Source organism: Patagioenas fasciata, chromosome 2 (assembly GCF_037038585.1).
Source record: "Patagioenas fasciata isolate bPatFas1 chromosome 2, bPatFas1.hap1, whole genome shotgun sequence".
Taxonomy (NCBI): domain Eukaryota; kingdom Metazoa; phylum Chordata; class Aves; order Columbiformes; family Columbidae; genus Patagioenas; species Patagioenas fasciata.
Window position 1 is genome coordinate 42,449,465 of NC_092521.1, and position 60,948 is coordinate 42,510,412.

Genomic DNA, 60,948 nt, shown 5'->3' on the forward strand with positions numbered 1-60,948 from the left:
TTACTGCCTTCAGCAGCTGTATTTTTCGCTTCGTTCCAAACTCAATGCCACTGGTGGTCTGCCATGAGTCAGACACTGAGGGTTTCCCTAATTTCCTCCTCACAGTGACATGAACATCAACAAAGGACATCAGGATTTGGCACACTTCCCATGTTCTAAGGTATTCGCACTCTGCAGGATGAACACACAACCATTGATGTAATTATGACAAAGTGAACCATTTCATCTCTGCTTGTCTCTCTTATTTAGCCTTGCCAAAGTTTAGTTATGATTTAGACATAGAATCTGTCCCAGCTGAATTCAACAGCAGAACTCTCATAGATTTCAATATGAATATCAGTCCTTTTCTAATCATATATTGCTGACATGATAGCTGATGATACAGCCTTTTTATAAGTCTCTTTTTAAAATCTCAAACTTTTCCATACATTCTTGAAAGTACTGCATAACAAAGATACGTAAGTCACATACGAACAGACAGCAAGGAACATTTCAACTGAAAAGCTAAGAGTTTTCCAAGTTATACAAGATTTCCTTAAAAGTTTAGGACCTAAACTAAGTTTTTCAGAGATTGTGATTTGTATATTCAGCTGTTTGACACATAACCTGTGTAACACACAACCACTATCTATTCTCCAGGGAGAAACCTGGAAGAACTTCCATCAGGTGAAGTATAAACAACCCGTTTTTTGTCAAAGTCCTGCTTCTCAATAGACTCCATTTGAGTTCTCCTGAATATTATCAGCAGTAAAGGAAACATGGTATTCAGTACAAAATTCAGTCCTCTGTTTATTTGAGGGGTTTTTTTGTGTCACCTGTGCTAAAAAGAAAATACTTCTAGATAATTAATGTTTCCTCATTTCTCATGCACATATGTCCACAAATCTCTCCTGCTCTCCTATATCAAGAGAAAGAGCTATTCTTACACCATGTCTCACTGCAAGAGCTGAAGCAGGGTACTGTTCTCACACATTTCCAAGGAATGATATCAGAAAGGTGAGGATTAACTAACTCATGCCTCATGGTGATAATTTATTGTATGCCAATTTCTTGTATGACAACTCTCGTATGACATTCCTTGTATTTTTTTCTTGTATTTCTTCTGTAAATTTTCCCCAATTATTACATGTTTTCTCTAGAGGCCTGAAAATAACTTGATTAACGTTGTGTCCTTTCTACTCACTAGTATTTTCTTCATTTTGACCAGTGGGACAACCACTTGCGATTCTCTCTTATGCTTTTTGACCTAACATAGTGCTCTTCTGAAGGAGTTAGACTCAGCCTCACCTGTGAAACAACAGATAAATTATATCTGAGACTAACCACTCATATGCAGATTGATTATAAATCATAGTGAGGTTTATTATAAATCACAGTGATTCTGTGGTGCAGAGCTGTTAGAGAGCCAAAGTTATGGGATGCAGGCTAATTTCTTGTCCATGGGCTTCTGGCAAAATTCAGAAAGCTAAAACTCAAAGACAGATGAATAGAGAAGACTTTCCTCTAGAGGAAGGGATGATGGATTTGCTGATGTTGCATACACTGTACTTTCTGGCTGACAGACACTTCATAAAGTTCAACAGAACAAATACAAGGTCCTTCACATGAGACAGAAGAAGTCTCTGCAACACTGCAAGCTGGAGACCAACTAGAGAGGAAACAGCTCTGCAGAGCAGAACCTGAGGTGGAGACGCTGTTGAACACAAGTCAGCAGTGCGCCCTTGAGGCAATGCAAGATAAGCACATGCCAGGCAACATCAGCAAGAGAGCAGCCAGCACCTAGATTTAAGTGGCTGTTCTCTTCCAACGGGCACTTGTGAGGCCACATTTGGAGCACTCTGTCATGTCCACTTTTGTGTTCCCCGGTAAAAGGCATTGACACGTTAGACCAAGTTCAGTGGAGGGTCACCAAGGCCATGGGGCATTACATTCAAGGAGGGGCTGAGGAAACCGGATTTGCCCAGCCTGGAGAAGAAAAGGTTGGGGGTGCAGGGGGATCTGATTGCAATCTTCAGCTGCTTAAATGGTTCCTACAGGCAAGATGGAGTCAGAGGTGCACAGCCAAAGAGCAAGAGCAATGGCCACAAGATGCATCCAGGGAATTTCTCAGCAAATATAAGGAAAAACAAACAAAAAACCAAAAAGGTTAGAGTGGTTAGATCTAGCCAGTCCACCCTCAGTTACTTTCAAAACTTAACTGGACAAGGCTATGGACAAGGCTATGAACAATCTCATCTGGCCTGCCTGAAGTAAAGGGCTGGACTAGATGACCTCCAGGGGTTCTTTCCAATCTAAATTATTCTGTGATTCTATAAATAAGTAGCGGTTGCAAGAGAAAGGACCTAAATCAGACTCAGGAGTGGCATGAGTCTTTCCTGTGTTGAGAGGAGAGAACAAGCCTGCAGGCTGCTGCTGCCGTTGACCTCTCAAGGGCTGGATGATTGAAAATCACTCCTGGATGCAGTGGAGCGTGTGTTCCTGGCACAGTGTTTGCATTGAGCCATTCCCAAGTTTCTCTAAGCAATGGCCTTATCTGGGTGGAGTGCTGTCAGTCAGGCATTTTTTCCTTCAATTTTGCCTCACCCCTTGCCATTGCCATGCATTAAATCCAGCCTGTTTAAAGGACTGACCAAACTTTCACACTCCAAAACCAGGAGTGTGATTTATGCAATAATTTTATTTTTTTTAAATACAATTTTCATTTCTTGAGAATGAATTTGTACCTTTGATGACACAAGTGTTGCGCAAGTAAAATGTACCAATTGCATACAAATTTCTATTTCTAACCTGAATTAGAACACCAGCCAGCAGGAAGAAACAGAGACTTGGACTAGAAATATTCTCCTCTCCTTCTTTTAGTTAAAATGATTTTACTAAATGTAAATAAAGATCATACACTTAATTATTCTGGTGATTTCAGAAAGTAATAGGCTGGAGTGACAACATTTTTCATGTTGGGTAATTAAACTGGTGGAATGTATAGTGTAATTACTAATAAAAAAAAAAGTTCTGATACATTCCTTAGAAAAGTTTAACTGCACTATCAGCTACTCACCCAACATGCACAACCCCAATTACCTGTATAGAACCAAAATGTTTTACACTGATTAAAAAAAAAAAAAAGTTTGATTTTCAGACTGATCAGTTGGAGACTAAAACCATTTTTATCTGACAATATTTGCCCAACAGACTAATGAAACTGCCTTCTTATATTTTATTTCTTTCTTAGCAATAAGTATTGGAGTTTGGATTTTCTTGCTGTAAGTAAGGACATGTAAACCAATAAATAATCTTGTACATGCAAGTAGGTCTAGCAACGTGGCTTCTCTCGGGTTTAAGTTGTTCCCTGCTCATGTTTCATAGGGTTGGAGCCTATGAGAAGAGTAACAACCTATGGCAACATTAACAATAAAAGTTTACAACTAATAAATTCAATAGACTTTTTAGAATCATGTGTGTTCATGAATAGACCATCACTCTGTTGTTTCAAGTCCCCAAAATTTCACATTTCAAAGAAGCCACTCATTTTCATCTCTTCATCATAGAAATGTCATTTTGTGTTAAAGTCTTGCATTTCCTTATATTCAGAATTTGCGACACGCCACACTTCGTAATTTTTGCTTGTAGAAAAAAAGACAAGAGGAACTTCTACATGGTAAAATTATCAGCAGCCCAGAGAGCAAGCTGGTAACAGAAAACTCCATCACCCTTGTCCTCATTTAGGCTCTATTGCTGCATTTTATTCCAGGTGGAGCTCAAACTTTGATCACCCATGTTGTGCTTTTGATGAGCCAGACTCAGGATATCTTCCAAGGACTGTAATATCACACCCAATCTGTCCAGACTGTGGGAAAGGAAGCTCAGATCAAACCACAGGGCAAGCGTGATTGCACTTTCCCCTTAGCACACCATGGCTGAAACGGAGCCGGCACTCAGTGTGACTGTGGGCACATGCTGCAGGGATGGCTGACAAGATGAGTCTCAGGCAAGCTCATGGAAACAGCCTTACCTGGCAGTGGAAGTAGCCTCAGGCTGGTCAAAATCTCAAACATGATTAAGAAATGTGCCCTGTGTCCAGCAGATGACCATTTTATGAACTTCATTAAAATCTTTTCTACTCAATCAGTTTTCAGCTTGGTTTTGGGTTCAGTTCCTCGCTAGTCCTTACACTGCTTCCTTATAGTCAAGTGCCTACTCTCTGAAATTTGTTAAAGTGAGAACTTCCAGACAGAAAACTTTAATTGTCAAGGGGATCAAACTCTAGCATTTTCTTGTCCATTAAAATTGAGAACTCAAAAAGACATGCAAATACTGCATGCAGCAGAACACAGAAAGAAAAGACTCAATGTTAACCCATATGTCCCTAGTTCTTGCCTAAGCAGACCCAGCATCCAGCAAATCACACAGATTTTAGTGCCTGCTGCCACATTCCAGTCCTTTTGCAATACATGGCAAAATTCCCAATGATTTGAATAGAGTTAGGTTTTAATGCAAAGTTGGCAAGCCTGGGGAAAAAAAAAATAAATAAAAGTATTTTTAAATCTTCATGTTAGAACAAGAAGCATCTTAGAGGCTCTATATCAAAAGTGAAAACTGAGGCTGGAACTTAACTCCAGTTTCATGTGTACTTCTAACCTTTACGCCAGTATACTGACCAGTTTCTTTAAATACAATAGAAACTCTGCCACTTTGAAGATAAGCCCTCACAGTTAGCTTAAAACAATAATTCTGTACTTTCTTTCCTGTTTCTAGATTTATTTTAAGTATTAGTATAAAATGTCAGAGTCTGATAGCAGCCAGATCAGTTTGTATAAAAATCAACTGCCTGTTTGTAGTATATTACAGGCTATATTTGACACAGGAAAGCACTTAATCATGAATGCTATCAGCACACCACACCCATCTTTGTAAGTGCCTTATAAGCTAGATTTATCACCATGAACTTAAACGGGATAGAGACAAGTAACGATGAATAATGCAAACCCTTTCTGCAGAGGTAGGGTTAAAGGTGTATTATCCACAATACAACTGCCAGACAGTTCAGAAGCTGTGCTCATATCTATCAGCAGCACAGAGGCATCAGGATCAACTCTCTTTCACTTTGGACTGATGTCCAGAGGACTGTTTCCACTGGAGTCATCAGGCTCAGATAAACAGAGTTCAGACAAAAGAGAGAAGAATCTGCCTCAAATATATGATCACACAGATTCTGACATTTTAGGTATTTTTTATCTCTTGGCTCATCGTATTTGCACAGCAGAACTGACGGCCCTCTAAAGACTTAAACTCACAAACTCTTTTGCCACAGGTTAAGTTTGATTTTATTTCAGATGTCTAATTTTTTACCTTTATTCTAGCTTTTGAGCTCTAATATGCCACTTTTTGGACATGTGCACTTCAGAAACATCCTGAAAGATGCACACATTACGTGGGGGACAGGACCTTCCTCCTTTTCTCTGTTGATTCATGCAGAGAGCTGCTCCCTTCTATAGAGGCTGCCCCTGTAGCTGGCTCCTCCATGTTTCTCTGCCCACCACTGTGCAAAAACTTTTCCAAGCTCACATATGGAGTCAGCAATGGAGATGGAGCAGTGCCAGGTGGACAAACAAGCCATCCGCCCAACTGCTTTCTCCTGCCATTCTTGTCTCCCTAGCTCCTGCCAGCAATGCTCCTTGGAGAAGGACTTGGGTGGCTGTAGGGGCTGCTGCTGTCCCTCTGCCTGCTTCTTCTTCCCTGCCACCACCATGCTCTACACCAATCAGCTCATGGGGGACAGAGGACAGTGTGGTGCAGCAGGACCCTCATGGGGTTGGGGCTGGGCCAGAGATGCCCTTCTCTCCTCAGCAGAGCATGGCGAGAAATCAAAATCTTTGCAAGCAAAGCAAACAAAAAATGCTACCAAAGAATCACAGCGTTTGGAAAAAGTTAACTGGAGAGTAAGTTGTGATTGTTTCCTTGAGATATGGTGCGGACATGCACATTTTTTGGCACATGCTTACTATGAATACACACAAAAAGAGGTTTTGTTACCTGTTTAAGACATTTTTTTCACTGCAGCCCAGTTAGGAAACACATATTAAAATTTGAGCCCTTGGGTTTTGCCTTGATTAAAAGACAGGAATTTTGGCTGGGCTTTGTTAATAGGTTAGCTAAACCTAACTCAATAATTTTTCCTTATAGAGGAAGACAAAGCTGTTTGCAGAATCACAGAATCACAGAATGTTAGGGATTGGAAGGGACCTCAAAAGATCATCTAGTCCAATCCCACTACCAGAGCAGGAATACTTAAATGAGTTTACACAGGAATGTATCCAGGCGGGTTTTGAATATCTCCATAGTAGGAGACTCCACAACCTCCCCTAGGCAGCCTGTTCCAGTATTCGGATACCCTTGCTGAGAATAAGTTTCTTCTCAGATTGAAGTGGAACCTCTTGTGTTCTAGTTTGAACCCATTATCCCTTGTCCTACCATTGGTTGTCACCAAGAAGAGCCTAGCTCCATCCTTGTGACACTCACCCTTTATATATTTATAAACACTAATAAGGTCACCCCTCAATCTCCTTTTCTCCAAGCTGAAGAGACCCAGCTCCTTCTGTCTTTCCTCATAAGGGAGATGCTCCACTCCCTTAATAATTTTCGTGGCTCTGTTCTGGACTCTCTCCAGCAGTTCCCTGTTCTTCTTGAACTGAAGGGCCCAGAACTGGACACAATATTCCAGGTGTGGTCTCATCAGGGCAGACTAAAGGGGAAGGAGAACCTCTCTGGACCTACTAACCACCCCCCTTCTAATACACCCCAGGATGCCATTGGCCTTGCTGGCCACAAGGGCACAGTGGTGGCTCATGGTCATCCTGCTGTCCACCAGGACCCCCAAGTCCCTTTCCCCTACACTGCTCACAGGTCATTCCCCAACTTATACTGGAACCTGGGGTTGTTCCTACCCAGATGCAATACTCTACACTTGCCCTTGTTATATTTCATTAATTTTTTCTCCACCCAACTCTCCAGCCTGTCCAGGTCTCACCGGATGGCAGCACAGCCTTCTGGCATGTCAGCCACTCCTCCCAGCTTGGTGTCATCAGCAAACTTTAGCCTGTATATCCTCACAACTTAGACGATACTTACTGCAACAATGTGAAATCCTCAAATGCTTTGCAAGGAAATGCATCTGCAGGAGGGTCACACATTTGTGAATTACTTCACCCTTCACAAATATCTGTAACTCAAGCTAGAATGGGAAAACTACTGAACGATGCACTGGAATATACTTCACCAGTTCAAGACAAATGCTGAAATATACAGAGAAATAATCCTTAAGTAGAACAATGTTTTCTTCTCTCCAATAAGAAAACACACTGACATTTCCAAGGATCAGTTTTGTACCTCATCTGAAAGATGCCACCATCAGCAGACGGTGCCTGTTGTGTGGTGGTGAAGGGCTGCTCAGCGGTGACTCAGAGGGCAGCGTGCCACCTGCTGCACTGAGTCACCAACGCTTCCCAGAATGCCCACGGGTTCCCAGGTGGTGCAGTCTTGCCAGTTTGGGATGAGGTAGCACGGCTGCAAACCAAATAAAGACAGAAACCACTGAATAAAATTCAGGTCAGTACATCAGAGAGATATATTTTGGATTTCAATAAATAAAGGTCATTCTTGTCTGGGGTCATGAATCTTTCCCCACTACACAGGGCAGACACCCAATAAGTTCTTTTGCGACATTGCTAATAAAGGATTTTTCTTAAATTAATGAATTTTGTTGCTTTACTCCCTTAATACACTTATTCAACTGCATGACACTGTGCTTGAAATAAACAATGTGTTCGGTGCCCCTAATTATAAGTTTGAGCATTGAAAAATAACGTGACACTGGGAAGTGTGCCTTTATCTCATCACTCTAGCCCTAACTTTTTTAGTCACAAATGTCATTAGTGATCATATAACTGATTGACATACTAAAAAAAATTCAGATATATAGTCAGCTGAATTTGTCAACCAATACTATGGATTGCCAATTCATTTATGAGAGGTAGTCACATGCAGTTACCAGATCTAAGCTCAAAACAAGGTACAGGAAGGAAAAAACTCTATTGATGAGACACCATTGGTATTCAGGGCTTTACATTACATGAGACACTAAATTAGAAGGAGAAAAGTCAGAATAAAGAAGATGCACAGAGCAATCCAGATCCTAAATCATCTCAGTCCAGGCAGATCAGACCAACAAGTAGGCTCAGAAAGAGCAAAGCTAAAACTCTGCACAATCTTATGATAAATACGTTGAAAACTCAAGCACTGTTTAAACACAGGGATTTTGAAAGTTCAGGGACTCTGCAATAGATCTCACCCTCCAGGTGATCTGTAAGTTTCTCCAAAGCACTTTTAAAGGTAACAGATCTGGTATGTGCATTATACCTTTTCAGGGTTTTGTGGCCAAATTTATCCTTAAGGGTACTGCTGTGACCTACAATTAATGACATAGAAACAGAAAATACATAATCATGTCTAATAATCACTTCCACAGCTACAAAGATTGAGTAGACCTCTTTTATTTTTTTCTTTAGAGTGAACTTGCATCATCTTTCTGTCTGTCTGTCCTCTTTTGGTGTAGAAAGCAGATCACCAAAATGCCTGTTTTCATTATGGCCTAAACCCGGAGAAAGTGAACATCAGCTGGAAAGGGGTTTTACAAGAAGTTACAAGAAGTTGGCTGAGTTATGTGTTGTACCTTCTGCAGAATTCTGACACTGCCCCAGTTGCAGAAATCATAGAACCATCTAATCATTTATGTTGGAAAAGACCCTTAAGATCATTGAGCAAGTCCAACCATTAACCTAATACTACCAAGTCCACCACTAACTCCTTTCCATTTGATTTCTCAGCTTTCACTCCTGTATTATTATTATTTCAGCTTAGTCACAGTTTTCTAGGGACAAGCAAAACCCAAATTCCCAATGTTAAAAACCAACCAAACAAAAGACAAGCAGAAATTAAAAAAAAAAAAAAAAGAGGAAAACTAGTTCTCCTTTGTGTACTACAGCACAGGCAAAGCAAAACACACACCCACACTCCACCCCACTTTGTAGTTCACTTTAAAGTCCTGCCCTGTACAACAGCTGAAAACTGTCTCGCCATTGGACTCTGCACAGGGATGTGCCAGAGATTCTCTCCTACTCCCTTGGGTGAGATGTAAAGAATTCCTCTCCTCATAACTGACATTCCTGCTGCACTGAGTCACTATAATCAAGGCAACAACTTACAAGTCTTGTTCAAACCCTTGTAGATAGACATTGTGATTTTTTTCTAATGATATAAATATGAGAATGTCCATTGGATATGATGCTTCCTGGTCAAAACCTTTATTAAAAACAGAGTAGCCCATGCTCGCCACCTGCAGTTAAGAGACATACTTTGGTGTTCTTGTCCCACCTTCCCAAAATTAATTATTCAAGACTGAGGGAGGGGATTCAAATTCACAACATAGCTATTAAAATAAATTTTATTCCGGGAAGACGTAGGAGTCAGTAACACGGTCACCTGCTCGTTCCTCCTAGTAGCAACCAGCACAAGCACAAAACTCTATTGTGTTGTGTACTGTTCCTAAGCACAAGCCCACCTGATGCTTTGCCAGTAGACACAGAAGAACAAATCATCTTGTCTGACATACTTATGCTGCAGTGGTGGGGTAGAAATAGAAGGTTTGTGTTCTGGGTTTGTGTTTCGGGTTTGGGTTTTTTTATAAGATGGTACCTAATCTAATTAGGGTTCTGAGTGCACCAGAGAAACATTGGGGTGCCAGACCTGTTTCATGGTGTGAACTAGTCCCCCATGACTGGATTATGCTTTGTCACACTCCGAAGACCTCAGCAAACATCTTTTCGGACCTTTGCTCACATGAAGCTTCCTCCTTTCTACGCCTGTCAGTCTAGAAGAAAAGCCTTTCTCCCTTCAAGATGAATTAAATGTGTCAGCTTTTCATTATGTGTGGTTTAGATATTTTATTCAGCTTTTTATACCTTGTTCCTTTTTTTTTCCCCTGGAATCTGATGGAGGAAACTTGGAATTACAGGGTAACAGATCAAATTTAGCTTGTACGCTGTGCAGAGTAAGGCTATCTTGGTAGTCAAAAGTAGATCTATGGAAAATAATAAGATTAATTGTTCAACAAAGTAAATTTTTGTTTAAAATTGTTTACTGGTATTATAGCCCATGAGTGAGAGGCACAGCTCCTCTACAGAGCAGCCAACACTATTGATCAGGGCAGACACTTGGAATATTCCTTAAATACCTGGTCTCATGTTTAGGTGCTACTTTGTGGTGGTTCAGTCTTTTTGATTCTACATACATAAAACCCAACAACTCCAGTTCCCCCATAAGGTCTTGGTTTCATCAGTGCAGAACAGGAATAATTTCAAATGGCAGAAAGGTTTTGTGGTAACTAAACATGATTCTTCTTTCTGTCTATCAAATCCCCACCCAAGAGCCAAGTTCCTCCAAAAATTGACTCTGCATTGAACCACTTATCCTTACAGGAATTTGGATTCTGAATGACTGGATATATATCAACACCTTTCACACAGAGATAAGAGCTCTGTCTTCTGCAAGAAAACTATATGCAGAGTATCCATGAGATAAGCTTTGGGAGCTATTTTACTATAAAAACAGAAGTTTATAAGTACACACTTATAGATATTAGAACATGCTGTAAAGATATTGGTGCATGGTATAGACTAACTTTCACAAAGAAGATACTATTTGTGTTCAGCATCTTTCTAAGCAAATTACTGGCATTTAGCCAAGTAAAATTTTTTTAAACACAAGAAAAATGAAATCACTTACTGGAACTAACCCACTGATTCACTTTTGGTCACTTTTACCACTCAGTCCGATGTCCAGGCTACAAATGACTCCTTTTCCTGAGCTGGCGAGGACCACAAAGGACCAGCCCAAGCCAGGTTCTGCAGAGCTGCGTGGGAAAGAGACACAGGCAGTAGATGACGAGTTCGTTGGGGAGTTGGGCTGGACCCCGCTGAAGGAGGGGCTATTTATTTATCCAGTCTCTCATTAAAACACAAAACATTGGTTATAATGCACAAACATATACGAGAGATAAACTATTTTTTAAAGTAGCATTTAGTTACCTAGTACAAAATCATTTTTATGCATAACCTCCAAAAACTCTACATGTCTTCTTGCTGCAAAAGATACCAGGATAACAGTACACACAGTTAAGATAACCTTTTCTTTGTTCCTTTTCTTTCTTTCTTTCTTTTTTTTTTTTTTTTAGGAAAAACAAATCAAAATCCACAGTAGTGGTATACAGTATTACATAGTATATGTATTAAGCATATGCCCTTTATAGGAAACTTCAATAGAGTTTTAAGTAGCACAGTAATTGCAGCTCTACAACCCACTGAAGGTGCAGGTGCCACACCATGACTGCTGCTAGGTCTGGGCCATCTGGTTCTACCAGCTATGATTTCAAGAGTCATTACACAAAATCCCTGCCTTGTCTCACTGTATAATAATAAAAAAAAAAGTCTTCTCTGTATTTTTTTGTTGCTCATCTTCCTCCTTCCTAGTGAATTTACCAGTAACATTACATCAAACACGGACCTGATGTGGTAACCAAACCTCTATTATGGGAGAAACTTGTATTATGCATTTCTTTTTTTATTCAGAATTAGGCAACTGAGATGCTGCAAATGAGCCTATATGCCCACTATAACTACGCTACACAGATAGCACTTGCCCATCAACATTCAAATGTAATAAAGTGCCAGCTTCATTTGTTCTTAAACACAGAGCTAATGCGTAATAAGTTACTCCAGTGACCACATTCCACAGAGACGAGGTGATTCATAGCTATATTCCACTTAAATTTCCTGCAGTTTCTCCTTTCTGCCTCTGTATGCCCACATGTGATTTTGACATTCCATCTAACACTGTTGTGATTAAAAAATCATCCAGTGTTTCCTATCTATGTAAGAAGCCTTCTACATTAAAAAATGGTCTTTTTAAGAAAGAAAATACGTAAGGATCCTGCCTCTATTTATTTTGAAGTGTTTTGTATTTATTCCTGTCTGAAAACACAGAATACATTCTTGCTGTAAACCTCTCAAGGCTATGGTTTTTTTGCAGATTTTCTGAGCTCATTCACCTTGTGTTTGAGCTGGAGAGCAGGTCAGGCAAGGGTCCAGGTTCTTCATCCCCAACATCATCTTTCTAATGGAAATGTAGAGCAATGCAGTAGCAAGAGGGCTGAAGAAAACTTAGATTTCTCTGATCAAGCTCTGGTGCACCCATTTAGTGCCTTGATGCTGGGTATTTCTCCAAGTATTTTGCACCACCATCAGAATTGTGGTTTTCATCCTGTCTCCTGAGTGATCTCTTTTAGACAGATGAGGTGGAGGGTCAGCAGGAATGAGCAGCTCCTTCCTCTGCAGCCAGAGGAAGGGGAAACAAGGAGTAGCCATGGTATGCTTCTAACCACAGCAATTTCTGCTTTCTATCGTTTTAGCCATTAAATGATTCAGTACTGGCTCCAGGTTGCTCTATAGATGGTGTCATAGGAGCATCAGTGCATGTTGCACTGCAGACGTGTTGCGCCAGACTCCTCCTCTATTGATAATGAAGATCTGGCCACTACTTTCAACAGGATAGAGAAAAACAGATAAATCCTGTTCTGAGATAGAAATCAAATTCTCATGATCACTTGAATGTTTCTTCAGCTCCTGCCATTCTCTTTTCTAAAGATGATTCTTTTTCATGAGTCTCCTTTACAGACATTTTACAGACAACTTTACCTGCCTTTGGTTTAATAACCCTGTCATGTTTGCTGCTCCCCCCTTTCTTGTGCATGCGTGTGCTTTTGTTACTTGTATTGTATACGGTGCCTTGGGATATTCGCATCCTGTGCATTGTGTGGCATTGTGTTGAATAGGAGGCACAGAAATTAAAAGCAGGTCTCCTCCTACCCACATATGCCTTTTCTTTGCAGGTTTTCCTGGAAGTTTTGTGCGGGAAGGGAAGGGAAGAGGTAAAATATGACTTGGCTGAGACTGCCGGATGCTGAATCAGCTGCGATTGCCTCACGTTTTCCTTTCTTTTAAAATAAAGGGTACAGTTTTCAAAAATGCCCATCTGACTTCTCTACAGGCCCTACCCAGCCCATCACTTCTCAGTAAGTCACTTCTGAAAAATGGTGCTGCATATACCTCTAAGTCACACAGGCACCCTCAGAGAACATCTTCCTCCAAGGTCTAGAGACTACATGTTCTGGAATTGCAAGAACCTGGTGCAACCACTGCAGAGTTCATGCTCAGCTACAACTAGTTTTCACCTCCTCAAAATATTACTTGAAAAAAAAAAAAAAAAAAGGAGGGGATCACCACATTCATTCAATCAAAAAAAAACCCATCACCAAACACCAAACACACAACCTCTTAAAGCATAATTCTGTTCTGCTGCACCACTCTGGTTAAAGGAGCTGAGACCTAAAGTGTTGACTCTGTGCTGCTCACAGCTACAAGACACTGGCACAGACCGCTCTGACCAGGCTAGTCACCGATGGTGTGGTGATGCACAAGTCAATGGACAGAGGAGCACTTCAGGAGCAGTACACAAGGAGTGCGGCATCAAGATCCTTCAAGGCCGAGATCGAGCTCTTTGCAGGAGACATACACATCCTGAGGCTGCAGACAGGTAACGTCAGCCACTGGTTAGAAGCTAGCAGCAATCGCTTGGATCATGTAATCTATTTTTTCAGGGGTTGGTATTTTACTTTTACAGCATCCCTATCTTTCAAAGAAAGGAGGAGCTTGATGATACTTTTTACTTAAAGGACACACAACCCTATAGCATCCAGCCACAGAGTGCTCAACCTTTCTTTCCCTGGTGTGCTCTGACTCGTGCAGATAAAAGTTTGTCCAGTCTTGGTCACTTACTGAGGTAGCTACTGCAATTGAATACTTGAAATCTTGTCAAAAGAGCAGAGGAAAATTGGGTGTTAATAAGGGCTGTGTCCTCCAAGGTGTACAAGAAAAAGAACCAGCATCTGACAAGCAAGGCCTTTGCATTCAAAGGTGAGAAAAGTAATTGCCAATTGCTATCTTTCCTCTTTCTCCTCTGTAGAAATGTGTATATATATTCACTTGACACAGCTAGCTTTTGGGTCTTGATAGCTGGTTTTATACACCCTCTTGAAGGTTATTAAATCTTCCTACACTGTTCCCACTTAGATGGAGCTCCTTATAACTTCCTCATTAACATCAAGAGCTGTGATTATGCAGTTGTGTTACCAAGGGCTTCAAAGACATGAAGCCTAAATATAATCTTACACTACCTTGTTACAATACAAAGCACATCCTCTAATACATTTTTTTTTGTTTGCATAAAATGCAGCACAATAATGGCTCGCTTGACCTTTGCCCCTCTGTATAGTTCATTTTAACATTGTTTGAGGAGCACAGAGTTTGCATTTTGCAGGGCACAGGTGCTCTGCCCCACACTGGAGGCTGAGGTTCGAGCCGGCGGTGCGCTGCACCGCTTCTCCCCCAGAAGCAGCTGGACTCAGGGGATTGCTTTTGTGGTCCACCAGGAATTTCCTGTGATAGAATATCAGAAACCTACTGGTGACTAGTAGGAGGTGACTTCAGAGGGCAAAAGTTCTCTCCCCACAATAAACATTCTCAGTGCCGCTGTGGAGATTTCCTACACAGACCTGACAGCCGCCAGCTACTTGTCATCTCGGCAGAGAATGGCTCAGGGAAAGGATCGTTGTCCTTTGCCAGCGTCTGTCACCTTTAAAGTGAAGTTGCGCCCCCACTGACATTATATCAATGCCTCCTCAGAAAAGCAAGAATTCCAATTATCCATGCTAATTAAAACGAAACAAACAAACAAGCAAAACCCAACAAACCAACAACAACAAAAAACAAACAAACAAACAAACCAAAACCCAACCATTTTGACTGAAAAGACTTTTAAAAATATGCAAATCCTCAGTCAGAGTACACTGGTATCTAAAGGTACCATGACACACATATAGTTGACATGTACCATATATCCTGGTATCTATAGGTACTATGATGCACACTCAGAGAACTTACACAACAGTTATGAAAACACTGTACTCTCTCTGCACACAGGTTTCCTTGGGAAAAAACCACATGGATATTTAGCCAACAGATCTCTTGCAGGGGACTGGCATTTGGAGGATCCAAGTAGCAAATCTGAGCCTGACACCATTCCCTCAGCTAAAATTGCTAAAAGGACTGTCAGGGGCACTAGATTCCTGTGGTTGGCTGAAATAACGTGCAACTGGGCAGACTGCAGTGAAGTTTACAGACTGAAATAGCTTTGGGGAAACAATACATTAATTTCCTGTGGAAAATACATCTATTAAAATGGAGACTAGTCTTGATTGAGCCCAGCACAGTAAAAAAGCATGCTGTAAGGCCTGGAAGTGCATGCAGTTTAGGGGTGACCGGGAAGTGAAAAAATGCTGAAAAGTAATATTATCCTCAGAATCAGGACTGTGCCAGGGTCCTCCTTGATAGAGGCAGTGAGAGAGAGCAAAGATTTCCAGAGGGTGTCTTCAAGCTGTTTCATCAATTTCTCAACATTCTCTAGAACTTACGCGGAAAGTCTGCAGCCATGGCCTTCACCAGGCACTTTCCAAGCAGGTTTCCTGTCCACTGGACAAAAATTCAACCAGAAGCAATGCTTATTTATTTGGTTTCTGAAATTTTGCCATTGGCTGGTGTCCATTTCCTCAGGTGAGTCTTCATCGGGGCTGGACAGAAGAGGGCAATGATTTTGTCTCACATCTCACTTTGCTCTGCAACTCATAGCACCACATTGGGAAGAATAAAGGGGAGAAAGGTGGTAAGAAAACTGCAGGAATACTCAACAACACTGGAGATGTTTGATGCTACACTCCTTGTTCGCTGTTCCTGAAGTACTCCTGTATTCATGGACATTTGCACTACCACAGAAATCACTGACTAGCATGGCCAGAGCAGTCTGTGCCTCTATGTGTAGTTGTGAGAATCAGGGAGTCAGCACTTCATCTCCTTTAAACATAGCAGCGGGGAGGAAGAAAAGCCCTGCTTTTAAGACTTGTTTCTCTTTACATTCACAAATAAAAGTTTATTTTTCCTCCAGCCATGTACAACCTCTAAACCAGCATGATTTCTACCAGAGCTCTGACCATCCCCTCTTGGAGGGCTTAGTTCAAAGAAATAACATCCATCTTACCCCACAATCTATTAATGGTGCAGTGGGAGATGAGCCTACATTATTTGGCTTCAGTGTACTCACCAAACTTTTAGTGGCAAATAAATGTTCGTGCTGAGGAAAGACTAAATCCACCTGTCAAATACTACTTTTTTGTGTGTGTGATCAAGGCTGATATTTTTAGTCTCAGTGACTGAGTTTCCAGTCAGTCACTATGTACTCAGGAAGAAGAAACCAGTTTGGTTAGCTTTTTTTTCTGTTTCTCAGCAAGCAGAACACTGTATTCCATTTCTGTGGACCGTGACATCCCATGGCACATTAAAAGCCTTATTCAAACTGCAAGACAGCCATATTTTACACTCAGCAGGAGACTCTAGGAAGAGGTATGAGGCCAGGGTTATTTTGACTCTGGACAGCTTGTCAAACTGGGAGCTAGGAACAAAGCATAGGACATTCTCTGCCAGTTCATGTGATCCTGAAATAAATAAGTAGAAGATTGCCTCAGCAGGGATTTTCTTTATATTGCAAGAGACTCTCCATAGATGAAGGTTTAAATTAAGAAGTAGCTGAAACTGCACTTGTGCTAAGTCTCCATCCATTGTGCAGTATTGCAAAACCTGTCGAAATGCAGGGGACAGCTCTGGAATAAACAGGATTTTATTTCTTGTCCACACTGGAACAGAGCAAATGAACAAGATCTCAGCTTAGTTCATGGTCCAGGTTCACTGGGACCTGGGAACTCCTCTTCAAACCTGGGCCATGTCTCACAAGCTGATCCATAGTTTTATCTCAGAAGTATAAAAAAATAATCTGGAAATGCGAGAGCTTGAGAAGCCTTTTATTAGTCTGCTCAGTATTTTATTCTGATTGATCTTTTCAGAGATGATGACAGAAAACACAATAATCACTTCTACCCTCCAAAACAATAAATTGCATTTATTGAACTCTTCCACAAAAACCTCATACATCACTCATCACATAAAGGCAGAGGACATTACATTCCCCATGGTTATCCAGTTCTACCGTGCTGAAGAGAGTATTTATACATTTCTTCATGCCAGGAGATCTTTGTCTTCCTGTCTTTTACACAGATGTTGGAGATAAACAGGAATGGAAAAGGGTCTGCAAGGTGGACACTCTCCTTGCCCTTTGACTTTAGCATGCAAGGCTGGATTTAAGCTGGGCAGAATCTGATCTTCTGAATGTGCTGCATGACACCAGTTTCTAGCTGATATTGCTCATGACTGTGATGTGTAAATTAGAGCTATCATCCATGAGAAACAAAATCAACTGACTTTAGTTGTCCACTTGAGTTTCACAATCAAGAGGCATAGAGGTCCAGGGTCTTCTTGAACAATTCAGTTCACGTTATTCCAGAATGCTCCAAGATGGATGGCTTCTTGTCTCCTGAAGCTCATTGTAATTCATAGGCTGCAAGCAGTCAACAAACCTTTCAGTCATTTTTGCCTTTGCACATGACAGGAAGTTTAAGGGGTCTGTTCTTTTTTGCCATGCAGGAGAGGAAACCTTTACATACTGATTCATTGCTTGCATTAGCAAAGTTTAATCACAAAACATCCACTGAATATCTGAGATAAACTTAGGGAAAGAGCTTTCATTGAGTGAATGTGTAGGAAAGGTCTCAGTTTGGAGCTTGGCTTTTCACTCCATGAGTACACCACGGAAGAAAATAAATCCATTGACTTTGATAAATTACTATTTCCATCAAAAAGGAGCAGAATAAAGCATATGATCCTTTTGATCACCACATCACTACATCTCCTACACTTGGTGCACATATGGAGAAAGACTGCAGACGAACAAAATGGCTCTTGCTTTTGAACACTTTTGAAGTTGTTAAACTCAATCTGGTTTTGTTGTGGGTGGAAGATCTCTTTTGTGAGAAATCTCTAACATGTCATGGGAGATGTTACATTGTGTTGGGGCATGGGGAGAAGACAATGGTGATTGTTGTCTAATCTTACATAGGTTGTTTTAGTCCTTCACATTTGTCTTATTTCCTCATTTTCCAGTTTTGAAGCTCTTGCTGTGGTTTTTGGAAGAGAACAAAATACTTCCAAATGTCAGCAGTGTATTTCCCATCTAACAAAGTATCTGAGAGTAGTGGACTTCAGGAAAACAGTAGAGTTTATGGAGCCACTAGGCTGCCAAAACCTAAAACACAAAACCTTGTCCTCTGTGGGTCCTTCTCCGATAGACTTGTGCTGCAATTCTATGCTAAAAATTTCCTAAGCTTGAGGAAATCTGAAGATCTTGCTCCACTACATATTCACATCTTTCCTCAAAGTGAGGTGAAGAAGAATTACACGACTCACTAATGGTAAAAGCAAGATAGTTTGCTTTATGTTTTAGCTTAACACTGCTTATTGATCACCAGGAGGTGACACAGCTATAATCCAGAAACACAACACTTTATTTTTTTGTGATATGGAGGATCTTGGAATTGGTCAGCTTGTGCTTGGGTCCGCAAAATGATGCATTGCTTGATTTTAGGGTGAAAAGGAGAATAGATGCCTTTTTTTTTCCTTTCAGTAGGACACTTACAGTACTTCCTGCTATGTTACCAACATGGACAGCATATCACACAATTGGTTTCCCATAACACTTCTGTTACAGAAATGAACACGAAATTGCTGTTTCTTTGGATTGCATCTGATTTCCCCAGACTACTCCTTCCAGTATTTGACTCCTTGGTACTGCTTTCCTTCCTAGAAGACTAAATCTCAATGTATCTTCAGTTCCTTAATTTGTAAGCAGAGCTCTAAATGAATAAGTTTAATCCCACTAAACAGCAGCTTCACAAACAGCTCAGTGTGGCTGTTTATAGAGTGATGTAGCATAATGTAATTCTAACCCACTTGAAAAATGGTCCAAACATAGAATCATAGGATCATAGAATGGTTTGTGTTGAAAGGGACCTTTAAAGGTCATCTAGTCCAACCCCCAAACATGTTATGCTTAATGAATACTTTCCATGACTGTATAAATCTATTAAGAGAAAGAAAAAATATCTTTACAAAAGGCCTCTGTTTATTGTTTAGTTATTACTTTGTTTTATTATTACTTCTTTTTCCAGACAACCTTAAAAGGTTCACCACCACTTCATTATTTCAGTGTAATGAGAATATTCAGCTTACTACTTCTGACTTAGAGATATCCTCAAAGATTTCAGGTTTTAACACCAGGAAATGTAAAGGCAATAGAGTAGCAGCCTTCCCATTTACTAACCATTATGTTTCAAAACTCTACTTTCCTTTCCCCAAAGTCGTTGCCTCATTAATCTCCACGCATGACTGAAAGCGTTAAAAGCTTTTTTGACTAATTAATTACAAAAAGACGTCTGGGGACATTTCCCATCGTTTTCAACAGCAGTCTCCGGTTTGGTGCAAAGCAGATTTTGAAACATTCCTACTTCAGAACCCCCCTTGAGATTTTTTCACCCACATTAGAGACTTTCAGTCTCTGCACCTGACCCAGGAATGGAGCCGCGCAGCTTCGCCTCGGCGCTCGGGAGCCGTGCGCGGTAACATCTCCCCCCAGCGGCCACTGCACCGCCGGCCTCTTCCACGGGTTTGTACGATGCTTTTGGGGAAAATAAATCACGACTCCCCACACACACTTCAGCCTTAATTCTAATTTCTTGTAAGGTGGTGGAGGTGATGGGTGCGCCTCCGTCTGTGTAACTCTGTGTGCACCTTCCTGCTGAGGGTGACTGATGCTGCCACACTCTCAAAGCTCTGTGGATTACTGTTAAGGTTAGAAAAACGATAACTGTAACCTTCTGCTTTCACATCAACAGGTCTAAACTTTCAAAACAGTTTCAAGCATATTTCACACAAATTCAGTTCCCTAAGTTGAATTTTTGCACACGACTTTGCTCCAGCTATGTACTTGTCCCCACTTAGATTCTGCGTGTTTTTTTTCACTTACCACTCCTGAACAAGAGAGATGGATTTTGCTGAGCAGTGTCAGAAGGAAATAGACACACCAACTGCCTTATTCACCAATGGCACAACACACATAGGGCTGAAAATCATGGCCGGAGGCTGGATGCCCCTCCTTACCTCCTGGTTGCTCCACCACCCACACCTTGGCGGCTGCAGGAGTCAGCTCCCTCTGCCTCCAGCCCTCTGTCCCACCTCGACAGTGCTGTTCTTTCAGCAATAAGCATTTGGTGGGCAAACTCCCTTGGGAACCCCTGGGCAGTACCAGCCAGTCTCTTTCTTGAGCAGCAAAACACGTTGGCCCTGTTGGCCTCATGCATGGTTGAGCTACCTCCTTGTTTCACGCTGGGTCATGCAGGTAGGTGCATTCTGCCAGCTCCAGCCAGGGCAGAAAAGGAATCAGCTCCTGTCCCAAAGAAAACTAGTAGCAAAAAAAGAGGAAGAGGCATTTTTCAGGCAATTAAAAAATGGTCCACATCTGCAGAGTTTATGGAAAACTTTATTTTCTTGCCTGAGTAACTGGTAAAAGTTGCCACCAAGTCAAACATGACATAAATTAGGAAAAATGGGGAATGTTCATCTCATTAAGAAATTATCTTGTAAATGAAAATCTTCTTCTAGGCAAATAGCAGTTTCCAATATTTTTTATTCTCTGTACTGTTGTACTTTACATCTATCTGTTTCTGACACTGACCAACAAAATGTGTCTCCCCTTTTTATGAGTGGCAAGTGAAAAAAATTGCAGAGAGTAAGTGGAAATAAAACTGAAACAAAGTAGCATGTAGCACTGAAACATAGTAGCATTGGACACTTTTAAGCTTCAGCTGGACAGGGTGCTGGACCACCTTGTACTCTTGTCGAGAAAGGTTCTGCCAGATAATCACTATTGTCCCTTCCAACCTGATGTTCTATGATTGTATGATTCTATGATATGATTTTCCTTAGGAAATCAAACTAAAACACAGGAAAAAGTTGACTGTAGCATTCCCTGAACCTGATTCTTCAGCTTCTGATTGCACAAGGTTATTATAAGAACCCATCACATTCTAGGAACGTCAGCCAGTGCTAGTGTTAGCTACTGAAATATGTTGCCTCTTTTCTTTTCTCTTCTCTTCTCTCTCTTCTCTTCTCTTCTCTTCTTCTCTTCTCTTCTCTTCTCTTCTCTTCTCTTCTCTTCTCTTCTCTTCTCTTCTCTTCTCTTCTCTTCTCTTCTCTTCTCTTCTCTTCTCTTCTCTTCTCTTCTCTTCTTCTCTCCTCTCCTCTCCTCTCCTCTCCTCTCCTCTCCTCTCCTCTCCTCTCCTCTCCTCTCCTCTCCTCTCCTCTCCTCTCCTCTCCTCTCCTCTCCTCTCCTCTCCTCTCCTCTCCTCTCCTCTCCTCTCCTCTCCCCTCCCCTCCCCTCCCCTCCTCTCCTCTCCCCTCTCCCCTCTCCCCTCCCCTCCCCTCCCCTCCCCTCCCCTCTCCTCTCCTCTCCTCTCCTCTCCTCTCCTCTCCTCTCCTCTCCTCTCCTCTCCTCTCCTCTCCTCTCCTCTCCTCTCCTCCTCTCCTCTCCTCTCCTCTCCTCTCCTCTCCTCTCCTCTCCTCTCCTCTCCTCTCCTCTCCTCTCCTCTCCTCTCCTCTCCTCTCCTCTCCTCTCCTCTCCTCTCCTCTCCTCTCCTCTCCTCTCCTCTCCTCTCCTCTCCTCTCCTCTTTCTTCTTCCTCCTCTTCTTTCTCCTCTTCACTTCTCTTTCCTTCTGTCTTTCCTTTTCATATATTTCTCTCTTTTCCTTTCTTTCCTGGGCAGGCCTGCAGCTGAGAGCTCTGCTACCTACTGAAGAAGTGGTTATACCAGCATCACCAGCCCTTGTTCAATCAGCGCCTCCCAGACTTTGTGACCAATGGATTACTACTACCAACCTTCCAGAAATACTTCAAACTATCATGCATCCAGGTCAAAGTTTTACTTGAAAACTCTGTAAATATTTTATACAGGGTGCTGTATTAATATTTTTTGGCCATCAGGCTGCAGTTTGACAAAATCAGAGGTTTATGTGCACTATGCTGGTAGAGTGGCTTGCTGATTAGATTTTGATTATCAGCCAAGGGGTAATAAACCACAGTATTTTCATGGTAAATAAGGGACATTGATTACATTTGTTTTCAGAGTGGATTAAAAAAAAAAAAAAAAAAAAAAAAAAAAGGTTTTGTAATCTAATTGGTCCAAACAAATTAATACAGGGGGTTAACCAGAACAGAAATGTGCCATGAGTCAGGAGGACCTGTGTCCTGTGGGAACCTCGCACATGTCTTTCATTTGGTCAGAGGCTTTAGCATCCTAGGAAGGGGCAAAGAGAAGAGAGAAAAACATTTGAATCCCAGGGAAACTAAATAGCCTTCAAAGTTTCTTCTGTGTCATAATAACTTTTTCATTCATATGAGACCTTGATATCCTCCTTTTGACCTCTTTCTTTTAGTAAGCATTTTCTGTTCATGTTTATCATGTGGACAAATTGCTCAAATATACAAAAAGAAATTCAGTCATTCCTCAGTGAGCATGAAAGTTCCATCATTATTTAAATGACATGGTACTGTATAGCTTAATGCATGAACCTATACTTCACCATGATGTCTTTATTTGGACTAGTTTATTGGAAAGTGGAATTAGGAATTCTCAAATGGAGTTTCAAAAAGGAGTCAATAATACTGTAGGCAGAAATGATTACAAACTGTTGACTTCTGATAAGGAGTATTAGTGGACAGATATACAAAAGTAGTGTTTCAGTGCAGAATCATGCATTTCCTAGTGATTTTCTGAAAACAAACAAAACAACAAACAAACAAACAATCTCAACGGTGTAAAATCTTCCATCTAAGGTTTCATCAACTGGTATTTTTAGAACACAGCTGTGTAAAATTCAAGTGCATGTGCAGTAGAGAGACATCCTGAGTCACAAGAAGAGCTAAGATCGAACAGATACATTCAGCTTCAACTTTCATTTAAGTTTAGCTGTGACTGAATTTAGGAAATGCCTTTGTACTTCATATTTGCAAGTGTATGATGAATCCAGTTGCAGGCAGAGCCAGGATGTCCTTATATACTGCTTTCCTTATAAACTCAAAGATCCCATTAAAGGCTGTCAGGGTCCCCAATGTTTAGCTTTTGAAATGAATAATTTGACATGTCTTTATTACTTATACCTGGTCAAATTCACATTTACCTGTTTTGTGACTCTTGTTCATAACTGATCATTAGCTTTTCAGTGCAAATGAAATTAAGTGTAGAACTCAGTTTTTGTGAATTTTTAAAATATTCAAATTGACTACACAGATGAACTACCCTTTAACTTTGTTTGTGAGCTCCTTCTGGAGATTCACCAAGGATGGCTGCAAACATGAGTGAGAAAATGCAGTTCTCCCTTCAAGGGAAATGTTACTGGATGACAGTTTTGAGACACTCACCAAACTGTACCATCAGTTTTTCAGGGAGGGAAAAGAACTGTGTTCTGTGTCTTCGGACAGTTTTGCTATGTCATTCCTAGTGTCACAGCACAATGAGGGGTGGCCATGTCGGGGCTGGCAGCTTGTCCCATCCTGTCCCAGCACCCTGGGCAGGAGTAGGGCAGCCAGGGGCACCAGGGCTGCCCCAGCCCCGGCCATTGGGCACCTCCCTGGGATGGGAAGAGGGCATTGACCAGTGGGCTGGGGGGGATGGTCATGCTTGGTGGTGCCCTTGCAGCCCTGAAACAAAACTGTGAAAGCTGTGACAATAGAAAAAAAAAAAAAAAAAATAGACCATGATGATGTGGACTACTCTGAATAAAAATGGGTTTCACGTACACAGTGTCAGAGCACGTGAATCCCAGGACTTATGGAAATACGGTTACTATTTAGAGGCTTGTATTGCTCAGAGACTAGAATCTGCTGCCTTTGATGGAGATTTGTGCCTTGAGAATTTGCTAGACCTCTCTCCAGAGGCACATCCTATCAGAGATGGTTAACACATGAAAAAAATCACTGTATTTTAAAATACAGAACATTTATTTTGTCATGGGTTAATTAGAAACATGTCACAGATACAGTACATGAGCCATATGTAAAGTTCTGAGTCAGATAGAAAAGATTATCTGAAGGAAAAGAAGCCTGCCTTTTCCGTTTAACAGCACATGGCTTGTGCAAGTTCCTAGCTATTTCATTCAGGAAGAATCAAAGTTTCCTTTCAGCCACAGAAAAACATCAAGCTTGGACTCTTTGTGTAGCCAAACACAGTGCCAGTAGCAAAGAGTCATGCTGAATCAACCAAAATGTTTATTTCCAATATTTCAAGAAACATTTAAATGACAAAAGGCATTTAAAACACAAACATTTATCCAGTCCCAACGATTGCTCCAAGGCTTCTTTAGAGCTTCAGTACAGGGTTTCGTGTGAAACCCATGAATGTGGGGAACCACTGAGAACTTCTGCAGTCAACTTTTGGAGTCAATGATTATTCTTACAAGGAGAAGACTGCTTTGGTTCACATTGCGGGGGCTGTTTCCCCAAATGTATACAGTTACTCCTTTTGGTAAAGGTCACATACAATTCTTAGAGGTATGTTATACTCCTGAAACGTTCATTTAGATAGGCAAGGAAAAATCAGAAGGCAAAGAAAAATCAGAAGCATTCTGGAAGAGTCTTTTCGTCAAGTTTTACTCTTCCTCTTTAATATGCAGTTCACTAAGGTACGGAACTCAGAGCATTTCCAGCAGGATCTGCAATGATGACTGAACAGGTGGCACTTTTCAGGTGGCAGTGTCATTGTAAGATGCTACCCCTGGTCAGCAGACATCAGTAGATAGAAAATTCTGCAACACAGAGAATATCTCCTTCTGTTTGATTTTGCATTTTTAAAAACAGGATGAACAAAGAGAATCCAAACACCAAGGTCAGATGTGATTTTATTAAGGAAAAGCCACAGAAGGACCATATTCCAAACCTACTGGTGATTGCTATCAGCCATCTCACACTTTGCTCAGAGCAGCTGCAATGCACAGCTCCCAGGAGACCACATGCAAAACCTTCATGGCTCCAATATTAAGCTTGAACAAGCTTTCAAGTTACCTTAACTTCATCTTTAGAAGAGAACACTAGAAACACTGAAAACAAAGGCCAAAAGTGATGATGACACAAATTAACTATTCCATTTGAAGTCTAAACCTTCCAGATTTAGAGAAGAGCAAATAGTGACTGAACCAGAATCCAGTGAATACCCATAGGAATAAATGCATCTGGTCACTAGGTGTCAGCCTTGCCTGTGCCAGAAGGACACCGGACCTTCTCTCTCTGCCAGTGAGCAGATACAACTCAGCACTTCAAATGATCACAGCAGAGTTGTAATTTGGGGCAAGAAGCAGAGGAAGATGCTGTTTGTGTGGGATGCTCACATACCTGTTTAATATAATGTTTGTTATCCACAGGTTTGGATGTTGGAAACAACAGTGTCTTTCTTTCATGCTGAGGAGACATGACTGGAGGTCAACTGCAGAGACAGCAGAGGAGTTATGCTCTCAAACAATGAATAAGTCAGCAGAGTACAAGAAATGAATCAGTAACTGGTTTGCAAGCCTCTACTGTTTATCCTAAAGCAATAGTTCTTGGAATAATGCCATCCCATGAAAATGCTGGCAACCACTTCTTAAATTTGCTTCTAGTATTGCTGGATACAGGAACAATACTTGGAAACAAGATCCCTGCAGGGCTGAAAACTAAGGACAACAACAAAAAAACCCTAAAATGTGTTCTTTAAATGATTTCTTGAATACTTACACTTCATTACAGTACAGTCAGCAAAAACAAAGAGTAATTAAAAGTGCGGCAGAGTTTTAGTGGTGTTTGTAGAATGCTAGTATGTTTCTGCTTTTGGTATCTCTTCAGATGGAGACTTTCATACCTCGATGCTCCTGTTCCCAGGTCCCATAGATTCTCTTCTTTTGTTAGGGCCCGCTACCACAGCACATTTGCCTGTCAGTGCCCATAGTGCTCTGCTGCCATTGCAGCTTCCTCATATGCCACCAGCACAGTCATCCGGCTACGCCGAGAACAACGGTTCAAACTAGGAAAATGTGCACTTTTCACAAGATGCTGCAAAAAATTACTTGACGTCTTTTTGCTCTCTATTTTCTTTTTAGGTTCTCTTAATGGTCAGATAAGATTTTCCACAATAAATAAAGTCATAGCAGCCCAGTGCTTCTGTTCCCTCAGATACATGCAAATGAATGCAGAAAAATTGACTTGGGTAGAATTTTGCAACACATTCACATCCTTGCTATGGTAATTCATTTCATGATCATTCCACAGTAAACACCTGTCTTTAATGATGAACCTGGAAGGGCTGGAGCCTTCCAATAACAACAACTAACAACAAAGTCATAATGAGCCCAGACAATTTACAGGTCCTAGAAGTCAGGGTGGCAGCAGTGTCACACCAGCCAAGTCCAACATAAAACCAGTAGAATAATATTTTGCCTGGAACAGTCTCAAGCCTAGTACATGGGCCATATCCAGACTGCCTGCTGTGGTGATTAGTGCAATTGCCTTGCCAAAAAAAAAAACCCACCAGACAAATGATTGCCTGTGCACTAGAAACCAAACAGGTCTATGAGGTTTCAGGGACTCAGATATCATTGAAAACAGGAGAAATGGCAAGTCCAAATCTGTAGAAGGATCAGTCCCAAATCTGTCTTTTATAGAAATAACACAATTTATCACAGTAGTTGTAGGGGGAACCCTAAAAGACACATTGGCCTGCATGTTCTCAAAGTGTGGTGAGACAACATCTGTGTTTAAACATCTGTCACCTTCTCTAACCATTACAAGCACCACATGCTGAAGCAGACCCCTCAGAGGGACACAATCCTCCTCCCCCAGTTTTTCTTTTGCAAACACACACATCAGAGTTAGCATAAACATCAGCAACATATTACACAAGGGCCAAAGAAGGCAGGCAGTCAAATTTTGAATGGCAATGCCAGTGCAGGGCTAGGAACTGGGAGTCATCCACCTTGAAAGAGTCAGCAGCTTCTAAGCAAGGATGCCACTGATTTCTGTATCCTGGAAAAGCTGCTGTCTTCAACAGTTGCATAATAAAATAACACTGATTGTCTGACTGCCAGCATTTTGCCTCTTGTGGCATCAAGATGTCCTCTGACTTGCTTTTTATTAAATCAATGTGCTTAATTCCAAAGACAAACACAACCTAGTACATCAAGCTTCAGAAATTCCCAATGGTGAGCTAGGCAATCCACACTGGAAATACACGAATCCCTAAGGAGAACTTCCAACCATTAACTTCAAGCATTTTGGGTCACTGAAAATGGTGGGAGTCAGCTCCAAATACTTAAGTTTTGGTTGTATACAAGTGTGTTACGTGTTAAAACTACTGTCACAGCCAGTGGAACCTAGGGTGTGATTTAGTTGATCGGATCTCTGCTCCAGGCTAAATGCAGGGATTCTCCAGGCTCCACTGACTGTACCAATCAGATTTCTACTAACTAGGAAATGAGCTTAAACAATTGTCTACCTGAGAGCAGTGTAAATTGCATTTATTTTGAAATGAGAACAACACCTCATGGTATTTAGCTTAGAGGGAAAAAGTTAGATTCCAACTGTTGAAGGTCTGAATCACAGCTACGTTCAACTAAGAAAGCATCTCCCTTGTCAGATATAAAGAGTGAATTTACTTTCTTAATTTAAGGTACTCCACATTAGAAGCAAGGCAAACTATAACAGCATCCTCACCCCGCCAAAAAAATCAGCCATAGTGAACTAGTTTACTGTAAATTGACATATCAACTATTTTTCATAGACCACTTTATGCACACAAACCTCTAGCTGTCATTACCTGCACAAGGAATAACAACAAGAATATTAACATCAAGAAATGGCAGACTTTCAAGCTAACCTGCCAATATTTATAAATCAAAGACCAGACAGGACAATCCTATCAGGAGACAAAATAATCTTATAGAAGCTGGATTTCCAAAAGTGCAAGGAGGGACTGATTTGGGTATTAATGCATTGAATGCAAAATTTCTGATCCATTAAGACTTGTATCTAGTGGGAATAATCCTGAGTTAAGTGCACAGACACTCTTCTAGGAGTGCTCCTTGGCTCTGAATAACTCTGAATCCACTGCTCAAAGGGCCTTCCAACATGGCCAGCGTGTCTTGGAATCTACAAGGTTAACAAGTAAACAACATCGCTGTTGACATTTTTAACAACAAAAGCAACACCAGTCCAGGAAACTCAAGCCATGAAAAACCCTCTCATATAAACAGATGCAGGAATGATCAACACTTTTCCTGCTGCAGAAGCACATAAAACAACCAGATTTTCAAACCCAGAGTGGGCCAGACAGGATGACACTGTGAGAATGATTGAGCCCTGTGGTTCCCACCACTGCAATGGGAGAAGTGAGAAGAGACCTTCGGAAGATGCAGATGCAACAGAGGGAATATTAACCAAGGGAGACAGAATAGATCTGAGGATAGTTGGCTTCCACTGAGAAACCAATAATTCTGTAGATGGTGCCATATGTTTCTGCTACAAAAGATCAAGATGGGCCACCTGGGCTAGAAGGAGGAGCTTAAAAAGTTCATAACTAAGGGATAAGAATTCTGACACACCAGGACTTCTGACTACATCTTTTCATAGACTAAACTATACCACAGTAAACTGATGTACAGACTGTGAGTTATGTACAACCATTCCCATCTGATCACTGATGAGGAAATTTTAATAAATAAATCTGCATATGGAAAATTGAACTGCCCATTTTGGACAGGCACAGCATCTTAGCTTAGATATACATAAATATAACACTTAAATATTTAAAGTACAAAACTTGGGCAACAATTTCAAATTAGAGACAATTTTTTACATAACTTGTGGGTGTTCAACAGTGCAAAATTAGCTTTGCATTAGCTTAGCATTTTAAACTTTAGCAATAAACCAAAAAATAATAAAATAGCAATGGGAAGCTATCTTCGTAATTGATCACTGTTATATGACTTCCTGGAGCACTACCATCAATTATGCTTTTATGTCAAAACAATGTTGGCACACTGCCAGTGAAGATTCAGATCAGGGCCACTAACTTATTCATTTCTTTCTTTCTGGAAATCAGGGAATCAACTTTCGGTTGTTAAACATGTATAATATGAAGCATAATGAAGTATAAGGCAGCGTGTCTTTGTTGTAGATACAAGTAAAAAGGAAAGTGCATTTATTTTAACTGGCTGCACTTTGAATCTGCAGTCAGCCACCTGTAAGTACAGTATTCACCAGCTGTTGTTATCAGTCTTTCTCATAAGAAACAGGTGATTTCCAATTATCGAGGTATGAGATATAACGAAGTATGTACTCGTTCAGAGGCCTTTATTTTTATTTCAGTCTCACATACATGATCGATTTTATCAAGGAACCATTCAAAAGTATGATGTTGATAAAAATTGACATGGCTTTCAGTATTTTATGGCACAAATCACGTTTCTTGTCCTCAGATACTTGATAGTGCTTTTCCGGTTACAGCCAATTGGGTGCTTTTTGCTGTGTTAATACATTGTTGCGTATGAAAACCCCTATTCAAAACAGGATATCTAAGACAATAATTTATGTTATGAACATGAAAACATGGTAGATATTCTTGAATAAAAAGAATAGCCTTAGATACCAGTGCTGGCCTAGAGTCTTTCATCAGCAAGCCTCACCCTCGTGTAAACAGTCCATCGGGAGGCTGTTTATTATGGATTTATTAGAAACCTCGTCAATAACTTACTTGTGCTTTTGATAATTCTGTATTTGGTTGCCAGGAGACTTGTATTCCTGATGAGATAAAATGAACAGGAAATCCTCTATAACCTTGCCACTTTTTTTCAGTAGTAAATAAAAATCAGAACAACGGTTATAAAATACTAGCTACTGTAAACAGAAGAAAAAAGACAAGCATTGCATATTTTAAATAAAGCAACATACAGCCCTTTTTGCCCTCTCCAATTATAAGATGATAAAAGATCACCTTTATAAAGTAGAATGACCGGATTTGGTGGAACGTGGCTGTTTTGGCTCCAAGGTATTTGTAGCGTTATAGTATCAGAGCCAGGATACAGCTGCCTTGTGACTAAGACGTCGTTCACTGAATAAGCGCTATCCAATCCCTCGACGTCACCAGACATCTGTTTCCTGTTTTCATTCTTTCTTTCACTGTTATCATTTTATCCAACTTACCCTTTCACCTGAAAACCATTTAGAAACCTACAGAAACCAACATGTGCACGCATGTGTATATCAAAGAAGTTGATTTTGAAAAAAAAAAAAAAATTGCTGAGAGCAATTTGTTCATTTTAATACAAAGAGCAGGAGTGGAAACAAAGTTGCCTTCCCCCTTCTTCTCCTCCCAAAAATACACAATGATACATAAACACTTTTGTCTTCTGGTCTTCACTAATATGACTAACTTCCTTCTTCGCTTCCAGTTAAGTAGCTTTCCTGTTGAGTACCACCACCTCCACAAAATACAATTGTGAATTGATTCATAAAAACAGAAACATTATGGCACAAATAAGGGAAGGCAATAAATACTCTTCCCCTCCTCCAACTCCTTCCCCAATGGGGGCAGTAGTATTGTAATAACAAAAAAAGAAAAAAAAAAAAAGTAAAAAAGTATTGCTTGTCATTTAAGTTTCCAAACCAACAATCATCAGGATGCAGAACAGGATACATCTAAAGTGAGAAAGTTATTTACTTCACATTCAAGTTAACACTAGCTATACTTTTTTTGGCATGCTGTATTATTCTTAATGTTCCAAAAAAGTGTTGCGCGCTGTATAAAATATGAATGTTAGTGCCACTAAAACCAAATTCCTGCTATTCACAATCCAATTTTATATTGGTGTTGTTTTCCTATGTTTCACCTATACTTAAAGCACAAGTCAGGAGAATGACCGGTACTGATAGCATCTAACACACATTAACAACAGACAATAGAAGTTGAAGAGTAAATTATCAAAAATTAGTGACTTTCCATTGTTAATCTTTGGATTTCAGATTATTTAATCATCGTGAGAATAGAAGACTTGTTTTATTTCATTTTGCGATTACAGATGCTCATATTAATTTACAAGGCGGTTTGTTGAGTGAAACAAATATCTGAGCAAGTTCACAAACACCAACAAAAACATTCATCTGCTTCTTGTTATTCCCTGAAAGAAAAATAAGATTTTTTTTTTTCCTCCTTGAAGCACACAAGTGGAATACAGGTGTTATACAGGAGATTCTGGCACTCAAGGCAGCTTCCCCTAGGAGATGAGATGGTTTGGCAGCTACAGGAAACTATATATAGCATTTCCAAGGGCACACGAACATTGGAAAGCAAGACTTCTTCTTGTGTTCTGGTCTTCCGGACTGTTTCCTGCACCATAATAACCAAATTATTCATATTTTAAAGCCAAATGCAGTATCCATTAAAGTTCATGTAATTATGAAACATCTCACTAACTTCTAAGGAGTCTGATCAAGTTCTGATGGATTAATTTAGTGTCCTCTCTCATCTTTCCATTTACCGCTTGGTTCATCATCCCAACACCCAATCCTAAACTTCCATATGAAACCTAGAATACTCCTGTATAGTAATAATACAGTATTCTGCAGAGACTGATGAAACAAATGTTTGTTGGAAAATAGTTTTCGTAGCTGTATCAAGTCAGTGTGATTAAAATACTGTTTCCCATTAAAAGAATTTGTTCATAACTTTTCACATCTAAATTTGTTTGTCAACGGTCACATACGCAATCTGAGATCAAGCTGATAACTGAATCTTAATTGTGTACTTAATCACATTCCCATTCTTCATGATCTACTGTTGCTGTCTAATATGCATTAACTCTGGATTCTACTATGCATTTTTATTAATGGCATTATGTCTGGACAAGTTTTAAATTCAGTTTGAATAATAAAAAACATTTAAGATAGCCTTTTTTTTTTTTTTGTAATTTAGATAGAAAGTTATTTTAAACTGCACACCCCATCTTTCTCAATTCCACCTGCAGGCATAAGACAAAAATCAAGACCTCTCAAGCTCTAGTGATACTGATGGAAGTGGCAAAATCCAAAACATCGCTACGGAATTGAAGAGGTTAATGAATTCTGCAGTACTTCTTTATTTCTGGTTCTTTTTAATTTCCCCCCTCCAAAACCAGATGGTCTACCTCTCAAAGGTATTCAGGATACCATTTTCTAAAACAAATTATAATGATATTTAATAGGATTGTAAAACTAATATGGGCTTCGTACAGCCATATTTCTGGTTTTAAACTGAAGGGGGAAATATGAACTAATTATTAGGTCAAGCAACTCTTTGGAACCATTCTCTGAAATAAAGGCAACATCAAAACATTTTATCTGAAAAAAAAGAAATGGCAAATCATCGCAAGAGAAAGTGCCCGAACACACTCTTTATGTCAGATTCTACACTGTTTATGAATGTTAGGACTTTTCATACACTGTATTATGATAATAAAAAGAGTTGAGAGCTACACCAGAAGATTACATAAACAAAAATGTATGTTTTGTCTAGTCTAACAGGAGCCTTAAACAAAACAAAACAAACACCACTTAGTATCCATTATTTCATACCCAGATGTTTCCTGTGCACCTGCAGTTGTCTCTAGTCCTGAATTCATGAGCTATAGTATTTTAACAGCCTCTCATCAGTTGGTTTGAGAATTTTCTTGTCTGCCATGTTCACGATCCAGCCTGGAGCAAGACCAAAAAATATCTGTCTAGGATCCTTGCGTGTGCTTAACATTTTGAAGAGTTCATCCTTCGTTATGTCTGGTAAGACATAGCCATATTTCTTGGCAAGTTCAAGCCTGGCTTCTGCAACCTTTGATGGATCTGCCAGGTATCCCCGATTCTTTGCATCTGTGTAGTAGCGGACTAAATCTTCAGGTGGAAGCATTCGCTTTGGAATAGGCTGGCCACGCAGAAAAAATACTACTGGCTTACATAAAATTTCTGTGGACAAACATGAAAGACAATTAGGTATTATGCTTCATAATACATAGTTAAAGACATTAAGTGACACCTTATTTAGTATTTTGTGCTAAATAAATTATTAAACTCTTATTAAAAAGTACCATGCAAAAAAACAAATCTTAAGAATTTTCTTGTTCAGAATGAGATAGTGTTTCACAAATTTCATCTAACAAAGTAAACAACAGTGTTTAACTGATATTTATAGTGACAATCCGGATGAATCATTACTTCTAATATGTTTAGAATGACTACTTTGGAAAGATACCACAACTAAGCTAAAAGACACCATTTATTTAAAGGACTGACTTCCAGGTTAAATGGCTATTTACACAGTGTACCAACAAATGTTAGCATTTTAAATAAAGAATCAATGGCATGTGTATCTATTTCATCATTTGTGAGACTATCCTCTCAAGTTTTACTGAATTGGGCAAATTACATTCCAGATCTTTTAAACCTTACTATTTTTATTATTTTCTGGATTGGAAAAAGAGAACTTGTATCACTCCAGGATAACATATTTTGCAACTAAAAAAGCCTGTTCCTCTTGTTCTCAGCCTCATTCACACATGAAAGCTCCATTATTGTCAATAAAAACTGCATGAATGAATATTAGGCAGGATGCAGCCTCAAGCAAACCAAAGCTTCATTCTTCAGTGAAAGTGTTCTGAAAACAATAGCCATTTTGACTAGAATGATTCTGAGCTTCCGTAACTTATTTCCTCACTTTAACTGGAAAAATATTTTAAATTAAAAATATAAATATCCACAGTTCTTTTAAAATCTATTTTTTTCCTGAATTTTCTCAGGGTTATTAAACACTTGGAAAAGTTGGAAGACAAAAATTCAAAGAAAGAGTCTTTATTAAGTTGATAAATGACAACTAACACTGGTAGGGTTAAACAAGTGAACAGTTTAAAAAATAAAGACCCCAAATTGAGGATGCATTACAGTTCAACATTATACAACAATGTGTTGTTGAAATTTTTAGAATAGAAGTGGATGATTTTCCAAGTAAGAACTATGTTTGCAACTTTGATTTGCATCATTTAATCTTCACACAATCAAAACAAACAAACAAGTCAGAAATTAAAAGAAATTCTTACCCAAACTCCTTGGATCATAGAATGATGTTGTAACAACACCTCCATTTTTTTCTATGGCTGCAATCGCTAATTCAGATGCCCTCTGCACTTCAATATTTACTTTTGCTGCAAAGATATCAGCACCCTGTAAATTTCAACACATATTAGAGTAAAATTAAAACGAGTGGGTTTGGACATAGATTTATTCTTCTCTGCAAAGCTGTAAGAAACATTAAATCCTGCAAAATATTATGATGTGTCTGTTCCCTGCACCAAGACAAATAACCAAACTGTCCTCGGTGTGAATAAAAAAAGTTCGTCTGTCCAAGGTATTAATACATTTCTTTCAGTACATTCTAGGCTTCTGTTCTAAAATTCTAGTTCAACCTCTTGTTATGTGTGACTTAACTACTATGTTTGTAGTCTCTCATGTCTTAAAACACCATCTTGGCTTTTTTTGCTAACACACAGTGCCCTCTCGTGGATTTGTTACCAAAAAATTCCCACAGCAAACTAATTGAAAATGGCAAAGATGCTTCCAACACAGAGTAGGGTCAATCTGACAGCCTGGTATGGAAAACTGAAAACCGAAGGCTTTACATGTCTGAAGTAATAAATATCCTGTATGCATACCTCCTCCACCAGCTGGACACCATAATCCCTTTTGAGAGGTTGCACTGTTACACCTCTGGCGTTAGTGAGCTGCGTTAAATCAATTGGTTGTGTGGGATCAACTCTACCCAAATCAATCAGGTACTGCAGCCTCTGAAGACTGAGCGGTTGATACTGACGTCTGCAGCTGGGGAGAGAAAAATAAAACAAAACACAAACAAAACAATGAGAAATTTACAAAAGTAAAGCTTTAATAGCAACTGGTTAACTGAGATACACGACAGTGTATTCCACTTTCTACCTGCTCCTAAAAATACCAAGTAGGCGTTTAAAACACACTCATCTATAAGTAAAAATTTCAAGTTTAATGCAAATACAATCCCTAGTTACAGCCCAAGACTTCATTATGCCTTCAGGCTTGCTCACACACCCCCACTGCAATATGATATTAATAATTTTGCTGTTGCTGAGCTAAATTTACTCCAGAATACCTCTCCACCACCTGGCTGGTTTAAGGAATTTAAAAAAAAAAAAAAGAAAGAGTCAGCATTTCTTGGTAAGTCAACAAGATTCTAAATAACTACCATCTTCAATGTCCATCCAGCCTGGTAGCTTCACTTATACATTCAGAAAATCTGTCAAAAAAAAAAAAAAATCCTCCCCTCCCATACAAATTTAGCCCAAGACTATTAGCAAAACTCTGTATGTGCTCCTGCATCACTTGCTTATGTCCAACAAGATTTTTTTTAGTCCACTACCACTGTACCTGACATCCCACAAGTATTGAATGGAGTCTTCCTCAAAATGCCACCAGGGGAGAGAAACGTTGAGAAAATACGCATTAAGGTGTATCTCCAAAGGAAACTAGAATATATTGCCAATAGCCATCAGCTTCAGCAGAACCTACTTGTGCATTTTATAAAGTTCTAGCTTTATTATGCGAGCTGATCCACACTGTTCAGCATGCTCCTATCCTGCCATGATAGTGTTGCTCAAGTGCAGTTACAGTGTTCACTAGAAAAACATTTACAATAGCCTGGCATTGAAATTTGGCAATAACACTGAAAAGAAATTACAGAGTAGTTTTTTTGTTCCCACATGCTGTCAGATGCAGTTAAAACCAGCAAGATCCTATTTCTTGTCATTGTAGAAACTTGGGATTTTTTGCTGTTGATTCTTCAAAAACATGTGACCGCTGTTGACGTAAGCTCAGTGTCTGCATTCTGCAGTGTTTCCTTCGTAGGATCTACACCATGTCTTTAGCTATTGGAAGTACTCCTTTCAGAAGAAAATGACAGTACGTGGAAATACAGTTTGAATCACGCTTCAAAACTGGAAAGACTGACAGAGAAAAACTTTCATCATCAGGACAGGTAAGTTATACTCCACACATAAAGAATGGAAATATAAAAATGCACAACTACTTGATGAAGTTGAAGTTTAACAATTTTCAAATGAATTCACAAGTCCTTTCATTCTTGAACTGTCTGCTACGTGCGGCATATTTTTTCTTACTACTGCCTAGAACAACTTCTCTATCCATATAATGCTTTCATGATCATACCTAAAATCAATCAGGGTGACCAAAGTAATAAAAACGCTATCTTAAAAACAAAACCAGCTTTAAACAATAACAAAACAAACCAACCAAACGTGTAATTGAGAATGTAGTGGAGGAAACTAATAAAAAACTGGCATACAGATCTCCAGCTAAGAACAGTGACTGGTTAGAAGAATAATTTTAAACATTAAAAAGCTGAAAGAGGGGCATGGCATAAACAAGAACATCATGTGAAGGGGACAGAAGTGTCAAACAAGGCAGAATGACTGAGAAGAACAATAGTCAAAGATGACTTAACGGCTTCATCCAACGGATTTGATATTAAAGAGCTTGTTAAGATCCCAAGTGGACCAGGTAGGAGTGCAGATAAAACCCGCAGTGTTGCAGGGCTAAATAAAAAAAAAATTGTCATGAAAAGAAGTAGAATTGCTTGCCTAGCAGTAGACCAGGTAAAAGAATGAAGCAAAGAGAGATCACAAAGCAAGGCTCCATGCCCAACATCCTTAACTCGAGCCAACGGGACTGTTCCCAGTCATTTCAGCAGGTTATCTGCTGTGCAGACAGGCTACAGGAGAAACAGGTACATGTGGAGGAGTGGTCTGAGAAAAGAAATACACTCAGCTGTAGCAGGAAGGGAGACTGCTATACGCAAAGAAATGGGCAAATAAGCAGAGCTGTAAACCAACAGAACTTAATTCCTTTAAAAAAAATAATCTCACAAGAAATAGAAGATGCTGCTGGTAAGGGAGCTAACAATCAAGAGCAATGTCTCATTTTCAGGGAGGTCTGTTTTGGCATATTGCATTCCAGCTTCAGAAGAAAGACCAAGCAAAGCAGACAACAATTACTTTCTGACTAAACATGAAGAAACTTACCTATGTCCCTCGTTAAACCCATATTTTGGTATAGCCAAGTAAAATGGAGTTTGACCACCCTCAAAGCCTAATCGGGGGCGATTTCCTCTTTGTCTTTCTCCTTTGTGACCTCGACCACACTTCCTGCCTCCATATCTTCCATGGCCACGTCTTTTCTCCTTGAAAACAATCAATGATACATTCAGGCAACTATTTTGGCAATAAGTATAAAACATAAGATTTCAGGGATCCAAAGAACAAGCAAAATACTGATTCTTCAGGAAAAATAAAGTAACAGCTCTTTTCTAAGGGGAAAACGCATCAGAAAAGCAGTTAATGTAATTTTTGCAGAGCACAGCTCTAGGTAGACACCACAAATAGTCTGAAACTTTACATGAACACATATTGCAACAAAATGAATACCAGTACCGAATCCTACATCTTACACCCTGCATTCTCCAAGTTAGGGAATTTTTCTGAATTACTATTGATATTTCCTATATCATGAGAAAGTTGCTCAGTGCTCAGAAGTTTCCAAACGCTGACAATGAAAACCACTAAAAAAAAAAAAATCAAATCAAATCAATTCTAATTCAAGAGGCAGGGGAACAGGCTATATCTACTATGCACATATGATTCTTTTCATGGACAGACTTTCTAAAGTAATACTGCAGTCATAAGTAGCAGTTTAGCAATCTTCTTGCACTCAGTTCCTATTTCTGCCAGCAGATGCACTTGCATAGCTAAATGGTGAATGGGATAAGCAAAGCTAAAACTTTTTTCTTTTTTAATTTAAAATCTAGGTTAGTTGCACCATTCAGTACAGTTCATGGGTATACAAATATCTATTGGATTACAAAACCAGCAGTAACCAAAGGTGGAAATGAACAGCTGGGAGCCACCACTACTAAGTGAAACACTGCCAGCTGACTCTGACCTAATAAAGTTTTCTGTGTAAGGTGACTTTATTTAATTCATATACTGAAGAATCTGCAGCACTAAGACTCACTTTGATTTCTTCACACTTTGTCAGGGATAAGACAGAGCCACAAGGTTCAGAATCCTTGCTGCTGTGCCACATGTGGTAGAGCTCACTGTTCAGCTCCAGGAGGCACAGTCACATCTCCACATCCCTTTGATGGATCCATTTGATCTTACAAAGCTTTTCCCATTGAAACTAACATTCACTGGAGCATGAACGCATATGGAATGAGCAATGTCATGCTGCTGACTAGTCTCATATCTGCACACCGCAATTCATACATTTGCTATTTTCCATTGTGTTCCTTAATGTTAATCAGTCAGGCTGGGATACATGTAAAGCAACACAGTACAAACAGCATTTGTACTGCTTATAAGCTAACTTTGGTTAAGTCACAGCATAGTCACTGTTGGATCAATAATAATGTACATAAATAATTACTAAAGAGACTACTGTAAGCCTCTTCAGCCTCTCATTTTATGTGTTCAGAGCTCAGATGGTAAAACTTCAAGCACCACTAACCCTATAAAACACTGTGCAGTTAGACTGCAGTACAGAATACTTAGCAAAATGCAGGTCTGAAAACTGCTCATTACATCATGCTATTTGATTATTAGCCTAATACCACAAAGACATAAAATTTGATGTTTTATGCTCTTTATTATGTCTGTAAGGTTTCCAAAGTTATGGAGCACTTAATGTGCATTGAAATATTAGTAGAAAAGTTGGTATGGAGATAGATCAGAAAAAAAAATGCATTAATGTATTTGGAACATCATCTGACCTAAGATGCACAGCTTACCTGTATTAATATTAAATAGTGTAGCACTCAAGTGCAGACTATCCCTGCCACCAGAGGAAGCTGGCACACTAAGCTTCTTTACTCACAGTGCTTCCTGTGCTGACACAAGAAGTTGTGTGGCTCTGTGTTGGACAGGTCAGGGAATTAAAGTAGATTAAAAGTAATTTTTGTCTGACTAGTTTTCAGCTGGTTTAGTTCCTTGCTTTGGCTCACCACACAACCTCCAGCAGCAGAGAGCACCTGGAAGCAAAGAGAGGACACTTTTGGCCCACTCAGCCTTTCTGGCAGCTGCCTGTACACACACCAGATGACATCGTGACTCTAGTTAATACAAGTACACCAACAATATCTGGTCACAAATGGAACATAATCAGTACATTGACCAGATTTTACATTGTTCGAGGAGCCAATTAAAACCTTTTTTCCCACAACTTCTGTTTGTGAAGTCAAATGCTCTTAATCCTGCCCTGTTTATTTGAGAACTTCATTAATCACAAAATACGGCTGTCAGGCACCAAAAAAAAAAACAAAACAAAACACACCAACCCAACCAAACCAAAACAGAGAAACAGCCGAATTCACTTGTACAAACTCTAACTGAAGGTAAACAGCAGTAACACGGGCAAAAAAATGCTAATTTCCTATACGGAGCTGCAGGTTACTTGCCAAAGACCCTGTGAGTGTACACAAACCTCTGCTTTCAAGATTTAAAAGAAAAAAAAAATGTTTTCCTAAACCCAAAAGCCACCTCGAAAAATGAAGAGTCCTGAGACCAAACACTGGCAGGAAAGCATCAGTTCCAGTAAAACTCAAGTTTAAGTTGTTTCATAACTTCTAGACAATAAACCTGAAAGCATCATTTTGGAGCCTGGACTGACTTGAAAAACCTTAGTAATCACCACTCCAGTCCTGCACAGGGCTTCTTCTTCCAGCTCTGCTTGACTGTGGCCAAGCTGGGTGTTCGCAGCTTCAAGAGAAGTAACTGGACAAGGGAACCTCAACAGTTGCAAGGGGGGAAGAATTTCCACTCTCTTTTCTTGTCACAGGTTTATGAGGTTACAACTATGCAGCACTCACCTGCTCCATAAGCATCTCTAGGGTAACTTGACAGCTGACAGGGAAGAGTTGTTTGGTGCTCTCTGTCAGTTCTCTAATTCTATGACTTAAGCCCTTGAACCTCATCACCCTGCCGATATTGCCCACAAATCAGGTGGGTTTCTTCCTGGTTGCTCTTCTTTACTCCCCAATTACTTTACAAGGAGACATGGAAGAAAACATTCAGTTGTGGTTTTGAGAAAGCAATAGGGAGAATGAGTGCTGGCTGGTATCACATTCCTTTTCTTTCTAAGCTTTTTAACCCTTTTTCAAACATATTACCCCACCTCATAAACATTTGGTATTCTATAGTTTTTATGGTTTCTGCTTGTCCCTCGGTGATAGTCCTGAGGTTTAGCTAGAGCCACTCCTCAGCCAGTTCTCTGTGGGGATGGGCACACACACCAGCTACAAGACATACAAACGGCAAGAACAGGGCCAACACGTACAAAACTGCTACCCACTCCTCAGCCTTCCCACGCCTATTCCGGCCAGGCCGCTCTCCTGGGCCTGCCGCAGCATCCTCAAAGACCTTCTGACAGCCCTCGAGGCAGCCGCCACCAGGGCCGGGCGTGCCCCCTGCCGAGGAGCCCTGCCGCCGGAGGAAAAGCGTGCCTACGAGCCGCCCGACAAGCTGCAGCCACTCACCCGCTTCTTGGAGCCTGGACTGGGCCTTAGGTTGGCCAGGCTGACCCTGGGTAGTGACCGCAGGAGCTCCAGCGCCTTGGTCCCGCCATTCCCACTCATGTCCGCTCGCCTCTCAAGGGCAGCAGCAAGGCTTGTCCGGGTGAGCTGCTTTACGGCAGAACCGTAAACCACACCTCCCGCGCCTTCCCAACAGTGTCGCGCAGCCTCCACCGCCGCCGACAGGGCGGGGTAGGGAGTCAGTCACCCGGTAGCGCAGGGGTGCGGGGTGACCCGAGCGAAGAACTGAATTAGGGAAGCTGCCGCTGAGGAGATACGGAGCAGAAAGGCCGGTTCTCGTTGTGAAAGTCACCCGGTCCCTCTCAGTGTCACATCCCACGCTCCGTCCTGAAACTGCTCTTTGAGCAAATTGTTCCTCCGGGTGGAATCTGATGCAGGTCACCTCTGGGAGAAAAGGTCACACCACAGCTCTGCCTGTTCCGAGAGAAAATGGGTGAAGTGGGAGAAAGCTCCAAAGAGACCTTATTGCAGCCCTTCATTACTTAAAAGGGACTATAAGAAAGATGGCGACACACTTTTTAGCAGGGCCTGTTGCAATAGGACAAGGGGTAATGGTTTTAAACTACAGGGCCTCATCCCTGGAGACATTCAAGGTCAGGCTGGACAGGGCTCTGAGCAACCTGATCTAGTTGAAGATGCCCCTGCTTATTGCAGGGGGGTTGGACTAGATGAGCTTTGAAGGTTCCTTCCAAGGCAAACTGTTCTATGATTCTATGAAATTAGTGAGTTTTAACATGAAATCTGACCCCCTTCACAAAATAAACACACAATGCAACAACACACATGAAATGCCACGACAAACATCTTACCTGAGTCCTGAGGGGAACAACCTATTAGAGAGATGTGTAAGAAAAAGGGACCTGGGGGTCTTGGTGGACAGCAGGATGACCATGAGCCAGCACTGTGCCCTTGTGGCCAGGAAGGCCAATGGCATCCTGGGGTGTATTAGAAGGGAGGTGGTTAGTAGGTCCAGAGAGGTTTTCCTTCCCCTCTACTCTGCTCTGGGGAGATGGCATCTGGAGTATTGTGTCCAGTTCTGGGCCTCTCAGTTCACAGACAGGGAACTGCTGGAGAGAGTCCAGCACAGGGCAACAAAGATGATTAGGGGAGTGAAGCATCTCCCTTATGAGGAAAGGCTGAGGGAGGTGGGGCTCTTTAGTTTGGAGGAGACTGAGGGGTGATCTTATTAATGTTTGCAAATATATAAAGGGTGAGGGTCACAAGGATGGAGCCAGGCTCTTCTTGGTGACAACCAGTGGTAAGACAAGGGGTAATGGGTTCAAACTGGAACACAGGAGGTTCCACTTAAATATGAGAAGAAACTTCTCCTCAGCGAGGGTAACAGAACACTGGAACAGCCTGCCCAGGGTGGGGTTGTGGAGTCTCCTACTCTGGAGACATTCAAAACCCGCCTGGACACATTCCTGTGTAGCCTCATCTAGGTGTTCCTGCTCCAGCAGGGGGATTGGACTAGATGATCTTTTGAGGTCCCTTCCAATCCCTTACATTCTGTGATTCTGTGATCTTAGCCACCAGCACAGGAAAAATACAGTTTAGAGCATGTTCTGCCTTGTAAAGCTGTCACTACTTTAAGCAGAACCTTGAAATTGGGTAGAAAAGCATCACTCACGTGATTGATATCTCACTGTAAAGGGACAGCCAGCTTACAAGTCTTTAAAAGCTCAGAAGTTCCCTGAACATTCGTCTGTAACCTGCAGGCCGCTTCACACCAGCCCAGGCCATCCCACTGCTCTGTGACTTATGAATGCCCAGTCCCCGCAGAGCTGTGTTTCTCCAGCAACCCTGAGCCACGCTGGCAGCAACCAAGAATCCAGGTAAGATCATTCCAGACATATCAACTAAAAGATTTTAAAAATATTTTAAAATGTTAGAATCATAGAATCATTTCAGTTGGAAGAGACCCTCAGGATCATTGCGTCCAACCATCACCTAACTCTAGCACTAAACCATGTCCCTAAGAACCTCGTCTAAACGCCTTTAAACACCTCCCGGAATGGTGACTCTACCACGTCCCTGGGCAGCCTGTTCCAACGCCTGACTACGCTTTCCAGGAAGAATTTTTTCCTAATATCCAATCCAAACCTCCCCTGGCACAACTTGAGGCCATTTCCTTTTGTCCTATCACTTGCTACTTGGGAGGAGAGACCAACACCCTCCACGCTACAACCTCCTTTCAGGTAGTTGTAGAGAGCAATAAGGTCTCTCCTCAGCCTCCTTTTCTCCAGGCTAAACAGCCTGCTCTTTTCTCTGCTAAACAGCAGACTTCTGACCTCCTAGGCTGGAGGTTCACCAGGAGGCCACTTCACAGAAGTGACATTTATGTGGTAAATAGCACGGTAGAGAGGGAAAACAAAACTTTGTTCATGTACCAAAAGGATTTTCTGCAGCAAGAGTCAGGTTCAGTGTACTTGATAAGCACCTAGCACAATCTGAAGTTCCTAATGTTTTAGGAATCTTTCATTCACAAACTGTATTTTCATAAGAGATTTGAGTTGGGTACAGTACAAGAGGCAAGAACACACACTAAAGGAGGGATAAATCAGAACACAAAAAGCTACCTGTGAAAATAACCCAATTTTGTCAATAACAGGGACCCCCAGCAGCAATACTATGCATCAAAGCAGCCTAATAATCATAGCAAAAGAGGGTGCGTGTTTAATGTTACACCATTGGTGCAAAGACTTCTGCAATATATTTTATGCAGCCATACTGATAAGAATATTAATGTTGTTGAGCAAAAGCTTTGTAGAAAAATGTCCCTGCTGCTTATGGAACACACCAGTGGGAAGGAAGGATGTGAAAGAAGGATAGTGTGCATTCAGCTGCTGTTTGAGCTGCCAAAATAGCATCTATGTCAGCCAGATAGCACCCGGCAAATACAATGAGCAGATTGACTTTCTGGGAGGAAATATCTGACAAAGATGTATGGAATAGAAGACAAAGAACAAAGTATTTCATTTTGATAGAAATGTGTTTGCCATATTTATTCGGAGTCAGTCTAAATATTCGGAATGGACAGGACCAATCCAGTAATTTCAATACAGAGTGCATGAATAGCCTAATACATTTCAAGATGAATAAGAATCATTGACTCCTTGGCTGTAAACCAAGAGATTTAATTTGGCGATGAAGGCATCTGATTCGCTGAGGACAAATGAGTTCTGTCTAACAACACTGTTTGCTGTATATATGCTGGTTTTCCTGTTTCTTATTACTTGCTAATTTATATTTACCTATTTAAGAACACTGTAATTTCCCTTTTCCCCTAAGCCTTATAATACAGCATAAAAACGATTTTTACAGGAACACTCAAACCACAGACATGTACAAATTAGACTATAAAAGTGCAATATAATCTGACAGATGTATCTGGCTACTTGAAAGCAAGTTTTAAAACACTGGAAACCCAAATACGGGCGCAGCTTTGCAGAGCCTGACTTCCAAACAGCGTGCGCAGACTCGTCACTCTTCAACACACCGGGCTTCAAGCGGACTTTGCCGGAAGGGTTTCCCTACCAGGCGTTCGCTGCCGCCGCTACACCCGAGAGCTCTGCCGCAGTTGACGCCGCCGCCACCTCCTCTCACACGCAGCGGGCCGGCCCGGGCAGACACGTCCAAGGCCGGAGGAGGAATCGCGGGTCGCTGCCCCGGCTCCAGGGAGGCCGCGTTAACGTTTCACCTCAGGCTCGCGGCCGGGCGGCAACTGCTCCCCTCAGCCGCGCGACCGCCCGGGCGACACCTGTCCCGCCACCGCGGCGGCAGCCAATCGGCTCCAGGGAGGCTGCCCGGGAGCGGAGCGGGGCGGGGCGGGGCGGGGCCTCGGGGAGCGGGCGGGCGAGGGGCTGTGGGCGCCAGGCGCGCTCCCCCACCCGCAGTTGTCGCAGCTCCCCCGGCTGCCGCCCTCTTGGCCGCGCCGCGCCCCTCCCCTCCCAGCCCGCCGCCCGCCTCACCCCGCCCTCTTGGCCCAGTGCCCGTCCCGCCTCCCCGCTCCTGGCCGCTGTCCCGCTGGCCGCCTTGCAGCCCGGTGTATGTGCGGCAACAACATGTCGGCACCGCTCCCCGCCATCGTTCCGGCCGCCAGGAAGGCGACGGCTGCCGTGAGTGCGAGCAGGGGTGCGAGCCGCCGGGAGGCGCCGGCGGGCAGGGGTCCGCCCTGGCGGGTGGCGGCCCCCGCCGCGCTTTGTTCTCTGCCGTGACCTCAGCCGCGGGTGGGGGCGGCCGCAGCGGCCCCACGGCCTGAAGGCGACGCCGCGGTTACAGGCCCGGCGGTGAGGGAGTACGGCGGGGCGGCCCGGGCAGGCTGACAGGTCTCCCCTGTTACTGTACCGCAGGGCTCGGGGCTGGGATGCCGCTCCACTCGCGGCCGCAGTCAGCGCTGGCGGGGAAGGTCACCGGTGTCGGCGGGGGGCCCCGCGGCGCCGTGTGGCGGCTTAGGGCGGGTGCGCCCGCTGATGGCGGCGTGGAGGCCGAGGGGAGCGCAGGGTGGGAAGTGAACTAAGCGGAGTTTTCCTCAGAGAAAGTCGTGTCGTGCTTCGAACTCTGTGTGATTTTGTGGGGGCTCTGTGGTTCGTGGGTTGGCTGCGTTTATTGTTTAGTGATCTTAAACCACCGTGGTGTTTTTGTTATTTTGTTTTTTTCCTTTAGGTCATTTTTCTTCATGGACTGGGAGATACCGGGTACGTATTCTGATCTGTTGCGTATTTAATAGTTATTGCCGTTTCAAATATAAGGCTGCATGTTTTAAAGGTATGGGCTGTTAAAAGTTATTTAAGGTTCTTATTTTGCCCTTACTTGACTGTAGTGGCTAAAAACAGGTGAAACTTCATGTGTGTTTGAATGATGGTGGCAGCTATTTATTTAAAATTTCCCAGCGTAACTCCTCAAGAGCTTTTTCTTTCTTTTCTGTCACTTACCTAATTTGTTCTGAATGTGTTCACTCTTTTGTTCTTGAGTTGAACTTGGTGGAAAAATAACTCTGTGGCTTTCTGATCTTTCACTTCCCTGAGAGTGGGTTTCTTTTATTTCTTGAGCTTGTATAAATCTAGACTTCTCTTTTTTCCAGACTAGTGGATTGCTGGTTTTCTAGGAGGTGCAGTTAGGCCATGATTTCTTCTTCAGTATGCCACACATTAAAATCGAGGCTTACTTACTCATCTGTGCAAACTCCTAAGTAGTCACCTAGTGTCTACAGGTTTCTCTTTCTGAAATATGGTCTTCAGACTCAAAAAAAACCTCAGAACAATCTGTGAATTACCTTGTTTGCTTTGTTTGTGTCATTTCCACATTTGAGTAAAAACAGAAAGAGTAGGGAATTTCTGGGAGGTGTTATAGGTGTGGTAAAATGTTTCACTTTAAAGCTTGTGTGTGTCGAGGTATAAGCATACATTCATTAAAACCATTGAATCAACAAGTAGGAGTGTGTTGAAACTTTTTTTGGTAGAAGGCTTCGAAGGAATTGGTACTTAGATACTGAAAATAAGCATGAATGCTTTGTGTATTGTCCTTCATTATGAGCGCAATTATGTAGTATTGTTTTTAAGAACTTCATTTTTTTATGTGTAGTTTGAATGTTGCTTCTAGATTGAAACTTGCAATGTTTAAGACAAACTTTTTCTGGAGGACTTAAAAAAAAAAAAGGTAAGCTGTCAAATTTGAAACACAAGTAAGCTGGACATTTAATAAGTTAAAAAGAGTGAAGTCCTTGCACTTGCCAGTATTGTGGAAGTGGAGATGTTTGCTCTTATTTATTGTGCTGACCACCTTGTTTGCATTATCTGCTGGTTACACGCAGCTGAGGCAGCAGGACTGCCTGTGTCTTGGCACCACGTGTTCAGCAAATGATTGCAGAATCTTTTGAGTCTTTGGAATTTGAGTCCTTCCAAATCAAGTTGATGTTGGTTTTGGCAAAAAAAAACAAACCACAAAGATTTGCTCTCTAGCGTAAATTGTATTTCTTATACAAATGTGATGCAGTTTCAAGCTTGCAAATGCACTGGGCACACTGGAAATATATGCATTAAGTTATAACACCTCTGGAAATATGATGATTGAGCTGTATTTGTTCCTCTAGTCCACTGCAGATCAAATTAGCATAAAACTGCCTTTGACATACTGCCATTTTTTTTTTCAAAAAAACCATAGGTCTGACCTGCAAAATAATTTTTTGAAGAGAACTAATTAACAATTTTATAATTTCATACAGTTTAAACTGACCTCTTCGACTTCACATGATTTTTTTAAAATTACTTGGTTCAGTTCACCAACTGTAATTTTGTTACTCTGAGAAATGTCTAACAGAGGTTATGTTCTTTTTCTTAGTTCCTATATAAATGGCACTTAACGATTGGTACATACTTGTCAAAATCTGAACAAAAGGTACAGAATAGAGGATTGTTCTAAAGAGTCTGCTTAAATGTGCATACAATATTGCTTTTCAAATTTGTAAATTAATCATTATAGTTGGCTAAAAAAAGTCTTATTTCTCCTTTAGATTTTTATTTGGCCTTCTGTGGTACTGCAAATATACAAGAATTATCAACCACAATTTGTTAATGGTATATGTTTTTATGGATTGGCAGGAAGTAGGCTGAGATATGCAGCCAGTGTTTCAAATGTCTGTGCTGTCTGTGTGTTTGAAATGTCTTTAATTTAGGTAGCATATATTAACTTTTCAGGGTGATATTAAAACTAAGACAACATGCTTTTATGGCTTGTCTGGTGTTGGTCTGATTAGTTCTGCTGTGTCAGTGACAAGTTTGTTACAGGTGCTTTCTGCTTAGCATCAGCTTCCTAGTGGATGAGTTAGGAACACTGAATAATGAGAAAAATCAGGAAATACAGGTACTCTGGCATGTTTTTGAAAGCGAAGTGCAGGCACAGGCATTAGTTCTACACAGGTTCAGATTTGGGTGAAGCTCAGTTCATGTCTAGATGAACCCTGGAGTGAGTCATTTGGAGCTATTCATTTAAATTAGGTTTTCCAGTTTTCTGGTTTGCGGGAAACTTGATGGCTCATATGCTGTGCAGATCTTGCGTTATTCTCTGCATTCATACAGCATGTGCTTGAGATTAAAAAACTCCCTGCAATCTGAAGCAGTGTTCATGACTGCCTGAATCTGAGAGCATTCACTCTGAGCCAGAGTTAATAGGTCTGATTGTTTAGGTTGGCTCCATGTGGATTTAGCTTGGATGTCAGTTTGCTTCTCTCCTGCATCAAGAAATTTGGTTCAGAAAAAGCAAAGCTGATTGTGAAAGAAGCTGCTTTAACTCTACAGGAGCAGCAAAGCAGCCTCTGGGCCAGAGCTGTCTGGAAGCAGGATAACTGTGTTTGTGTGTTGTAGCCCCCAAGTTGATAAACCAGCCAGATACAGAGCAGGCTTTGCGTGGAGCCACAGTGGTATTTCTTCAGCTGTGCTGCAACTGTGATAGTCAAATTAGATAAAATGTCTCTGGCTATATATAACAAATATTCGGAGGCAGAACAAACCTTATAAGTTTAGTACTATATTCATAGCATACTGCAGTTGATGTAAAAATTTTCTAGAAGTGTGTTTATATTGATTTAATTCAGCATATTTCACACTTGCTCTGTGCTGTTGCACCAACTTAGAAATAAGAGCTAAGCCAAAATATAAATGCAATTTAATATCTTTTTTGTTGGCAGGCATGGATGGTCAGAAGCACTTGCAGGTATCAAAAGCCCCCATGTGAAATACATTTGTCCACATGCGTAAGTTGTAACTTTTTTTGTTTTACATTTTTCTGTAGAGTTACTCATTAAGACACTTGAACAGATTAAGTCAAATAGGATTTGGATGTCTCTGCATTTTGCTTTTATATTAAAAAAACACTCTAATGTTGGTACTGTTAAATGTTCTGCTATTTTAGGAACTGCTGTGTGTTTTACCTTATGGTAAAAGTGCATTTTTATTCATTTTTTGTCTTTGTTACTAATTCAGACTGAAAACATATTTGGAAAATGTTATGTGCAAAGTTAGATTGTTTTGATTTTGTTGTCACTGAGTTGAGTTGATAGTTGTCTTTTTTTTCCCCCAACAGTCATTTGTTAAAAGGAGTATTTTTTAATATTTTACTGACCATCAAATATACTTCGCATTAGGTACACGTACTTCTTAAACTCAGGGGCGTGTACAGTAGATGAAATTTCCTCAATATCCACAGCAAGTTTCAAATACTCACAGAATATTCATATTTTCAGCAGATACTGCAATTTGAGCTGCCTTTGTGCAATTTGAGAAGTGAAATACTTCTAAACAGAGTCAGAAGTCAGTAAATAAAGCATTAAGATTTATCTAGTATTTACTTAATGATAGGAAAAACTAGTTAAGTATAATCTTAAATTATTTGAACACAAAATTGAGATTGTCTTTTGCTCCAGCAGTCTTGTGAGAAGTGGAGCAGGGTTGATAGGGAGATAATAAGCAATGTTTTGGTGTATTACTGATTAGCTGGGCTGTGATTTATGTATTTCTTTTATCACGTGGCTGCACTTGCTGAGCCATTCCGAAAGAGCTTAGCAATATCTGCTGTTCTCTTGGCTCGTTGTCTTCTTTCAGTCTTTCCCCACATAACTTCTCTTCCTCGGTTTCAGTAGATTAAAACTATCGCCAGATGTGATCCATGGCATAGTCTCTTACAGTTGCCTTGGTGTGTCTGAAAAGCAGCCCAAGGGTGGGCATGAGCCCTGTGGTGAAGGCAGGTGCTGCTTCAGCAGCTTCAGCTGCTGAGAGAAGTGCCCATGGCCAGACTGGTACCCACCACTGTGCTGTGTCTGGCTACTTCCTCGAGTTTCCTGATGCTGCTGTGGAAGGTGCCTTCACCCACTGCGTGTGTGTGTGGGGCTGTGATAAATAACTGTTACTTAGAAATAACTAAATGAGATATAGAGATATAAAAATATGTATATGATGTACATGCATTCATACACATATATGAAGCAGACTACTGATGCTTTGCTTGTTCTCCATAGAGAATGGTAGTTCAGCCTAGAATATTAAATATGTTTGAGCTGGCAGGTTTTAAGAGAGATTTATTGAAAAGATGCTACAAGGTAGCTAATGGTAATTATGGCTTAAAAATAAGACAGAATTAGGGGTATGTAATTTCATTATGTAACTGCATCTGCATTATTAAATTTCAGCATAAATCTTAATGTCAGTGATGTTCATTCTCATTTCTAGACCAGTCATGCCAGTTTCTTTGAACATGAACATGGCTATGCCATCATGGTAAGTATTTGTTCAATTGCAGACGATGCTAATCAAAAGATAGCTAGGGGTTTGAACGCATTGTTCGTAATGAAAAATAGTGAACAACCCGAATGGCTGGTTTTAAGCACATGTGAGTATAAAAAACTTTACTTTAGTTCTGTTCTAAAAGGCCTCTAATGAGTATGCTCTAGTTTTCTTTTTGTATCTGTGGTAATTGTTATTCCTCAGGACTAATCTCTATGTCTTAAAATACAAAGCCCATTTTATTTTTCTTAGTGTAAGTATATTAGTAAGTATAGTCTATAGTCTGTATTGTGTATGAATTCATAGTAGTAGTAGGGAATTGATGTAGAAATATTATTGCTACTAATGAGTAATATTTGGTGGGTTGGTAGGATATTTAGAAACTGTTCTTTAGAACATCCATTCTGAATAGAGAACAAGAAAAAATGTGGTAGATTTCAGTGGTCTTAAACCAGTCCTCTTCATGTTTTTATTTTTGTGTTGTTTTGTTGTTGTTTTTTTAATTATTTTTTGTTTGTTTTATTTTTATTTTTGTTTATTTTTCCTCAAATAACTTGTTTTATTTTTCCTGTATTTCTTCAAACAGCCTTTTAATATTGTATGTGAAATGGATAAATTGAAATTCCTGCTGATATTTTTGCAGCAAATATCAAAACTGAGCTGTGTAATCTGCAGTAAAGTACAGAAGACATTGAAATTCAGAAAAGCTTTGTTGACTAATTCTAGACTTTTAGCAACACTCACAGATTGTCCACCGTTTCTTGTAATCTGTGAGTGGTTTGTAATAAAATGTCAGCTACCCTTTTATCTGGAAAATATCCCAATTTTATTATTTGTGTTTTAAAGAAGTGGAATGGATGCTCTAATGAGTAATGCTTTTGTTGATATTTTTGTAAGGTTTGATATCATTGGACTTTCTCCAGATTCACAGGAAGATGAAGCTGGGATCAAGCAGGCAGCAGAGAATGGTATGCTTAGGAGTACTTTTTATGTCTTTAAAAGTACTTACATGTATTCTTAAAAATGAATTGTAAGTCTGAAACAGATTTTCTAAAGACAAAATTATTTGGGAAGGTAATATGTATATCTTGTATTATTGCTGATCAAATTTAGCCAAGTGCCCTGTTCATTGTGTGTGGGTTGTTTGAGTTTGATTTTTTTGGGTGGGTGTGGTTGTTTTGTTTGTGTTTGGTGGGGGTTTGTTTGTTTGTTATGGTTGGAGGTTTTAATTTTTTTTTAAACTACATGAGTAAATAGAGTAGCTCACTGGCATAAACACTTCATACTCTCAAATATGAAATGTACATGGGAACCAGTGTCCTTTTATTTAAAGAGCTTCCGGGTAGCACAGTAGGTTAGAGCTGTATGAGCATCTGCCTCTGATGCTGAGTGGTTAGAAGAGGATACCATCTTCCCAGTAGTGGGGCTTTTGCAAGACTTACTTGCATGTTTTTCTTTTTGGAAATGGTACAGTGGCACTGGAATTTCTGATCATGCTCTAGATCTTTTGATACTTTTAAATGTACAGCAGACTAGATTTTCTTTCACTAGCTTTCTATTGACATCAGGGAGAAAGTCTCTCTCCTTTTCTAGACTTTCTATAGAACAGAGTGGTTTTTAACTACTGGCCTTTATTTATGTTGTAGTTAAAGCACTGATAGATCAAGAAGTAAAAAATGGAATTCCTTCTAATCGAATTATTCTGGGAGGCTTTTCTCAGGTAAGGTGTGATTGGAAAGAACTGTGTATTTTTCTATGGAGGTAACCTAGCTTTCCTAACATGGGAAATCCAGGAACTTGAACTGAAAAGAACTAATGTTAGGTGCTTCTAAAATTTTAAAATGTCAGTTTTCCTTAACAAATTAAGCCTTTTAGTTTTATGCAAATAATTACTCTTCACTGGAAAATTACATATATGTGGAAAAAAAGTACTAAAATTAATAGTCTGTTTAAAAGTCCATATGCACCTAACTTACATAGCTTTGCTTGAAAATCTTGATAGTATTTTTAATTTCATTTGGTAGGTATTTGATGGTTTGGTTGTATTTGGGAAATTCTGTGGTAGTCAGGTTTATAGATTAATTAATTGATCCATACACCGGCTCCCTAGTCTGTGTGCAAGTAAATTAAAATATTGAAGTTGTGCTGATACTGTCGTGACAGTTCTGTATTTTATTTTTTGTTTTGTTTTCCAGCTGTTAGTTATGATAATTTGCTGTTTTACTTCTAATCGATCACATGGAATTAGTTAAGGGGGTGAAGCATAATAAATGTACAGAAGTATCTGTTTTAGTGCTGGTTCTAAGGAGTAATAGTTTGGAGTGGAAAAACACCTTTAAATTAAAAACCAGAGATCTTGAAACAAACATTAGAAGGAATATTACCATCACCATTCTAATGCCTATATCTGTTTCTCATAGGGAGGTGCTTTGTCATTGTATACAGCTCTTACAACACAACAAAAATTAGCAGGTGTTGTAGCCCTCAGCTGTTGGCTTCCTCTACGGGCTTCTTTTCCTCAGGTATTTATGGTTCTTTCGTAAGCTTATTTGCAGTTGGGGAATGAGTGCATTTGAAGATTGTATCTTGTGCAGGAATTAGTGGCCATTTTTATTACTGAATATTGACAGTTGTTTGATAACTCAGAAGTTTTTAAAATAGGGCCCTGGACTTCTGGAGTTTGGCAAGCAGGGAAAATAAGGAAATACTCAGTAGCTGTCTCTACTTAAATGGTGTTCCTAGGAAACGTAAAGAGTACAGCAAATTTTCCTTGAAGATTAGTTTTCTATTTGTTACTTTTTCCATTTTCAACACACTGTCTTACTAGAGACCAGGTATTTAAAGAAAGTATCAGGTATCAGGAATCATGTTTTTCTGTTCCATAATTAGTGCCAAAATTTTAGGTTTTTGAACTTAATGTGTTGTCAGGCACAGAACTTAATAAGGAACTTGCAGACTATTCATTGTGGTTTTTCCCCTTCAGAATTCAACTTGCTTTGTCAGACTACAGGGCTTGGTGCCATGGGGTGATTTTATCTCAAAGATGTTAGCCTTACCTCCGTTTACTGTCTTGTCTCTTCCCTCCTCCAATTCCGCCCCTAACAGGGTCCTATTAGTGGTGTCAACAAGGAGATTCCTGTTCTTCAGTGCCATGGGGACTGTGACCCGTTGGTTCCTTTAATGTTTGGTTCTCTCACTGTTGAGAAGCTAAAGAGTATGATAAATCCAGCCAACGTAACCTTCAGGACTTACTCTGGCATGATGCATAGCTCATGTATTGAGGTAATTTTCTTAATATACAATGTTTTAGCTGTGCATGGTTTATTTTTTTCCCTCAAAACAAATACGTATTGGGTGTGGGTTTTTTATGTTGGTTTTGTTGCTTGGTTGGTTTGTTTTTGTTTTTGTTTTTTTTTTTTTGGTGTGGTTTTTTTTTTTTTTTTTTTTTTTTTAACAAGTGCTTGATGCTACTGCCTTATTTTAGTGAGTAACTGAGTGAATGGCTGAAAAAGCATCCAAGGCAAGTTTATGTGACTAGTGGGAACTTCCTCATTAGATGGTATTTTTGGTACTATGCTAGTTGATCTACAAAATAGTCTTTTTTTCCCCTGATTTTTGTTATTTGCTTATTCAAAAAAAGAAATCACTGAATTAGAACTCAGACTTTCCCAGTATTGATTCAACTTGGTATTTTGGAGAGAAGAATCTTGTTAGTTCTATAGATGGAGCCATCAAAGGAATGGAGAACAAGGGTTGATGCTGTGGAAGAGGCAGCCTCAGAACTTAGATTTATGGATCTGGCTCAGCAGGCAGCTGAACTGATGTAATGGTTTGCTGCTGCCAGAAGGGGGTGAACTGGTTCCCTCTGTCTGTGACTTTGTGGCCCTCTCATCTTATACCAGCTCTGGAGCTGATCAGAAATGTCTTTGAACTTTTTGAACTTGCTAAAATGGTGAAAGCTGCTGCCTTCAGTTTTTGCAGCTGTAGTGAGCTGAAGCATCAGAACTCACACAAAGTATATGGTAGAAGCAAGAAACAGAAGAGGAGGCAAAGAATGGATCTGCTATTTGTCAGCAGCAGTAACTTTGTTAATTTGGATTGCTTCATCTTGTGGGATCTGTACCTTTGGACAACCCCTTTGGGACATTTACACAGTTGTATTGCATTTAGGGAGTAATAGCACTGAGTTGTTGCACAAGTATATTAAATTGTGCTCTTTCTTACAACATTGACTTAGTTTAAAAAAAAGTAATTTTTTTTTTTTTTTTTTAATGTGGCTTGGTTTCCATTGGTAGTTCACCGTATTGCTTTTCCTTAAGGGAGGGAGCATCTTGAAGGTGAAACTGAACAATTAGGAGGAGGAGCTGCTGGCTTTTCATGCTGCTGCTGACTTGCAAAGTTTATACATGAAGCTACGGCCTTTGCTGCATTCAAATCCTGTCACTCCTCAGCCTGGTGCTATTCAGATCACTTGATGTTTAATAAGTAGCTTGCCTGCTCAACTTCAAAGAGAGAGAGGAAAAGTAGTCTTTGCTCTTTTTCTTGTATTTTAGCATCTTCTGAGTGCATAGTGCCTAAAGAGTAATCAGCCTTGACTTCTGTGCAAAGTGGTGTGATTTTATCAAGTAACTAATTACTCAGTATTTGTAGCCCAGCTGCTTATTATGACTGAAATGTTGAAACACTGATTTAGTGTAGCTGAATATATATTAGTAGGGAACTTCAACTAATAAATACTTTTATCTTTAAACAGGAGATGATGGATGTAAAACAGTTCATAGACAAACATCTACCTCCCGTAGACTGAAATGATATGCGAGAAGCCTTCTATATAAATACACCAGCATCAACTGTGGTAGAGTGTTAATCTTTTCGTATGCCTGATAGGAAGCATTACTTCTATACCTGCAGTGTTACTACTGTATTGCAAATTTATATTTAGGATGAGGTTTGAATAATACACATGTACAACAAATGAAAATCTTTCTAGTATTAATCATCCACTGGTGGGACTGTATGAATGAGGCAGCTAGGTAACGATGACAGAATGCAACCAAAGCATACTGTTTTAAAATGTCTGATTTTATTTTTTTGATTAAACGATTTGTACAAGTAATTAAAAACTAAATTTAAGTGAGCAACATCAATATGGCTGGTTTAGTTATACTTGAGACATGATTTGTTCTTAATACTCACTGAAAACACATTAAAACATTTCCTTTATGTAATGGATGCATAAAGTATACAACATGTAACGTAATGGGCATATGATGGTAGAATAAATGTTACTAAGGACAAAGCTTTAAGTATTATACATTGTTACTCCAGATAAGAAACATTGTTCTAGAATGGCTAGAAGCCAGCTAAGATATTTCTTACCTTTAAACCGCCTCAATTTTAGCTGTTTCATATAGCTAGATATTGCGGAAATTCTGACGGGACTCATTCCTTGTTAGACCATTGCTTGTCACTTATTATCTTTTTTTTTTTTTATTATTATAAACTCACATCAAATGCTGACTTGGAACAGAAGTCTGAAGAAGTGCATAAGATTAATTAGAGTTTCGTTTAAAAATTCCTATTTCTGTACTGAATATTCACCTTGTGCTTTGGTCTTTGTAGCTTTCATTTGTATGGAAATGTTGATGTATTTCACATGAGCAATTCCAGCATATAATTTTGTTTTATCTGTCTGCTTTGGAGTAACTAACTGAAAACAATGCAGCTGTGCAGTTCCGTGTATTGTTGAAGTCTTATCTGCAACATAGCTGTTGTCAAATTTGAATTATTTTTTAATAGAAATATAAGTGCAATTGAGATATAACTTGAAATTTATACCATCTAATACTTTCTTTTATTGCATGTTGAGACTTGACTATTTCTGAAAATGAACAAAGAAGTCTATTTTTGAATATACCATTCTGCAGTTCCCTAGATCAGTATAGCCTAGGAATATGAAGACCTACTGTGGGGAAAAAAAGTACATCTACAAGATGCAGAATGTCTCTCCTTTCAGAAGCTCAAAAATTCTAGAACACAGTGGGTTACAGAAATTAATGCACACTCAAGTCTTTGTAGCTGAGAGCCATAATTTACTTCTGAAACAGCTGTTCTTCTGTAGAGTTAGAGGTTGTCACCGCACTAAGAATGTTTTAAAAAATACACTACAGTTTTTACTACATAATATGCTGCATAACAATGTTCTATAATATGTTTGCAAGAAAAAAATTTGTGTTTTGGCTGCATATATTGTGTCAGAACTGTGCTTTATACCTGCATTCAAGGTACTTTCTCTTCTCCCATCTTAATCAAGTGGTCCTCTTACAGTGTATAGGGATTTATGTCTGAGACATCTGCCAGCACAAATACATAAATGGGGAATTACACTTCTATATCCCTTCTTTAACAGGGCTGCAGCCAGAAATCTGGCTTGTTCACGTAGTATGAATTCTCGGTTTTCAGCGGGTTTTTTTGTATGTATTAACCTTAATTTTTAGGAAGCTATTTTTCTTTTTTAATCCAGTTTCTCTGGATTATTAAACATCTCTTAATACGTAAAGTTTAAAAGGGTTATGTTTTTCTAGGTGGTATTGGAACACTTTAAGATATTCCATCTCTCATTGGGAGGGCATGTCTATTAACTGTGAAGTTTAATTAGTCTTTTTCCTCAATCATTCTGTTCTATAGATCTGCCAATTTGTCTTTCAGTTAATTTAGTTCACAGAAGAAACCATAATACTCTTATTGTAGTTGTGCCAAAGTTCTATTGAGAAAACATTATGTCCTACTTTGGAGTCATTCCTAAATTGCATTAGCTAATTTTGCAGTCCTGCTAAATGCAAACTTGGTAAGCAAACTGTATGTTATTTCTCCTAGATTTTAGATTTATCCTAATTCCCCTGTTGTCTAGATAACTCTCTGAATATTGGCATGTTTCCAAAGTTCTGCACAAGCTTCTAATTTTTCCTGTATTATTTTCTTGTTCTGTTTGTAAATTGTTCAATGATGTTCAGCTGTCTTGTTGAACTTCTAATTGACTGTGCATGCATTTCACGTATTTTTTCTTCTGTCAGGAGGAGTTTAAAACATTTCTAAGATGCTAAAATGAGATCAGTCCTAACTTCATTCTGCATTAGCTTCATAACACTTTCTTCAGTTTGGTGAACTATGTTCACAGCTTGTGGTCAGTTTCTAGTGCTTACACATTTTAATCCGAGTCTGCTTCAACTGTTGTCTCAGTGATGCTTTCAGATGTTTTGTCAGAAATGCTTTATGTGCTAACTTTGTTCAAATATTCAGCTATCCTAACAAGATTTTCTTCATACTGTTGTTTTGCCGTTTGCTTTATCTACAAAGAGCTGTGTTACCAAAGTAAATGTAAGTAAATGTTGTGACTTACTCTGAATTTCTGTATTCTAGGAAGAATTCTTCCCCTGCAGTGTTTCTTTTTTTTTTTTTTTTTTCAGGGGTAGACGAGTATGTTGTAGTTGAAGGTTGTTATAGAGCCCAGAAGCTCGAGGAAACTTCAAGGAAATATCCTGTCTCCTCCAGTATCACAGTGTCTATTTTGAGTTCCTGTCTTCTGTAGCTTCCCAGCTAGCTGGAAAGCTGTGTGTATGATCTTGTAGCTGAACTTCTTCACTGCCTGAAGTGATTTGATACTGGAATGGTTGTCACAATTGCATGTATTTTTAGGCTGAACGATAGCTCAGTCTGGAGTAAGAGTTTTCATAATATCCTATTAAAATGGAGAAGTTGAACTGTCAGTATTCTAAATGTGAATGTCATATCCTCATAAACTGCAATTTGAAACTGTCCAATAATGAAGTTTATTTTTTGTAATGTTAGACTTTCCCCAAAATGCATTTTTAATTTCAAAATGGTACTTAAATTTGACTGCAGTTTTGTGCAGTCAGAAGTCTGACTTCTTGCTGAAATATGTTGCCCACTTTTTAACAAAGATGTTGAGTTATGTCTTATCAGACAATCTTCCAGCCATTCTTAAAGTAAACCTATACTGAGCTCTGTACTGTGTTGAGGGCTGTATGATTTGGTCTCATCCTCCTATCTTGTATAATTACAACACAGTAGATTGATAACTGTACACTGCAACTGGTATTAGAACTGTTAATTAAATCATGTTCTCTGTAATGAAGTATACTGTATTTCATCAAAGTCATTAGGATGCATCTTTTATGTAGAGGTGCTGTTTGTGTTGATGAATGTGACCGAGAACAAATTTTTTAGATGTTAATGAAGCCATATGTACAAGGCCTGTGTATCTTAAATTTTATAAAGAAATACTGAACACTTAGTCTTTGTGTTATGAAGTATAAGCCATTTATATTTAATATAAGCATCTAAGATGTAATTTACTTGGTTTACTCATTTTATTTATTATAAGAACTCTTAACTTTGGGAGTTATTTCTGTAGTAAGGAAAATGTGAAATCTTTCCATTTTTATCATTGTGAAATAAATTTCAGTCACTGTTTGGTAAAGTACTAACAACTTTTTTCCATACTTACCTGAAAGAAGTCAAGCTTTCATGTGCTGTGAAATGGGCATTTCACAGGCTGCTTGCAGATGCATTGCATGGTAATGTATCCATAATACTACAATACAAAAGAATGATGATTTGTAATTACTGAAAAGAAAATCACCAATTTATGTTTTGATACCTTGTTGAGAGAATGCTAAGTATGATTTGATTTTTTTCGTATCCTGGATTAATTTTATTTTAGCTTGTTTTCTTGGAATTTGCAGTAATTTTGAAAGGTAGAAAAATGTAAGTATTTTCTGGTAGCCTTATTCTAGCACACTAAAGAGCCTCAGTCTTCTCACTGTGTACTACTGCACCTTTCTCGGGGGTTCTGCGATATCTGGGAGCCTTTGAAGTTACATTAGGCATAGCATACATACCACTTTATGCATTTGTTAAACAAGCAGTTTTCAGGTCAGGAGTTACATGATGCTCTTTATGATTAACTGTAACACTTGAGGCTAATCAGTGGTACATGTAGCATGGGGCATCCTAGAGAAAACTAGAGACCGTATAGGAAGAAATGCTGAGGAAACTTGGGAGGGAATGGGATGTACATGTAATAAAGGTAGACCTTCCCCCTCAAGCAGTTTAAAGCAACTGAAAAGCAGCTTGAATCCATAGTCTGCAATGTCTAAAAGTCAGTGTGGAGCACAGTTAGAGGTTCATGAATGTGTGGAAATGCACATCAGGTGCAGTGCTGTATGTGAATATATTGTGGCAACTTTACGGTAGTGTTCAGTTTCTATTTACTTTTGGCCCTGGCATCCCTGAGGAAGTAATTGTGAAGAGAAACTTTGCCTAGACTTAGCATAGGAAAATATTAGGATGTATTATTGTATTAAACTTTATCAAATATGGTGTGAGACCAGTGGTGGGAGTAAAGAAAGTGATGCTCAAGAAACTTTCAGAATGTCTATTGATTAACTTGGAAATGGGATTCCTTGAAGAATAATAACATGAGAACAGATTTTTTTCTTTTCCTTGCTTACCACTCTCATGTTAACCACTGTTTGCCTTTGGGTTAACAGATTTTATTAATTCTCTTTGAGTGAAACAAGTGCCTTTGATGTTGCTGATTAAAGCTGACTTAAACAGAGTGCTTGTATAATTTAATGGACATCCACAAAGTTAATCAGTAGATAGTAGTTTTCTCTTAGTTGCAATTACTAGAAAAAAGCAACCCATTGCCTCCTTTTTCTTTGCAACGCTTGTTAAACTCAATACTTCTAGCCAGTTTGCTGAGGTGTAGTGAACCTTGCTTCAGGCATCTAAGGAGGAAGTTTGGCTTCTCTGTGTGGAGAAGGTAAGGCTTCCCCCACAGGCAGTTCAAAGTTCTTTTTTTTAAAGGCCACATGTCTGTATTAACAGATGGAGTATAAAAGTTGGAATCTGGATGTTCCTTGGTTGTGAATATGAATGAACTCTTAAAAGTAGCTTCTGCTTGAAATTATTTGCTAGCTATGTTGTAGTATTTACAGTTATTTGGGGGAATCATTAAAAGGCTTAAATATTTTCAGTCTATGTACAAAACAGTTAGTAGAGGTTGCTACAGAGTAGAGAAGTCTAATAATATGACCTTAAAAAAAGAAAAAACAAATGCAAAATACCAACATTTCCTTAAATATTTTTTGTATTTAAATGCCTCCAGTTACTACTTCTAAGTTCACAAAAGTGAAGACATTTTGAAAAGAGCTTAATAACATACTGCAAACACCAGAATTTGAAAATGATACTTGGTCTAACTTCAGGCTGGACCATTATAATCTAGAGCTAGTGTGAGGAAACGGAGAAGAAGAGGGGAGGGAAAAAACACACCAACCCACAACAATAAAAATACCAAAACACCACCAACCCATCAGTTGTATAACCATAGAAACAACTAATCAAGATGCATGTTACTGTTTCAGAAATTTTTGAAGAAAATCTTGCCATTGTGAGGAATCAGAGCTCCCATTTGCTACAGCTGCCCTCAGGTATCTGTGGTTGGACTCATGGCATCTTCTGCAATGCCAGGGAGCAGTTGGCTGAGTTGAAATTCTGTTTTGGTAGAAATAAGTCATTCTTACACTGAGAGCTCAAATAAAGAGGAGAGGCATAATGGGTGTAACACACGGTTATATAAAACCTTTCGGAGAACTGTGAATTTTAGATTTTGCATAGTTCTGTTAACACTTGATTAGAGAATGG

The 60,948-nt window shown here is 39.9% G+C and overlaps 2 protein-coding genes across 5 annotated transcripts; one reads left to right on the forward strand and one right to left on the reverse strand.

Moving 5' to 3' along the window:
- Positions 1–31,272: 31,272 nt before the first annotated feature.
- Positions 31,273–41,060, reverse strand: MRPL15 (mitochondrial ribosomal protein L15). 2 transcript variants are annotated; one of them, XM_065832001.2, is made up of 6 exons: positions 40,886–41,060; positions 37,380–37,537; positions 34,965–35,130; positions 34,353–34,476; positions 32,845–33,225; positions 31,273–31,621 (listed from the first exon to the last, which is right to left on the reverse strand). In XM_065832001.2, the coding sequence occupies exons 1-5, from the start codon at positions 40,982–40,984 to the stop codon at positions 32,888–32,890; spliced, it is 885 nt and encodes a 294-aa protein (XP_065688073.1). In that variant the 5' UTR covers positions 40,985–41,060; the 3' UTR covers positions 31,273–31,621; positions 32,845–32,887. The 2 variants fall into 2 exon arrangements, with proteins under 2 accessions (XP_065688073.1, XP_065688072.1); XM_065832000.2 differs by having other exon boundaries at positions 31,273–33,225.
- A 3,848-nt stretch (positions 41,061–44,908) lies between these two features.
- On the forward strand, positions 44,909–58,531 carry LYPLA1 (lysophospholipase 1). Of its 3 annotated transcripts, none has more exons than XM_065832893.2 (9): positions 44,909–45,060; positions 45,608–45,639; positions 48,627–48,692; positions 50,164–50,211; positions 51,115–51,185; positions 51,864–51,937; positions 52,638–52,739; positions 53,323–53,499; positions 54,971–58,531. In XM_065832893.2, the coding sequence occupies exons 1-9, from the start codon at positions 44,992–44,994 to the stop codon at positions 55,022–55,024; spliced, it is 693 nt and encodes a 230-aa protein (XP_065688965.1). In that variant the 5' UTR covers positions 44,909–44,991; the 3' UTR covers positions 55,025–58,531. The 3 variants fall into 3 exon arrangements, with proteins under 3 accessions (XP_065688965.1, XP_065688968.1, XP_065688967.1); XM_065832896.2 differs by lacking the exon at positions 44,909–45,060 and adding an exon at positions 45,181–45,231; XM_065832895.2 differs by lacking the exon at positions 44,909–45,060 and adding an exon at positions 45,250–45,270.
- Positions 58,532–60,948: the final 2,417 nt, after the last annotated feature.

Excerpts from the sequence above, each read along its gene's own strand:
- MRPL15 (XM_065832001.2), bottom strand. The coding sequence starts at position 40,984 with ATGAGTGGGAATGGCGGGACCAAGGCGCTGGAGCTCCTGCGGTCACTA. Across the intron at positions 37,538-40,885 it reads GTCCAGGCTCCAAGAAGCGG|GAGAAAAGACGTGGCCATGG; the intron begins GTGAGTGGCTGC and ends ATTGTTTTCAAG. Across the intron at positions 35,131-37,379 it reads GGGTTTAACGAGGGACATAG|CTGCAGACGTCAGTATCAAC; the intron begins GTAAGTTTCTTC and ends TTCTCTCCCCAG.
- LYPLA1 (XM_065832893.2), top strand. The coding sequence starts at position 44,992 with ATGTGCGGCAACAACATGTCGGCACCGCTCCCCGCCATCGTTCCGGCC. Across the intron at positions 45,640-48,626 it reads CATGGACTGGGAGATACCGG|GCATGGATGGTCAGAAGCAC; the intron begins GTACGTATTCTG and ends TTTTGTTGGCAG. Across the intron at positions 48,693-50,163 it reads AAATACATTTGTCCACATGC|ACCAGTCATGCCAGTTTCTT; the intron begins GTAAGTTGTAAC and ends TCTCATTTCTAG.